The sequence below is a fragment of the Vicia villosa genome, linkage group LG3 (genome assembly GCF_029867415.1).
Source record: "Vicia villosa cultivar HV-30 ecotype Madison, WI linkage group LG3, Vvil1.0, whole genome shotgun sequence".
In the NCBI taxonomy this organism is placed as follows: Eukaryota; Viridiplantae; Streptophyta; class Magnoliopsida; order Fabales; family Fabaceae; genus Vicia; species Vicia villosa.
Window position 1 is genome coordinate 174363126 of NC_081182.1, and position 72089 is coordinate 174435214.

Below are 72089 nucleotides of genomic sequence, written 5' to 3' on the forward strand. Positions count from 1 at the left end.
ATCAAATTGGCTTTTATGCACTTTTCCAAAATTACTCAAATTTTCCAAGTCATAACTCTCTCAATTTTTATCATATGGAGATGATCTAGGACTTTTTGGAAATACCAAGATGTCCTCTACAAGCCACTTTGGAACCTTTTTTGCATTTGAGGATTTTATCTCGAAGATATGGTTCCTGACAAAAAACAGCTTTTTGCGAGCTTATAGAAGGACCTGTAATGTTTTGGCTTATATCTCTTATGTGGAAGCATTTCTTGACCTTGAGACCCACATCAAAGTTGTAGAGAATTGAATTTCCTTGAGAATAGGCTTTGTTTGGGAAATTTCTGATAAAGTATGAAAGAGATATGATCAGTCAAAGTTGGATTGACTTTCTCCTAGAAACCCTAATTTAGTAACCTGGAATTTTATGGATTTCTGATCTTTCCCTGATAAATCATGATCAACCTTTGATCAAATGATGAATGCTACTTCAAAATGTTGATTTTGACCAAAAATCAGGAGTTTTGACTGTAATTTGACCATAGTTGACCTTTAGGTCAAACTAGACGACTATTGACCATTTGAACTGTTGACTGAGCAATCTTATGAATCAGAGCTTGAAACTTGGCATGAGAATACTATGAGACATATGAGAGGTCATGAATTCCCCTTGAAGTATCATAAGTTGATTTTCCTTAGAGAGAAGCAAAACCCTAGTTATGGGTTGATTGCTTAGGAGAGAAGTAATTGTGCCCAATCCTTGCATAGACTTGAGTAATTGGAGATCATATGAGTCAGAATATATTGAAATATGATGGACAAATTTTGGGGTATGACAGCTGCCCCTGTTCAATCTTCTTAAACCTGAGGATGTAGATTGGCACGTGTGCCTGTCAAAATCTGAAGGTGGAAGAGGATTGAACACTAGAATACCAAGAAATTTGCACACGATGATGTAGGGATTTTTCGGAGATGGGCTTGAAGATTCCATCCGGGTGTTGGCAAAGTATTGTCAAAAATGGGATTAAGGATGCCATCTGGACGTTGATAGGAAGTTATTGGGGATGGGCTTACAGATGCCATCAGTTGATGTATTGACGTGTGCCAAGCTGAGTCGTACATTAGACCGTATCTGTGGTGTTAGAATTAAGTTGTTGGCTCATTTGCCCTGAGCGCCTGGATCATATAACTGAATTGATTGTCGTGACTTTATTGTCATGACTCCATTGTCGTGACTCCATTGTCGTGACTTCATTGTCGTGACTCCATTGTCGTGACTCCATTGTCGTGACTCCCTTGTCGTGACTTCATTATCGTGACTCCATTGTTGTGACTCAAATGTCGTGACTCTATTGTCGTGACTCCATTGTCATGATCGTTTCTGAACTAAATACCGGGATTAGATATGTGACTCCATTGTCGTGACTCCATTGTCGTGACTCAATTGTCGTGACTTCATTGTCGTGACTCCATTGTCGTGACTCATTTGTCGTGATTCCATTATCGTGACTCAGTTGTCGGATTTAATTATCGTAACTCAGTTGTATTTATTCCATTATCGTGACTCAGTTGTCGTTATTCCATTATCGTGACTCAGTTGTCGTGATTCTATTATCGTGACTCAGTTGTCGTGATTCCATTATCATGACTCAGTTGTCGTGATTCCATTATCGTGACTCCATTATCGTGACTCCATCGTCGTGACTCCATTGTCGTGATTCCATTATCGTGACTCGATTGTCATGATTCCATTATCGTGACTCAGTTGTCATGATTCCATTATCGTTACTCAGTTGTCGTGATTTTATTATCGTGACTCATTTGTAATGACTCCATTGTCGTGACTTCATTGTCGTGCTCTTTTTTGAATTGAGTGTCATGACTAAGTCTGTCTCTTTCTTTGATTGTGTCAGCACCGTCCGTGGCGACCGAATTAGATCTTTGAAAATTGGAGATATTGTTTATCTGCTTGTACCTACATCCTGAAAAATGTAAGGTTAGTCTTTATGCCATGTCATGATGCATGTATTATGTGATGAGTCTCTCAAAATAAATAAGAAACTTGCATGTTATGTATGAATTTATTATGAGACGCTACATGTAATGTATGGATATGTATATGATATATGGTGCATGAATACGACCTATGCCGTTTGTAGTGTATTAATAATTTCTTCTTGATTGAGAAAATAAATCTCCATATCGTTATGATTCTGATGCCTAATCTTGTCTTGAAGATATAAAGCTGGGGATTTATGATTTCTGCTTGGGGATGAAAGCAATTTGAATGATTGATCTTGATGTACCCCGATTGGGGATAAGAGAGATGAATAACCCTATTTGGAGGAGGGATTGAAGATAGCTACTTGAGGAATACCCTGCAGGGATATGATCTTGTGAAGTCGACTCTGTGGGAAGGCATGGATGCCTTGTGACAAAGCATCATAGTAGATTGGTGCAATGAAAGAAGAACTTGAATCTATCCACAAGAATCATACTCCGAACTCCAAAGCTTGTTGATAAACCAGGTGATTCAAAGGTTGTGGGTCGTAAATGGTTTTTCAAGAAGAAACACCGAGCTAGGTACAAAAGGCTTGTAGCAAAAAGGTTGTACGCAAAGGAAAGGTATTGACTTTAATGATGTTTTTTCCCTATTGTAAATCACAGTTCCATTATAGTTCTTCTTGTTTATTGTCTCTGCTTTACATGGAGTTAGAACAAATAGATGTGAAGACAACCTTTCTTCAAGGTGATTTGGAAAAAAAAATTACGTGAAGGATTTTCGGTACCAAGAAAACAAGATGATGTGTGTCTACTTAAGAAGTCTGTGTATGGGTTAAAATAGTCACTCAGGAAATGGTATAAATTGTTTTTACTGATTTATGGTTGATATTAGGTATTCAATAAGTGAGTATGATTGTTGTGTTTAACATAAGAGATTAGGAAAATTCTACTGTGAAGTCGCTCAATTGACTGCTTTGAAGAAGTCGCATTCTAACCAATTAGAATGCAGCCCTTAGCCCTAAAATGCCACATAGAACTATATCATTTATGTCACTTACTGTGGTAATTTTTTGGTTATGAATATTGCAATTAAGTCCCTAACATATTTTAATATTATTTTAAAATTTTAATGTTTATAAAAAAAATCAATTAAAATAAAATAAATTATATCCACGAAGATTTCATCTTCCTCACTTCTTTGTCACCATATTCATCTTTTCAGAATCGTAAAAAAAAAAATATTCGGCTAAGTGACATGACAACAAGATTATGGTTCCAGATTGGATGGAAAAACAACAAGATTTACGATTATGGAAAAACAACAAGACTTATTACAGTGTCAACTTCCACTCCATGTTCTTAACTCATGATTTTCCTTCACAAAAATTGTTCAAATTTTGGATATCATCATATAAGCATCATTAGCATAAATTTTCTGAAGGAAGATGTAGATATTATCTTGCTAAAGCTAACTGGATCCTCAATTTTCATTAAAATAAACTGTGTTCATAGATTGATGTAATTCTTCAGTTAGGGTTTATTTGGTACTTTCTGGAAATTCATATTCATCTTTGATTGATAGCTTTAATAAGTTACATGGTTGGAATCGTGATGAAATTCTGAGCAATTTGGTATTTTAACTTTTTCAATTTGATTAGGAATGGAGAAAATACGAGTTTTGAGGTAAGAAGAAGATGGAGTCTGGCCATGGTGGAGAAAATACGAGTCTTGAGGAAGAAGAAGATGGAGTTTGGCTTCTTTTTTCATTTTTCAATTGAGTTAATTATCTATTTAATTGAAGCATTTTATTTCATGGAAGTAATAGCCGCCCCAGTGGTAAGCTTATTCGAGTTCGTGTTCGATCCAATGGGACTCTACTTTTGAATTTCTGTGTTATTATTTTGTTTTTTGTTATGTTGAAAGAATATTTTAAATATAATTTATTCCATTCAAATTATTAACAGTATAGGTGCGTGGCCTGGTGGTAAGCTTATTTAATTGCTGTCCCATGGTCTTGAGTTTAAGCCTTTGTGGTGACAAAACCTTAATTTTTATCATTTGGTTTTTTAACAAACTTCAACAATTTTTTTAACCAATCAAAACTTCTCATTTTGAGATGATTTTTTGCACAATTGTCATTGTCATTTATTATATCTATTTTATGATTATGTCAAAAAATCCCAAAAATATTTTTTATTTGATCATTTTTCATTTAATTGAAAACAAGTCATTTTTAATAACTTTCAAAACCTTTTCTTTTGGTTTTCTTATCAAAACTCTTGAGTAAATCTTTTTGGATTGATCAAGGCTCATCTCATGGGATGCCATACTCCTTGTAAATATTTCTCACTTTTTGACTTTGTTTTTTTGGCTTTTAAAGGCTTGTTTTTATGCTTTAATCATAAACATGTCCAAAAGCCCTAATTCTTGTCACTTTGACTTGAACTTTTGATTTCAACACATATGGAGTACTTGTTTGAAAACTCATCTTTGATTGATCAATGGATACTTGAAGCACTCTTGCTTTTAAGTTAACTTTATATTAATCATACATTTCAATTTTGTTTCAATATAATTCAAATGCACTGGTACTAAGAGGAACATTATTCTCGGTGAAACTACTCTTAGACCAACGGGCCTCTCTTTGAGTTATAAGCCCCACTTTTGTATATAAACTTTTGTTTCAAATTAGGGTTTTCTTCAAAAACTTTTCAAAACTTGTTGGGCCTCCCTTAAGGTATAAGTCTCATTTCTTTGTACATATCCATAAAAATGGGCCTCTCTGTTTGAGTTGTAAGCCCCACTTTTTGTACATAACTTTTGTTTTAATACTAATCATATTAGTGTTTTCTTCAAAATCTTTTCAAACCTAGAACAATGGGCCTCTCCCTTTGAGTTGTAAGTCACATCTCTTGTACATAACTTTGTTTACTTGCTTTGTTAAGTTGTTTATCTTTAAGGATATATTTCCTTCATAAACTCCCATGTGTGAACCATGTCAGGGAATCAACTTATGATGTCCAACTATGTATGAACCATGGAAAAGATTCAACAGATGATGGTCAACTATGTGTAAACTATGTCAGAGATACATATATGATGGTTAACTATGTGTGAACCATGAAATATAATCAATAGAGGATGGTCAACTATGTGTGAACTATGTCTGAGATACATAGATGATGATCAAGTTTGTGTGAACCATGGAAGATAGTCAACAGATGATGGTCAACTATGTGTGAACTATGTTAGAGATGCATAGATGATGGTCAAATATGTGTGAACCATGTCAAGGATGATCTGATAATGGTTTTTATGTGTGAACCATGTCAGGGAGTCAACTAATGATGGTCAACTACGTGTGAACCATGTTACAGATGAATATATGATGGTCAACTATGTGTGAACCATGGAATATAGTCAATAGAGGATGGTCAACTATGTGAGAACTATGTCTGAGATACATAGATGATGATCAACTATGTGTGAACCATGGAAGAGATTCAACAGATGATGGTCAACTATGTGTGAACCATGGAATATAGTCAATAGAGGATGGTCAACTATGTGTGAACTATGTCTAAGATACGTAGATAATGATCAACTATGTGTGAACCATGTAGGATAGTCAACAGATGATGGTCAACTGTGTGTGAATTATGTCAGAGATGCATAAATGATGGTCAAATATGTGTGAACCATGGAAGATATTCAGCAAATGATGGTCAACTATGTGTGAAATATGTTAGAGATGCAAACACTAAGATGAATATGAGATGGTCAACTATGTGTGAACCATGTCAGGGATGCACTAATGATGGTCGACTATGTGTGAACCATGTTATAGGTAGATAGGAGATGGTCAACTATGTGTGAACCATGTTACAGATAGATAGGAGATGGTCAACTATGTGTGAACCATGTCAAGGAGTCAACTGAGGATGTTCGACTATGTGTGAACCATTTCAGGGAGTCAATTGATGATGGTCGGCCATGTATGAACCATGTCACGGAGTCAACAGATGATGTTCGACTATGTGTGAAACATGTCAGGGATGCACTAATGATGTTCGACTATGTGTGAACCTTGGAAGATAGTCAACAGAGGATGGTCAACTATGTGTGAATTATGTTAGAGATGCATAGATGATGGTCAACTAAGTGTGAACCATGAAAGAGATTCAAATGAAGATGGTAAACTACGTGTGAACTGTGTCAGAGATACATAGATGATGGTCAACTAAGAGTGAACCATGGAATATAGTCAATAGATGATGGTCAACTATGTATGAACTATGATAGAGATGCAAAGATGCTGGTCAATCATGTGTGAACCATGTCAGAGATGCACTGATGACGGATAACTATGTGTGAACCTTGTTAGATAGTCAATAGAAGATGGTCAACTATCTGTGCACTATGTTGGAGATGCATAGATGCTAATCAACTATGTGTGAATTGTGTCAGAGATGCATAGATGCTGATCAACTATGTGTTAGCTGAATTATGAATTTTGGGATTTGACTTAGGGAGAAAGGTAACCTAAAACTATAAATAGAGAGTAATCCATATTATTGTAACATTTTAGAACATTGTCATTGCATATTTTGAAGAATAAAGTTTTTCACAGTTTGTCGGCAGAGAGAAACTTGAAGATTTTTTTAATAACCAAACTTTAAAAAAAAACTCATATTTCAAAAAAATTATTCCAATGATCATGTTTGGGAATGTTTCACACGTAGGCGCCATCCCACATGGCGCCTCTTTTTTTTATTAATTTTTTAGTTAATTGGGGATTTACTTGCGGATTTGTTGTTACCTGCAAATTTACCTGCAGAACTATTTAATGTTTGGTCTGCAGGTAAATCCGCAGGTAACATTAAATCTGCAAATACCTGAAAAAATTTAAAAATATATGAGGCGCCATGTGGGATGGCGCCTACGTGTAAAACACTCCCAAACATGGTCAATGGGGTAATTTTTTTGAAATATGAGTTTTTTTTGTATTTATTTTTAAAGTTTGGTTATTCAAAAAAAAAAATTTGAGAAACTCTGCAGAACTATTTCTTCTTTGTTCAACCTCTAATTCTCCTTCTTCCCCCAATTATACTTTCTCTTCTTATTGTCATTGTGTAGCGACAAGAAAAGTCTTGGATTTAATTCCAACTGTAACACCCATTTATTTTATTTAATTATTCGATTGTGAGTTATTTGGGGAAAATATAAATTATAGGATGATTGTGGTATCGGAGGGTATGTATCCGTAGAATAGAGAATAGTGCCTTTGATTTAGAAGTCGTAGAATCAAATAAATATAATTAGTTGTAATTATTTATTTGATTTGATTTATTAGAAAATTAGATGATTTAATATGGTTATAATGTTATTTAGATTTAATCATAATACTAATAAGAGTATAATGAATCAATAATTAGTTAGGCCGTAAGTTGTGCTAGCATGAAGAATAAGGGGGTGTGATGTGTTAAGCCCATTGGTAAGAAAGAAATTAGTGAAGGGTTAACTCAAATAAGAGAAAGAGAAAGTTGGAATAGAAAAGTAGAGAGAACGTGAAATTGGAGAAAAGAGAGAAGAGAAGGCTATGGCTCAGGAGAAGAGGAAATCTCCACTACTAAGGTTGAGGCTTTTTCGAGAACTCCGAGGTAAGGGTGGGGTCTAACTATATAAAATTGGGTATGATGATTTGTATGAAGGAATGAGTTTTGGGTTTTTATTGATAACTTAGGTTTTAATGAGGAATTCATGAAGTTGATGTATGTTAAAAATGAGTCTTATCAGTATGTGTTGACTTTGTATTTGTATAATGTTAGGTATGTGAGATTAGATGTCGTTGTTGCACGATTATTTATTTTTGAATTGCTTCAAGAATGGGAGATCCTAACAATTGAATCGTGGACATAATTGTGTTTGATTTGATGAACTAGTTGTGTAAAGTGTGTAGGAATGTCGTACAATATGTATATGTGAATGTTGTAATTTCAAAATATAATTTTTGGGTACAATTGGGGGGTTTTGGGGTTGAGAAAGAATGGTTTCGTATTCTAAAAAATAGCAGAAAAACACTTTTGGTTCAGTGGTAACCGGTTACCTCACAAAAAAATGAGAAATTGGGGTTTCTGGCCTGGTTACTGTGAAGTACCTGGTTACTTGAATGAAGTAACCAGTTATCTGGGAGCGAAAATGTGAAAAATGACTTTTTTTAACTAAAGTAACCGGTTACTTGAACGAAGAAACCGGTAACCACTGAGTTGACTGAATTTTTTCAAAACTTTGAAAATTCGTAACTTTTGACTTGGGTGTCCGTTTGATGCGTCGTTTGAACCGTTGGAAAGATAATACAATATACTTTCTTGTAAAAATGGCCTCAAGTTCTGGAACTAAATTTAATTGATGTGTGATGAAGTTTTGTGTTGTTAGTGTATGTTGCAATATGATGTCGGTGTTTTGCTTCTTCGTAAGACTTTGAAAATTCATATCTTTTGACTCGAGTGTGTGTTTGATACACCATTTGGACCGTTGGAAAACTAAAATTATTTTCTATCTTCTAAAAATATATTGGAAACCAGTATAAAATCATTTGATATAATTTATGCTTGTTTGATATATTGTAATATGCGATGGTAATAATGTTGTATGATTGATGCGATTGTTTTGCATGATGATGAATATGATGGATTAGTGATGTGTGTAATACGAAGCCTATGATGAGGTATGATTAAAATGATGAATTGATGTTTTTATGACAATGAAGTGATGGCCTATATTGGCGTTTGTGGAACGCTTATGCCTCGTGGTTGCATAATTGTTGTCGTTGTGTTGCATGTTGTGTCGCATACATTGCATTCGTGATTCTCTGGATTTGCAAACTATGATGGCTTGTATTGGCAAATTATGATGGCCTGGATTAGGAAACTAAGATAGCCTCAATCCTATTGTGTGGATTGAGTGAAAATTGTGATGAAGGTGTACGCCCTATTGGTTCCACATGCATTTGCATAGTTGTTGGTCTCATGATATTTTTGCATAATGATGAATGATGATGAGTTGTTTGGTAATGAATCTTTGTATAACTAATGATGTGATAATGAGTTGCTTGTTGTTGAATACTTGTTTATTAATTGTTGATAAATGATATTGATGTTTTATGAAGTGGGAAATTGTGTATGACTTTATTCTCATATACTTGTTATCATAAGCTTCTTTATATTGTTATGATATCTCACCCCTTTTGTTTGAATGTTACTCGTATGTTGGTAACGTGTAGGTAATGAGGGTTAATGCGCTTTTGGGGTAGCTTGGAAGATGTTGATCTTCTGCTGCTTATATCGAGTCGGGTCATGCTCTGAGACGTAACACCAGGGGAAGAACGCTTAGATTACTCTTGTTGTCTTTGATGATTGTTTGGAGTCTTACGAACTCCCTATTATTTGAATAAATGTTTTTTATGCTGGATGCAAATTATTTTTGATAATATTATGTGAATCCTTTCCAATGCGTAATAAAATTGGAAGTTGAGAATTATGAAGTTTTGTTTTGGGTCATTCGCATAATATGTTATGTATCTATTTAAATAATTGAGCAAGTTTAATATGATTTGAGAAGTGTGATATCCTAATTGCATGTTTATTACTTGGACAAATTACTTTGAATTTATATTAATAAACACTGGGAAAAATTAGGGTGTTACATCAACATCTGGTATATAGAGCAATGGCTGAGCCATTTGTGGAAGAAAATCACGATAGCAATGAATCATCTGAATGGACATTTTCTGACGAGTCTCCCAATTCTGAAGGGTCGGAATGGCTAGAATTGTGCTAAAGAGATGAATGTTGTTTTATGTTATCAAGATCTTTGGGATCTTGTGAAAGAGGGAGTAACACTACTTGCAGAAGAATTGACTGATGAAGGAAAGGCTGCACGCAATGAATTGAAGAAGAAGAATCATAAATCTCTCTTAATGATTCATTAATGTGTTGATCCAGATAATTTTGAAAAGCTAAGGGATGTTGAATCAGCAAAATAAGCATGATAAATTTTGGAAAACTTGTTTGACGCGCAGAAAAGGGGAAAGAGGTGATGTTACAAACTCACAAAAGAATGTATGAATTTCTTCAGATGTAAGAAAATGAAAGCATAACTGAATGATGTTGAATCATCAAAAGAAGCACGGGAAATTTAGGAAACTTGTTTGAGGCATAGAAAAGGTGAAAGAGGTGAGGTTACAAACTCACAAAAGAATGTATGAATTGCCTCAGATGTAAGAAAGTGTAAGCATAATTGATTTCTTCACTAGGGTTACGAAACAAGTGAATTAAATCAAGATTTATGGAGAAGTGTTAACATCAAGATCAGTTGTTGCAAAGATCTTAAGGTCATTGGCTCCATAAATCGACCACGTGGTAGTTTCCATAGAAGAGTCAAAAGATTTTTCAACCATGACAAAGGAAGAGCTTCAAGGGACGCTTGAAGCTCATGAACAGAGAATGGCTGAAAGAGATGCAAGCAAGTCGAAGAGTGATGTGGCCCTGCAGGCTTAGTCAGCAAAATAAAAGAAAGGAAAAGGAAGTTTGAATGGCAACAAAGGTTGGGGAGGATACAACAATTTGACTGGTCGAAATCAGTAAGAAGGAAGTTGGTCGAATCAAAGAAAGCCCTCATACCAAAGCACATCCAGTGTTTCAATTTTCAGAAGTATGGTCACTATTCTAGAGATTTTCCAAAAAAAAATCAAAAGAATCGAGAAAATTACGCAAAGTTTGCAAAACATGGAGAAGAAGAAGAAGAAGAAGAAGAAGAAGAAGAAAAAGAGATGATTTTGATGGTTACAACAAGAGATGAATAAAGATTCAAGGACCAATGGTACTTGAAATTAGGATGCTTATCACATATGTTTCGAAGGAAAGGTTGGTTTGTCAACATAAAACCCTCGACGGAGAACATGGTGAAATTTGCAAATGACAACACTCAAGCAACTGAAGGTATTGGTGATGTTCTGATTATGAGGAAAGATGGCATAAGATCAGTAATTTCCAATGTGTTATACATACCAGATATGAAAAGCAATTTGCTCAACATAGGGTAGTTCATCAAAAAGAACTACAAGGTGTCGATTAAAGACAAGATGATGGGAGTTGTTAACTCAAATGGAAGGTTAATCTTGAAGGCTCCTATGTCTCATAAAAGAACCTTCAAGAATGAACTTAATGTGATGGAGCATAAGTGCCTTGTGACTGCAGCTACCAGAGATGAATGGATATGGCACTATCGACTTATCCATCTCAACTTCAAAGACATTAACGACTTGAAAAGAAGAAATATGGTTTCAGGATTACCAGAAATTGACATTCCAAACGAAGTAGGTGAGAAATGTATGCAGGCAAAGCAACACAAGAACAACTTCAACAAGGATGCAGGAAGCGAGTCGAAGGAAATCCTTGAAGTCATATACTCTGATGTATGTGGTCCTATTCAAGTGGATTCAATTGGAGGTAACAAATACTTTGTCACATTCATAGATGATTTTTGTCGAAAACTTTGGACATACCTGATCAAGAAGAAAAGTGAAATAATCGAGTTATTTTCCAAATTTAAATATATGGTCAAAAGACAAAGTGGTCAAAAACCCAAGATTCTGAGGACTGATGGTGGTTGAATGTATGTGTCAAAATACTTCGACACATTATGTGGAAAAGAAGGGATTGTACATGAGGTGGTTCCACCCTACACTCCACAACAGAATGGAATTTCAGAAAGGAAGAATTGAACCATCATGAACATGGTAAGAAGTATGTTGAAAGACAAGCAAGAATGTGTGATTACATCAGATGATGCAGTCGATAATGAAGGTGAGCTGGTACACTATGCTTTCTATACAGATGTCAAACAAGTCAATGCAATTAAGGAATTGAAGGATTCGAAGTGGATGAAAGCTATGAATGAGGAACTGAAGTCCATCGAAGTCAACAACACTTGGTCACTTGTCAAATTTCCTCAAAGCAAGAAGGAAATTGATGTGAAGTGGGTATACAAGGTGAAGTTGAATCCCAAAGATGAAGTAACTCGACACAAGGCAAAACTTGTGGGGAAAGGATTTCTTCAAAAAGAAAGAATTGAATTCGATGAAGTTTTTCATGTGTTGCTAGGATCCAAACAATCAGGTTAGTTATTGGTCTAGCAAACATGAACAATTGGCACATGTGTCAGATGGATGTGAAATGTGCATTCCTGAATAGCCCCTTAGACGAAGAAGTTAATGTTGCACAACCAGTTAGGTTTGTGAAACATGGCGAAGAGAGAAAGGTGTACAGGCTGCATTAAGTCCTGTATGGATTCAACAAGCTCCGCGAGCTTGGAATAAGAATATTGACAGTTTTCTAAGGGAGAAGGAATAGTGAATTACTTGTGTTATGTCTCTATGTCGATGACTTATTAGAATAAGTAGCTACAAGAAAGAGATCGAAGACTTCAAAGGGGATCTTATCAAGGAATTCGAAATGTCTGATATGGGCGACATTTTATATATTCTTGGCATCTAGTTCTACAAGAGTAGTAGGGTTTTAATGATGCATCCAAGAAGATGTACAAGTGAAATACTCATGAGATTTGATATGGAAGAATACAACTCGACTTCGATACCTGCAAAGCCAAGACTGCAATTGTCAAAAGACTCAAATGAAGATAATGTTGACTTAACATAGTATAGAAGACTTATTGGGTCATTAAGATAACTCTGTCACACCAGGCCTGACTTAGCATATAATGTAGTTATGGTAAGTAGATTCATGCAGAAGCCAAAGGTATCACATCTAGCAGCGTCGAAGAGGATACTAAGGTATCTGAAAGGAAATCTCAACTATGGCATTTTTTTCCTGCCACTGTGGAAGAAAAAGAATGTAAATTAGTGGGTTACACTGATTTAAGTTGGTGTAGTGATGCTGAGGATAAAAAATTCACAGTTGGTTATGTGTTTATGCAAGGTGGTGCACTAGTTGCTTTGCGTTTGAGAAAAGAACCGGTAGTGGCATTATCTCCATGTGAAGTAAAGTACACAGTTGCTTCTATTTGTGCGTATCAAGCAACATATATGGTGAATCTGGTCGAAGAGATTACAGGGAAGAATCATGGAGCAATTACCATTAAGATCGATAGCATGTTGGCTATCAATCTGGAGAAGAACCAAATAGCACATGGCAGAAGCAAGCTCATTGAAATGAGGTTCTATCATCTTCGAGAGTAGGTAGCAAAAGGAAAGATGAACTTGGAGCAACACACAACTGAGAATCAAATTGCATCATGATGAAAGGAGTACAGGTTGAATAGTTCAAGAAATTAAGAGATATTATGAATGTAGATCGCTTAGACACAATGAATTAGGAGGTTAGTTGAGATTTTAATTCCTTGTGTCTAAGTAGGTTGATCAACAAAAGGAAGGTTGTGTCGAAATAGTCTAGCCTAGAGTAGTTGTCCAAATATCGAAGGAGTTGCCTTGATAGGGATTTTGACTTAGGCCTATCTTAGTACTGTTAGTTGAATTACCTATTTGTGGCTTTTGTATATTAGGCTTTGACTTAGGGAAAAAGCTAACCTAAAACTCTAAATAGAGGGTGCAACCCCTATTATTGTCACATTTTTTAATATTGCAGTTGCATATTTTGAAGAATAAAATTCCCCACAGTTTGTGGGCAAAGAGAAACTCTGCAGAATTATTTCTTTTTTGTCCAGATCCTAATTCACCTTCTTCCTCAATTATACTTTCTCTTCTCATTCTCATTGTCATTGTTTATCGATAAAGAATTACTCAAAGTTTTAGATTTCATTCCAACAACAATCTATTAAGATATACATCGTTATTTGAATATACTATTCTTTTATTTTATTTTTGGTCTAGGGAATATATAATATTATGATTTTGCAGTGACATTTTAGTTTTTCATATCTTTTAAAAGCAAACAAAGCCTTTGACACCGATAAAAAAAATTAATTTGCGAGCAAAATACTAATTGAAGTCTCAAAATAAAATTCAAATGTAACAATATCATGCCATTAATATAAATTTATAGGTATTTTTTATGCAAGTGGGCTAAGAAAAGCCACCCAAACTTGTATTAAAAATAGGATGTTCATTAGTTCGGACAAATCTGAACCAAATCTAAATCTAAATCAAACCATGATGTTTTGATTGAACATTTTATTAATTCGAACAAAAATCATACCAAACAATAAAACTTGATATTAATTGGTTCAGAGAACAAATTTCCAATAATTTGTTGTCTTAAGTCATTTTAAAAATATTATTTCAGAGTACAAAACATAATTAGATAGTACAAAAAATTAGAGAAAGAAAAAATTCAAATTATTTGGTAGTATCAAAATAACTTAATAACAACTCATGAAATATTATTATCGAGCCTTACTAGATATAGTTTATTTAGGCACTGTTACACATTTACAGATGTTGTTCTTACATTCTATATCCACATTAAAGGGGCACATGTCAAATGGGCACTCTTTCTTAGTAAAACACCAATAAACCGCTGTGATGAAAAAAGAAAAAAGAGTATTACTAAAAATAAATGAAATATTGAGGTCAAAGTAAAGAAGGTAATTTTGAATGAATAAAAGAAGTATTACGGATATCTATCATTTCAACAAAAATTAGAGAAATAAAGAAGATTATAGCATATACAAATATGACAATTTGATTCATATTTTCTCCGTTTGCATGTTACAAAATGGTTTTCTTATTATATAATGTATAATCTCATCCTTTCACATCAAGTAAATACATTTTAATACCTATGAAGTTTTCAAATTCCTCCTAATATTAGAATAATTACTAAATGTCTCTTAGTACATCAATATGTTATGTTTGTCTCTTTAGCTCATTAAGAAACAGGTAATATAAAAAACTTGCCAATTATAATAATTCAGTACTTATTTTTATAAAATTGTCATTGATTTACAACATTTCATTATACAAAAGAGAAGTTCAAAAAATATTTATTTATAATAATCTCAAATTCATGCGTGACTTCTTTATTATACATATTTTATTTTATTTTTTAAATTTTCATATTGGATCTTGCGTAGGATAATATAAAAATTCATTTCACCGCCCGTTTTCAAAAACCCAATTTAAAAGGAGAACAAAATTTTATATGAACGGACTCAACACATGAAATATTAATACCTAGCAACATTTAAACATCGATCTTCTTTTACCATCATGCCAACTACATGTTACTTTATTACACATGGTCATATCAGATCATACAATTGTATAAGAAAACTAGTAAGAGACTCGTGCTCCCGCACGGGTAATTTAATTATGATATTGTATAAATAACTAAAAAAAAATGTAATAATTTAAAATCTTCAAATAATAATTATGAAATAAAAGAAATAACAACAAAATATTTCTTAATGTCATAAGACATGAATGAGTCTTAATGTTATAACACTTAGATAGTATCAAATATAAATGTAAAATTTTAAATATAAATGTAAAATTTTAAATATAAATGTAAAATTTAAAATAATTTTTTTTAAATGAACAATAATTATATTAAATAATCATATGCAAAGAAAAAATATATATAATTGTGAGATGAAAAAATATTAATATTTAAAAATAAAGATTTTATCTCTTAAATTAAAATAATAATTGATTAAACTAAAATAAATGATTTCTAAATTAATGACCCGTAAAAATAGTAAAATTCTGTGATAAACTTTACAAATATCAATCTAGTTGTTTCTTTAAAATATTTTTCAAAATATACTACTAAGTACAAATGGAATAAGAATGTAATTCTTATAATTTAATATTATAATAAAATCCAGTATTGTTTAATCGATAGAAATTTCATTAGAAAAAATAGAATACACCATATATTGCTTAATTGAATACTTTATTGAGAGGGGAGAAGCATTGCATGTGTCTCTTAGGATTGTTTTTATTCTATCCAAAAGTGACATTCCAAACAAAAAAATTTTACATCCCAACAAATTCCCTGGTAATTTTAAAGGATGAAGAATTTTGCTCGTATAATTAGAAAGTTTAAGTGAAATACAATCAGAACAATAAATCACATAAAAAAATCTTTGTTAATTTAAAACAACATACTATAATATTAATGTAGAGAAACAAAAACACATATTCTTTTATGCATTAATTTCAAATAAAAACATTTACGACATGTATGATTAAATAATAAATTATAATTAGAATAATTTATGTGTTTAAAATTTATTTATGTATTTATGCTAAATATTTATTTTTAATTTATTAGTCAATAAAGAACCATTTTAATGCAAATATTGAATATCATCCTATGTTCCTTATGTTGGTTTCTCATCTTATTTTCAAGAAGTCCAAATGTTTATCAAATGATGTAGTGCTCTCATCCCATCAACAACTATTTCCAAGTTCATACTTCCCCTGTAATTACAAAATTTTGAATGCGTTCTACATTGTAGAAACATGATTCATGAATAAGGATAAAGGATATTATGATACAAAGTATTGGGATAAAACTAACACAAACCACCCCATTTCCATGCCAATTCAGATAAAAATTCTGGTTTTCAGTTTTGGACCAAAAAGATCTCTGAAGTTAAACTATTTAAAGTTGAATAAATACATGACATTAACTAATAACTACTGTGAAATAATATCTTTTGCTACAATTATTATTAATCTCTCTTTAAAGCATTGGTAAGCAAATTAGTCTAATTTCACCTGTGAAGCTTTTTCTAATTACACTTTGAACTCATAGAAGTTTTTCATCGGGGCTAACATTTGTCTTGATGTACTTCTGCAAATAGAAAAAGCAAAATAGCAATGAATGTTATCTATGCACTCTAAATCCATAAAACTGCTACCTCATCCATTTTTCCCTTTTTCAAAAAACAACAAACATAAAATTTGAAGAAAACATTGTACCAGAAGATTTAAGTTAATCATTGCTGGAACAATGTGAGTAAACAATCAAGTAAAGCAGAAAAATCGTTACTCGATCAAGCAACAATGTGAGTCAACTGATCTGGTTTTCACCATTGCTGGAATTTCAAACCATTCACTATCCACACAAAGTAAATCAACAAAGTCAACACCATGATGAAGTGCCAATGCTCTACAACTCAGGACATGGAACATTATTTTCTGAAAAGCCAAAGATGACTCATCATACAACTCACTCAAGTGTTGAAAATCAAGAAATCATGTAAAGGGGAAGAACAAAAAAGTATCAGTAATAGCAGAAGCTCTATGTTAAAAGGAAAATTAAAGTGCTTAACTTACAGTACACCCAAAAAAAGAGAAGAAAGATTGCACAGCAAGTCCTTACTCTTCTACTCAAGCTTTTTATAAGTCATTCAATGACTTTCTCCTCAATTGTATATTGTACAGTAACCGTGTCAAAGTATATAAAAACATAACTATAATAAGTTTGCAGTCATAATTGATACATTTTTCTAAGGTGTCAGTTTAAGAGGATAAATGATGACAAGATCCCAAGGTTCATCTCTCAGAAGGGCAGCCTTCATGAATTCAGTTGCATCTTCTTTCAAAAAGGATATCCTTCCAGGATCAATTCGGTTAAGTATAACATTTTCTTTAGCAAGTTCTAGAGCTGGTATTGATGAGCCAGTTGATGAGTTAACACCTAACAAAATTGCTAACATGGCCAGACTTATCATATCATCATACTAATGATATATATCTTAATCATAGACAATGGTGATTAGGAAATAATTAGCAACATAGAATGTACCAATGACATTTAGAGCTCATAGAATTAGCAATACAGAATGTGCCAGTGACATTTAGAGCACCTTTGCGCGCTGCATTTAGAAAAAAAACCACCAGTATAGCAAGAAGATCAAGAACCTTTTTTCCATTTGAAGAGAAGTATAAGGATACATAATATAGAAGTAGATGATAACAGTGTAAACAAATTAACATCAAGAGCAAATTATACCATTTTGTTTGATCAATAGCAGACACATGTATTGCTCAGCTACATCAAGCTAAATCCTTCCATCCATCCACATAGCCATCATAATAAAAAGCATCTCAACAAAATCAGTTGAAGGGAACTACCAACAGAGATAGGAGTCATCACATATGAGTTTTAAATCAATCAATCAAAGTGAAATTATATAAGTTAAACAACAGTCATTGACGATTTTATCGTCAACTTGTTTATGTTCTGATTCTAGAGAACGCTTCAAGTGTTTTGCTGCCACGTCAACATGAAGAGATTTCTTCATAATAGCATATACATTATATATGTCAAATTTTGCTATAGCATTTGCACCTCAGAAATCAATCGGTCCAATGTTTCCGCAGCCTCTTCTTCAGTTGTTATATTATGAATCAAAATAAACCATAAAACACCACCACACAAAAAATCAATAGCAGTGTAGCAAACATGCAATGCCAGGATCTTTAGAGAAACTTACCTGTTCCCAATTAAAAAACAAAACAAATTAAAAACCAATACGGAGTTAATCAAAACTTGTAGTATATTAGACTCGAGATTTTGGCTATACAAACCGATAATGATCTTGGTCCTTTGGATGATATTGTGAAGAGATTTTGGCTGTACTATCACTAAAAACACTAAAAAAACTACATTCAAAACATGAAGAGTGCAAAAGTAAGGAAACTTATTCACTGAATGGAATTTGACTTATCTTGGTTGCTTTTGTTTTCCTCATCCATTGGTGTTGTTTTGTCCTCATTAATATTTGACAATGCTGAAAGAGAAAAAAAGGTAACCTAATGATTAATATTTGACAATGCTGAAAGAGAAAAAAAGGTAACCTAATGATATACTGTGCATTAATATTTGACAATGTTGAAAGAGAAAAAAAGGTAACCTAATGATATACTGTGCATTAATATTTGACAATGCTGAAAAAGAAAAAAAGGTAACCTAATGATATACTGTGAAAAAGTTAAGAAGATGGGAATCCAATCACTTACCATGTAACGCTATGGATCTCACTCTCTCGGTGCCAAAGTACGGGTTCCATCGGTGTTGAATGTCTTTTGTTGTGTTCTACTGCTTCACTTTTTTCTTTTCAACATGAGACAAAATCCAGAAAAAAATACAACCAAAAGGTAAGAACAAAAGAGAAAAAGAGATCTCTTCCTCTTCAATATTGTCTCCGCAGGCTTAACCCAAATGGAAAATTAAACCAAAAAATGAAGTAAATGGACTCACTATATAATCAAGTACACACTATATAGATCCGTTGTCTAAATCGTTCAAACCTGTCTTTTTCTTCATTTTCGTGAAGAGTGACCCGTGGATCTTAAAAAACCATGATGTTGGTATCCTCGAGGAGTGAAAAAACCATGACAGCCTAATGCTCCAGCCTAATTTATTTAACACCCTGATTGGAACATCACCCACATAGAAACTTCAAGCAAATCAAGCATAGGTTAAGCAATATTGAAACATCGCCCTGTAAATCCATGTGATATCAATTAATAACAATACAGATTTTCCGCGGATCTAACGCTTAAGAAGGTGCAAATATAATGCTTCTTGTGTATATCTGCAATCAGATTTATCGAAATCAAAACAAAACAAAAACGAAAACGAAAAAACAGTAAGCGGAATTAAAGAGAGAATCAGCAACATACATGCGGGGTGATTTGCGAAAAACTGAATCGAAGAGAACGGATATTATCAGCTTTGGTGGATAAAACTGAATCATCTTCTGTGCTTCAACTGTTTGGACGGCGGGGAGGCGTGTTGTTTGCTTGTTCAGTCACTTTTAGGGTTTGAGAAGAGAGAAGAGAGAAGAGGGAATGATAATTTGAATCGTGAAGAGAGAGAAAAGGTGAGGAGGGAAATGTTAAAGCAAGTACACAATTGTAAAAGTAGACGAATGAGTAGACAACACATGGCAAGTGCAAATATTCAATTTGTTAATTACTTCACTAACCTTTTGCAAGGGTAAAGTTTATTTTGCAGAAGGTTAAAATTGAGAGTTTGGTCAATTTTATAATATTGGGTAGATAGTAGATATTAGTCTTAAATAGTCTTTTCGTCCCTGTAAGTTGGCGTGTTTTTTATTTTAGTCTCTAAATATTTTTTTGATGGAGCCCCTAACTGTTGATTTTATTTTGGGGTTAGTCCATAACATTAAGCTTTTGTTAAAAAAAGATGACGTGGCTAACGGTGATGATGTGAATTATTTTTCCATTTTCCTCTTCTGAAACCCTTCTACGAAGTGGTCTCAATTGTTTCTAATGAAAAAATGCTCAAAAAATTCAAAATACCTTTTAACATTTAATTCTTGCAAATTAGGGTTTCAAAATAGGAAAACTAGAAAGCTTTGTGGGAGGTGATTGCACGAGGAAGACGACGAACGATTAATGTCTTACATGAATGGGGTAGAAGAAGGTATTATTCGAATGTGGTAGACGATTCGAGAACGTGATTGAGGAAGACGAACGATTCAAGAAAAAGATTCTTCAATTAACTAGGTTCTATATTTTCCACAGTTCAAATCATAAGAGTTGGTTCTTTTTATTGTGTTCTTGAAATTTCCAAGGAAATTTTTAGTTTGAATTTTCATTATGGGCGTGATTTTGTTAGTGACTATGTAGTATATTACATAAGGGTATGTTAACATGAAGTAGACATTGATATTGATAAGCGGAGCTTCTTTGAAGCTACTAGTATTGTGAAAGATATTATTCAACTTGATCATTCAGATTATTGGTTATGGTGGTATAATAATGATGCAGACACGTATAGTAGAATGGTTATTGCTAGTTATGTTGATGACATTTATAAATATGCCATTGAAATGAATTGTTTAGTGCTCATATATGTTGGGCATAATGTTAAAGACATGGATGGAGTTAATGTTGTATAAGACGAAGTAAATGATGGTGGTATTAATGTTGAAGATAATGAATGTAGTGATGTTGAAAATAATGTTGAAGAAGATAAACATGATGATAGTGATGATAGTGACTCTATTGTAACTATTTATGCACCTGATTATATTTTTCATGCACATGTTTCAACTACTGAACATGATGTACCTGAGATAGATATTTTTGAAACTCCTACAACCCTTAAACCAATTGAGTTTCTTAAACTAGTTGAGCTCTTACAATTGTTATATTAAAATGTTTCAATAATATTCCGATGTTTATGTTATGCAAAAAAAAAATACCAAACCAAAAGTTGCAAGTAAATTGGACTTAAGGAGATGTGATAGAACAAGGGTCCTTAAATGCAAAGACCTTTAGGGAGAAGGAAGTGATCGAACACAACCTTTGGATTTATATACATTAAACATCTTACTAAATTTTATTATGGTTTAGTTATGATGTATTTTGAGACCTTGTTATGCTTTTTGGCTTTTCAAATAGGAGTCATCCTATTGATTTAGCTATTATGTATTTTTGTTGTATTTTTAGACATAACACGGTTTTATTTTGAGACAAATCCATATGCCTTTTGGGTTATATGTATGAATGTAATACATTATTATTTTGTGCAAATCTTGAATTTAGTTTATTAAGACACAGGGATGAAAAACCAAAAATTCACAAACTTATAGGGACAAAATTCATAAAATTCAAAACTTTATCTTCATTTATTAATTAACCATTACAAGGATGAAAATCATAAATTATCCTTGTTAGCGGGACAAAAACCAAAAAAATTATAGAATCATTAAAATTACATTCAACACCATTTCTTGTAAGCAATGAGGAAACTCCATGAAACAATCATCAAAAACTTAAACATGTTGGGTTTTTTCCTTTCGTTTTCCTACTTCTTCTTTGTCTTCTTTTTTTCCTAGACTCAAGGTCTTTCATATGCAACCTAAATCCTTCCAACCTATGAGAAATTGAAACCTCTCAAATTTCTAGATTCACTTGATATGTTATGTTCAAGTTCATCATTTCATATGAACAACTTGCAACTTGATAATGCCTACGAATGTTGAACAATGAACAAAATTAGATAAATGATGAAACATTAATCCATAATTATCATTAACAAATGAACAATGAACATTGAATATTACTCTCATAATTTGCACATTTCTAATTTGTTCTTTTAGGGTTTTCAGTGGAATTCGAAATGTACATCCTCACTGATCTATTGAAACCATATACTAGGATTTTAATTGGAGTAGATTTTCAAATTGAGGATGTAGCCATGCTTCACTATGCAGAATTTGGAGGTAACCTGTAAAAAGAAGAATTTGGGAAGAGGAAGAAGAAGAAGTTCGATTTGAAATATCATTTTCATTCTCAATTTAGTCCTCCTTTTTAAATCCACTATATTGTACTTTCCACATCATAAAAGAGTGTCAGAAGACAAAAAATGGAAAAATAGTTTCACATCATCAACGTTAGCCACATCATCTTTTTTTACTTGAAGTATGATGTTAGGGACTAATCCCAAAAGGAAATCAACAGTTAAGAACTCCATCCAAAAAAAGATTTAAGGATTAAAATAAAAAACAAGCCAACTTACATGATCAAAAAGACTATCAATAAAGCCAAAAAACAAAGAATTATATTTATTCAATTATATAAAAAAAACAAACTATTGTATTTATTCACACAATTGAAAGATTTTATTTCATTTATGCATTAAATAAGTGTACTAGTGTGTATACCCGTGCGAGACACATATTACAATTTCTTATACTAAAAAAAATAATTTTATAACTACTTACCGTTTACAAATAAAATCTCACTTTTCATTAAATATATTTCTTACACTACATTTTTTAAGCATATAATTTTAAAATTATAAGTTATTTTTTTAATAGTTAATTATAAATTTTGTTGGACAAAATTTTTATAGTATGCATATATTAATATTTATCCGAAAAATTAAGACATGCAGTCAAAATTATTAAGACAAACAATCCAATATATTTTAGAATACAATTTAGATAAGCTGAGCGTATCTAACATAAGAAAATATTTACAAACTAATATTTCAATAAAATTAGCTATTATTTAGTATTGTAGTCTTACTGGATTATATCCTAATTAAGGAAAGAAAATCAAATAATTTTAGGCACATGAATCTAATCGCAAAAATAAAAATGCAAGAACTGGATTATGCGGTTTTCAAAATTCCAAGAGAAAGAAGGACCAATCTAGATTGTATTCATCTTGCAAAATGACTGACATTTGAAATTACAATTACTTGAAGAAAGAATCAAAAGAGAATGGTAAGCAAATTTATTAAGGAATTTTTGAGCCGAACATGGTTGAATTAACAAAGAAACACAAGAAGTCAAGCAAATAGGCATTTACTTGAAAATCTCTCGTTTGCTGCATAGCCCATTGAAACTGAATCTTTTTATTTTTCAATTATCTTTGCCCACTTGCTCATAATTCATTTTAGTGCTTCAATAACTCATTTACATTGATCTTAAAAAGGGGGAACAATATGACCTTGAGAACATTATGACTATCTCTATTTCTTTGAAATCCCAGCATCACAGGTTACAATTCCAGAGTAGATATAATATTTGACAATGGATGGCTAATCCAAGATTATCAAATATATTTCCTACCAGGAATTGATCAAAGATTAAAAACTATTTCCATTCTATATATTCTTAACTTGGGATCCACAATTAGAAAAAAACTTAATATCATAACAATTTAATGGGACAAACATGACTGTAAAACCAATAATTGGTTCTCATAAGACTGAGTAACACCCCATACATAACTGACTAGTATATTATGCATGAAACGTTAAAAATTGATATTGAGTACATACATAAGCTCTAGATATATAAAGATCCATATCAAATACAACATGAAATTCTACTAGGAATAACAAAACATGTGTCTTCAATGGATCTGCATAGCGGAAAATAAGATCTAACGAGGTCTCCGAGCCATCATCATTTCCAAGTCTTCAGTCCAAACCTGCTACTGACCAAACACTACTAAACTGCACCTGAAAAAGATAAAATGATTGGGGTGAGATTACTAAATCTCAGTGAGACATCATATCCTATGGGTCTACTCGGTTCTACAGGGTACTGTCATACCCCAAAATTTGCCCGATCCAGTCTGCGTCTATTAATTTATTAAAAGGTATTAAAATTAAGAGTTATGGGGTTTAACATATCTATTGTTAAACCCTCCCTCTTATAAAACCTTTCAATTAAATTTAGATGTATAAATTTTGAGCCCAATCATTTGGCCCAATCTATCCCATTATAAGGTTTGGATTTTTATTTTTCTACAATAATCTACTAACCATTATTTGATATAATTATTATTATAAATTTATTAACTAGTATTTTATTAATATTTGTTTAATTATTATTAGTGTTAATTCTAATATTATTGGGATTATCACTATTATTATTTTCAATTATTGTTATGTAAATATAATTAGCTAATTAATTAGTTGGGCAATAGGCCCATTAGGTGTAAAAAACCCTAACTTTGACTAATATAAATAAGTTATTTTTATACACATTAGGGGAGGCGAACTCCATCCACCAACCCTATTCCAAACATACACGTACAAAACCCACACATATCACTGTTTGAAGCCGATAAAAAGAAATTTCTAATCCTTATTTTCTGGAATCTATTCACGGATGCAACAACATTCTCACACTCTCTCTATATGCAAACTTTGATCCACTTCTCCCAGCTTTGGTTTCACGTCCATATCTACATAATTCTCTACACACACAAAAAAAACCTCATGCTGAAACATCATCTTTGTATATAATACTCACATATTTACCTCACCTGTGGGTGCACCATTACAGTAGAACAAACACAGCCCTTCAACCTTACTAACCTTAAAATTCACACACTTCATGACCCCACAAAACCGTTGTTGTCACGAGCAACTCCCTCCAATCATCACCGTGAAAACCATCAACAACCACGGATCCACTCAACCTCCACCGTGAGAAACAATAACAACACGCCGCAGTGACAAACGTATTCTCCGCCATGGATTTGAACGCACACCCACCGTTTCTTTTCGTCGCTGGTAACAAAAGAAGAAGGAGAGACAAATTCACGTTTTGTTTGCAGAAAAAGAATGGAAGAAGAGCAGATCTGTGCAACCCACAAAGATCCTCCGCCACCACCACACGACGAACCACAAGGATCGCTAACCACCTTCAGCCACCGTGAGAATCGCCATCGCGTCGCTCCGCCCGGTATGTGTTTTAAGTGGTCTTCATTCGTTGTTCTTTCTTTGTGATTTTTGTTGTAATATTTCATATTGATGTTGGATTTGGGAAATACCATGATGAATTGCTATGAGATTAAAATAGGAAAAGAAGAAGGTTTAGTGATTGTTGTGGGTTCTGTTGCGATACTGATGAGAAACTATGGTTGTGGCTTGTTGTTTTTGGGTTGTCTTGAATGCCACATGTCTTGATGTTATTGGCTTGTGGGTTTTAGCTTTGACTAAAAGAATTTGGAGAGGAGAACACGTTAACTTTGTGTAGTTATCTTGCTATCACTATTTTTTTTCTATTTATTTGTTTTATTTATTCATTTTAGTATAATTTTTAATGTATTTACTGTAGTTAAATATTAGGTTTGTTTAGTGAACTTAGATTTTTAGATTTATGACAGCAAAATACAATAATAAAAAAAAAAACAAAAACAATAATGTTGTTTGATTAATTTTATTAATTTGTTAATCAATCTGGTTATACATATTAATTGCGTTAATTAACAATCATATTTTTGAAGATTGATAATAATAATAATAGGAGTAATAATTATTTCAAGTATCTATTCGCTAATCGTTTCAATCGAACCAATCGATTGCGATGATTAGCGACAAAATTTATTTTGTCGAGCAAATTAAGGGTCGAATTGTTAACCGTTTTAATTGAACTAATCGATTGCGATGGTTAATAATAAAAAAAATTATTTAAATAATTTAACTAATTTAATCAAATCAAAATTAAAATAATAATTTATTCTGCTAAATGTTTTAACCAAAGCTATTGGTTACGATGGTTAGCAGTTTCCCTTCATCAAAATTCGTTATTATTTGTAATTGAATTTATTGATTATGAGGAGTAACGGTAATTAAAATACGCACATTTGCTATTCGTGATAATCGAATCAATCAATTATAGTGGTTAGCAATCCTCCCTTTAATCCGTTAGCCATGGTAGTCAAACCTATTGATTATTGCAACTAACGGTAACAAATTAAAATCAGGGTTGTACGCCCAAAACATTCAAAACACTTCAAATCAAACCACGGATTTCCATCCTTATTCAAAACTACGATAGGCCACTCAAAAAGCCTTTAAACAACTTCAAACCACAAAATTCTAATTCTAAGGCGTACAACCCTTCCCCGAACTATGTTGACTCTGATTCTCCCTAAGGAGATACGTAGGCACTTGGATAACCAAGGCGAGTCCCCTTCCCTAAAATCTCAATTTTTCCCCTATTCACTTCCTTAGCTATAAACCTCAATTTTAACCATAAACCTTTATCCTTAGATTCAAAGCCATAGGAAAGGGTTGAGGGTGCCTAACACCTTCCCTCGACCTGAATATAGTATCTTACCCTGATCTCTTAACTACGTAGGGTTTCCTATTCGCCCTTCAGAATAGGTGGCGACTCTAAAACATTAAATTTTTAGGCAGGTTGCTACAGGTACATGCATCAACAACCGAATCCACCATTGATTCGGGGTTTATCCTCACATCCGATACACCCTCGATGAGTTCACCCATGCCTATTGTCAAGGGACTTGTACAAGCTCACTGCAAGATGGTTAATTGGGCTCGCACGAGCCAAAATGGCCGCGAGATAACTTTAGCCTAATTGGCGTCATTGTCCCGTTAACCTTCTTCACGCAAGTGGGTTACGCCGAGTACAAACCGCCACCTTGACGCATGAGCCCATCGGGCGAAAGCCTAGTGTTAGTCTACTTGACTTCACTAGAGGTGAGTTACCGATTATGTATTAGCCTACGTGGCCACATAACCCCACCATACCGAGCACGCAAGTGTGTTAACGCCAAGTGAGTAAAATACCCCGCGACCCTCACAAGCACACTGCAACGGTAGCTCAGGTGCGCGTCCTTTGATCACATGATCGGACTATTCCATGGACCACAAAGCCCGGGAAGACTCCTTGACTACATAGTCGGAGATACATCCCAACCTAGCCCCCGGCCACTTCGATTCAAGCATACGCAAACACGGCATAAGTCGAAATCAATACAATACAACCAATCCCGAATGTTTAACCAAAATAACGGGTAATAGAGATCAATCAGGATTCACACATATAGTTGCATTTCATTCATAGGCATAAACAGTATTCAATAATAATTATATTATCATATTTCAATATTTTGCAATGCATAATCATATAGATAATCGAACGAAATTATAATATCACATGTCATAAAACACTGCATGCATGGCGTACAAATGTGTACTAATAGTCGGGGAGAGGCCCGGTACCGATTCTGGAACCATACTGCACCTAAGGGGTAAGAAACAGAATTCTGCTATCAGCAATATCCGCTTAGCGGCCTGGGTTCGCTTAGCGGACTCGCGATAATTTATTATTTCACAAATAGCATCCGCTTAGCGGGGTCGCAAATTTCTGAAAAAATGCTCAGAATCCGCTAAGCGGCCTTAGCCCGCTTAGCGGACCATCTTAGAACCAGCAAAATTGCATAAACGCTTTGGTTCTGCCATGGGTACCTTAACCCTTCTATTTCACCTGCATGTGCGGAAGAACAACAAATACAACATATTTGTAACATAAATAAGAAGTATAAATCATTAAAAGCACATTAGCATCAATGATCATGGATTATCTCTCAAAAATCCCTAAACCCCAACATGCAAATTACCACAAATTTCCCCCAAGCCTCTAACTAAGGACTCACCATAGATTTAGAGAGGTTATGGGGATGCTCTTGCTGCCATTGAACTCTCTTCTTGACACAAACTACACCTTCAAGCTCACCAAACCCGTAACCCATTCTTCTTCACATTCAGCATGGATCACTAATCTTCAAACTTGATTATCTCCTTCAATAAATAAGCTATGAGTGCAAAATTTATATGCAAACTGAAGAGAATTTCGTGTAGAATCCAAAGCTTCGAGAATTACCTGAATCGGAGATGTAAGCATAGAGTTATGGCACTTTTAGTCGAGGTTGTACCCTTGTTACGAAAATGGAGATGAATATGAGTTTCTATTCCTTTTCTCTCTCTATTCCACTCATAAAATTCTGATCTATGAGCCAAACAATGTCTTAAGTTCATGCAATAAAGACTAAAGTCTAATATGCCCTCCAACCAAGTCATAATTACAACCTTGCCACTTAGTTGGTTTCCAACCAAATCCTTTGATTCTAACCATTCCACTTACTCACTTATGGTGACACTTAGTATAGGTATATTTGCTACTCATCCAATTGGGACAAGACTAATGTGTCCTTTAATTACCATTTAGTCAAAACAATTGACACAACCCTGTGTCGGAGAATTGGGGTATTACAGATCTTGCTTGACCGTAATATCCTCCCATCCCTGTTTAGTAAACACAAAAAATAAAGGGATGATTAGAGGAAAACTAAAATAATGAGATATAATCATAAGAAAAATTCGAGGAAGAATTAATAAAACAAAAGGGAAACAAAACTTACCCTCTCAGGCATGTTCAAAGTTAAGGTATCTTCATTATATCTCATTCAAACCAATGATTAATTCAATAGCAGTTACATAAATTTAAAATTTCAAGACTGTTTTTCAATTTTATACTACCTCTGATCCTATTCATAAGAAAAAATTCACTTTTTAGATACATTGAATAACTAATGTATCTGGAAATTATATTGTCTAGATACATTAATAATTCAATGTATCTAAAAAGTGAACTCTTTTTTATAAATAGGACCAGAGGGACTATTAATTGTTTCTAATTATTTTCAACTAAATTAATTACTAAATCACTAAAATGTTTAAGTATGCAAGTATATTTAGAAGTAGAAACCAAACCTTGCAAATAAACATGAAATCATGATTAGTTTTGCAATCTCGAAGTCCAATATCAGGCAAATCATCACCAAACTTTTAGGTGCTATCAATCCTTGTGTGGGTCAGTCCATACAGAACTTTGTTCTGGCTTTAAACGGGGCCCCCGCTTGTGGACGGTGGGATTGGTCCCTCTTGGATTAGTCGGTTGCAAGGCCGGATACCAAGATTTCCAAAAAGAAAAAGTACAACTCAAACTTCTATGATGATTTTATTCTAAAATAAAACTTGACATAGTTTAGACCTTCAATTCTTGCATAGAACTAATATGTATTGTAAATCATAAACTTGTAGCCACGGGGCATTTATAACTCAATTGTTGCTTCACATGATAATATCCAACTGACGTTTTAACCAAATTGATAGTCATTAACATTCCTTATATGCAAAGACAATAACCATCCCACCTTTCCAAAACTCACTCAGTTTGTGCCGCCACCATATGTTCGCGTCGTGAACCACCAGTCAGTAGCCTACCATTTGCAAACTAACTCAGTTTGCGCCGCCACCGTATGTTCGAGCCGCGAACACAGCTCAGTAGCGAGTTTTTGTGCGAAATCAGCACAGTTCCCTTTCTCATTCCATCATCCAAATCACATTTCAGTTCAATTTTGCACATGAAATTCACATACATATCATATATACAACTCACACGTACCACTAGATTCATCAAAACTTCATCAATCATGCAAATCTATGAATTTCACCCAAATCCTAAAAGTTAGGTTTTCACATTCTTTCCACTAAACATGTTATAATCCCAAACCCACACATAGAATCATAGTAAGAAACATTACAACATATCATTTCCATCAATACATACAACATTATCCAATTGATTTCACTTAAAACCTAACATTTATCAAGAAAATGATTCAATACATATAATCCCTAAACCCCACCATGACCTATCATCATACTTCCCTTTAGAATGAAAGAACTCACCCTTACCTTAGATTTTGGATTGAAGCCAACTCTATCTTCAACCTTGAGATTCTCCTCTTCTCTCCTCTCTTCTCTTCTTTCACCAAAATCCTCAAATGAGCTTCTAATCTCTATTTCCTCTAAAACCCTTGTTTTAGCTAAACCCTTACTATCTTAGATTATTAATGGGCTTTAACTAACACCCCTCACTTACTAATACCGACTTAGGCCCAATTAATCAACAACACTTACTATCTTTTATTATTAATTAATAATTCCCAAATAAACAACATAAAATCAATTAAACATATAATTAACACCTAATTCATAATTAGTTCACATAACACACATAAATAAATAATTAAAGAAAAACGGTCGTTACATGTGACAGGGTAGTGGAAGTCACCAACAATCTGAAAAGGGTGTACCTATAAGAATAATACTTGAACGACCAAGTAAGTAAAGTAAGATACTGGAAAAAAAAAGCATTAATCCTATAAATAAAATTGGTTTGTATGCGAGTTTTAATCTTTTTAGCTAGTCAAATTTTGTAAAAATTCTTCCTTCGGTCCATCTCCTCAAATTTTAGCATTTTATTCTTCTTCTACTATCATCATGATTTTAAATTTGAGAAAGAAAAAAAAAACAAAGCTTAATAGTAATTGTGTATCAAGATCATCATGGGTCAAACATCCAACTGACCTGATTAACACTCAAGGAAAAAAAGAATCAATACAAGTTACTTATGTTAATAACTAATTTGCTAATGAAGCTTTCCTCTTATAGTATATTTCGGCAAAGTCATCAGACCTACTATGACCTCCATAATTTCCTTAGATACTTTGGCATAGAATTATTACAGGATATCTCCCTGGAATTATTGTATTCATATCTATAATTAGTGTTCGTACTACTATTATTCATAAATGTACTTCTCAATTTGAGTCTAATTTTCTTAATGAATACATGTTTTATGATTTCTTTTCAGTTTCATAACATTATCCTTAAATGATTGGGATTTTAGAATTTCAAAAATACAGAAATGTATAGACACGTAGAATGTGATTACTCGAGATATCTTGAAAGTGCAATTGATTTATTGGAGAGCATTGCTACCTTGACACTATATTAACATCAAATACTTACACACCATATTTTGACACCATAATAACACCAAATACTTACACTGTTCACCATATTTATACGGTTAACAGTATATTTTTATTAAAATAATATTATTTTTAAAATTTTTTTTTTTTTTAAATTTACTTTATAACACAAATATATGGTTGTATCATTAACGAACTTCACAATTGTATTAACCTAAAAAATATATGTTATTAATCAATTATTTTACTTATAATTCATTAACCACTTTCGTTACGTCATTAACCAATAAAATACTTACTATTAACAATGTTCTGACACTAAATTATAAATATATTAATCAGTTTTTATACTCTATGCAACAACTTTATTTTACTATTTAATATATTTTTTATGTTTGAAAACTCATTAACCAAATTATGAACTGTATTAACCAACTTTATACAAATTATTAACCAAAGTATAAATGATATACATATTAACTTTTTTACCTTAGAATACATATTAACCAAACTTTAATTTGTATTAATCAAATTTTAATATTTGATTAACCAAAATAATTAAAAAAAAAAGCAAAATATATTAAAATATCAAAGTAATAATAAAAACATTGTTCACATATTTGTGAATAGTGTTTTAAATGTATGTGTAATTTTGGGCTGTGAAAATATCATTTCTTTTTATTGAAATACAAATACATGGGGTAAATTGTAATTGTTAGCTTGCACAATTTTTAAATAATATCACGAGACGAGTGAGTTGTTGAGCCAAAATAATGCAATAGTAATGAGATTTTGACATTATCTATTTATAGCTAAGATATATTGAAAGGAGTACTAGGGATACTCCAACCTAGATACAAAAGAAAACAAAAGGCCACAAAGAAAATTACAAATCAATAGATACTTAAGCTAAATAATGCAAAAGATCTTTGCAAAAATTATAAAAGTCAATATTGGTATGAGTAATATTCCCCACCATTGACCATTAATTTTCAAGTCAAGATCTTAATTTTCCAAACCAAATCAGACACCATATTCGCTCTTAAAAATCGCCGCGTTTCAAGTAATCCAAATGCTCCAGCAAACCACCAACCAAATAAAACCTTCCTTTGCTCTCACTTTCTTATGCATGTGATACCAATAAACCGTGGAATTAATCCACCTGACCGATCTAAACCTCGTCCAGATACGGCCCTACCGACACAAATTCCACACAATGGGAATTATGTCCATCATTGATCCAAACATCACCGGGATCCATCACCTAATGCATATGAATGAATGTACACATATAACATACTTAAAACATCACCAAATCCGATGCACTGCATCGTCTCACCATAACTCACCATTTTCATCACCGATAAAGTATGCACATGTTTACATAATCATTCAATTATTTACACATTCATCATGATAAACAATAACCACAATTCATCTATCATCACACCGAAACATTGTCATATTCACACAATCACACATATGCACAATATTTCATTTCACAGAGTAATTAAATTAATTTTTAAAATTTATTCGGCCCACTGCCCATCCCACCAATTCATCATATAAAATATTTAACTTGCTTTACAACGCCCCAAACGGCACTAAGAACGGATATACGGATCAAAAGTTATGATTTTTAAAAGTTTAGGAAATTTCTGCACAGCAGGGTCCGCTCAGCGACCCACCAGCGGCCTGTGGCAGTAGCGAACTACGTTGGGACCTCCGCTCAGCGGACTAACTCCGCTTAGCGATCCCTTTTATTTTTTTGAAAAACTAACAGCATCCGCTTAGCGAGCCAGGGGCCGCTTAGCGGATGTGCGATTCTGCAGATTCTCAGGTCTGTGACAGGCCTGCGATTTCACACATCCACCACTACAAACCGTTTCTAAACATCATTAACATGTATGAAATCATCACAAACATCATCATACATCATCAAACATCATCAAAATACATTTATCAATCAACAATTCATGCAATCTCATCAATTATCCTAAACCTAACAATCCGAATCCCAATATACTCAATCGAATCATATCTTAATCCATTCTATCACCTATAATCGCATAATAGAAATTAACCGGAAAAGTTCCACCCTTTCCTTGGTTAAAGATTATTGAAACTCTTCTTCTTCCCTTCTCCTCTTTCACGTATCTTTTCTTTCTCAGACTTTTTGCTCCTTTTTGCTTCTACTTTTCTGTTTTTCACAATTACTCCATGTTATGAAAAATAGAATATAACTTTAGTAAAAGGCCTAACCATCACACCCCCCTCTTTACTAACCACATCAAGCCCAATTATTTCCTTCACAATTTCTCAATAATCTCATTAATTAATTAATTCCAATAATTAACTTAAATCTCAATTAAATTAAAATTGGAAAAATATTGGGTGTTACAACTCTCCCCCACTAAAAGAGTTTTCGTCCTCGAAAACATACCTCAAGTGAAGAGTTCAGGATAGGAGTCCTTCATCTGACTCTCCAGCTCCAATGTAACATTTCCACCTGCTACTCCTCCCCAAGCTACTCGCACCAAGGCTATCTCTTTGCCACACAACTGCTTCAACTTTCGGTCTTCGATCCTCATAGGCAATGCCTCAACTGTCAAATTGTCTCTCACTTGCACATCATCCACTTGGATCACATGAGACGGATTCGCAATGTATTTCCTCAACTGAGACACGTGAAATACATCATGCAAATTCGCAAGTATCGACGGTAAAGCAATACGATAGGCCACTTCTCCTACTCTTTTCGTAATCTGAAACCGGCCAATAAAACGCGGTGTCAACTTTCTTGACTTCAGCGCTCGACCAACACCTGTCGTAGGAGTCACTCTCAGAAACACATGATCTCCTTCTTGAAATTCAAGTGTCCTCCGCCTCTTATCGTGATAGCTCTTCTAACGACTCTGAGAAGCCTTCATCTTCTCCTGAATCATCTTAATTTTCTCCGTAGTCTCTTGAACAATCTCGGGTCCAATTACCGTACTCTCACCGGACTCATACCAACATAATAGCGTTCACATCTTCTACCATACAAAGCTTCAAATGGAGTCATACCAATGCTCGAATGAAAACTATTATTGTAGGTGTTGCACCCCAATTTTTGTCCTACAAATTTTATTCATATGGTCATGTTGCATTCATATTTCATTTACATTCAAATCGTAACATTTTTTTGCATATTTTCCGATTTTTATTCGTCTTTTCATCTCCCACTTCGAAAAATAAAATTGTTAATTAAAGTCTTTCATTTGAGATTACTTAGATTTAAATATTTGCATCATTTCAATTAAAAAAATAATATATCAAAAATAGGTTTTAGTCATTAATTTTATTTTACTATTATTTATTAATTTTATTATTATTAGATTTATTTTTAACATTATTATTAGTATTTAGTATTATTATTATTATTATTTTTTATTTTTATGCCCAAATGGTCCAATTGCCAAACACTATATTCCAGCACCCTTTTGTCCATGCCAAGATCTGCTCAAGAAAGGTTCAAAGAACAGAAGATCAAAGTAGAAAACTTAGTGAACAGGGAGAGAATTCAAAATTCCCTCTCAATTCATTTTGAAGAGAAATCTCAGCTTATATAAAGACATTAATCACAACAGCCAAAGGGGAGCCACGAAAAAGAAAAAAAATATCTAAAACTCTGCAGAAATTTGCTTTTTTTGCTTCTCCTTGCTGAATCAAGAATGAACAAAAACAGAAAGGACAACAAAAGAGAAGCAGTCGTAGTCAGATAGTATATTCCAATAAAGTAACATAGATCTAGAAATGAAAGTCTTTTGTAAGCACATAAGACAAAAGTGGAACTAGAGCACCTGAATGTAATGGTGAACTACAATCTCATACTGCCCTTTTAAGCTACAAAATAAACCATTTCTTCAACCCTTCCATAACTAACAAAAATGGCAAAACAGAATTATATATAGATTAAATGACAGGGATATAAACCATGGAGTAAATTGGAATACCGTTCTTCTTTTATTAATATGAAAAGCAATTAAATAAAATAAAAAGTTATTGAATGATAAGGTTTATAAGTTCTACCAACAGCTAAATAACATTTGACAGCATATATAAATTGATGAAGTACCACAGATCGTGGTCCCTTAATCTTCCTTAAAAGCATATCTTTGATCTTTCCTACATCTATTTGTCAAATTGAGTAGTAAATGAAATAAACTAGTGGCTGAGATTATTTTATATACAAGCATCCAAGATTGTGTAAATAAAATTGAAGAAAACGGGAATGCACCAAAAATTAAAGGCAGGCACATCAAGTGTCGACTACTACCTTTCTAAAAGTATCATTGTAGTTGTAGCCTATGCTTTAACTATGATTACAAACATTGAACAAATTTCATCAAGTTTCATGGAACTTCAGGTACTGAGCCTCACAGAAAAACTATATCTCAAACTATTATTTATTCTCAAACCATAAACAAGACCCCATAGCTCAAGAAAAATGGATGTTCAGCTACCAAAGTGACAAGAAAAACTATATGCGAATATTGAGCTTGAAAATTTTAATAAGGGGAGACATCCACCACATGAATTCCATGCTTTCTTTACTTGACATAAGAGGAAGGATAAAGGAAAAGCCAGTGATAAGAGTTTGATTGACAATTTTGTTTGAACCTATAAGAGTTCTTGTATGAAATCATAAGCATGTCACAAGGAGTCTAGTCAACATACATCCATCCCCTCATTAAATAAAAAAATGGAAAAGCTTGAACCATTACCACCCTAGAAACTTATATCACGAAAAATCTAATGAAAATGGCCACAAAGAGACTCCAGAAAGAGTTCTACTAGATTTTCCCAACTATCCTTTCTCTCTTATCTTGATTTGTCTAATTGCCACAAAATACCTCCTTACGTATAAATCAGTAGAAATCTTCTAACCATAGCAAAACAATCTTAGTTTGACAAGCACCAAGCACCACTCAGCTAAATGAAACCGAAAATGAAACCGAAACTGAACAATCCTCACACAACTAACACAAGTAGAAGTTAGAATAGTAACAATCCCAATTAATTGCAGCCCCACCCAGCATGTATGACAAAACCCACTCATCTAAGTTTATAAGTTGTTGGGGCATTTTCACAAACAGCTTGTGAGTTCACATATTAAGCAATATTATAAACATAAAGGATGACCCATGAGAATTCAAATAAGATGAAAAAAAACCATTTATAATCCTATTGATTCAGTGCGATAACATGAAGATTTACAGCATCCTAATAAAAATGCGATGAAAAATTAATTTTAGGAAAACGGGATATTAAAGAGAAATGGAGAGATAAGAGCACCTTTGTTTTGTAATGAGAAAATTCAACGGCGGCACAGTGGGTTGACGGTGGCGGTGGCGGTGAAGCTTTGTTGCAGATCAAAATTCACGTGTTACAGGAACTGAGACATTACAAAGTCTGTGTTTTTTTTAATAAAATAAGGCCCCCTGTATGGGGCCCAAAAAAAAGGTATTATGTAAAGGGCCAAGAATTTTAGGCCCTAAAATAAATCTCAATTGAAGGATAGAAAAACACTTAGAAAGGGGGGGGGGGTTTGAATAAGTGTAGTCTAAAAACTTGAACGATAAAAATAAATTGCACAGTTATTTTTATCCTTGTTCGTTGTTAACTAAACTACTCCAGTCCACCCCCACGGAGTGATTTACCTCACCTGAGGATTTAATCCACTAATCGCAACAGATTACAATGGTTTTCCACTTAGTCCGCGACTAAGTCTTCTAGAGTATCCTGATCACAACCTGATCACTCCAGGAACAAATGCTTAGACACAAGCTAAGACTTTCTTAGAGTATCCTGACCACCACGTGATCACTCTAAATACAACTGCTTAGACACAAGCTAAGACTTCCTAGAGTATTCTGATCAACACTTAATCACTCTAGTTACTTACAAAATAATGTAATCAATTCTAAGAGTATTACAAATGCTTCTAAAAAGCTATAATCACAACAGTGATATTTCTCTTAACGTTTAAGCTTAATCTCACTAATATATTACAACAACAATGTAGTGAGCTTTGATGAAGATGAAGTTTCTGAGCTTTGAGTTTGAACAGCGTTTCAGCAAGTTAATTGTTAGCAAATCCTCAACCTTGCTTCTCATCAGAACTTCATATTTATAGGCGTTTGAGAAGATGACCGTTGGGTGCATTTAATGCTTTGCGTATTCCGTACAGCATTGCATTTAATGTTTCACGCTTTTGTCAACTACCTCGAGCCTTGTTCACGCTGTGTCTACTGACGTTGCCTTTAATAGCTTCCAACGTTCCTTTTGTCAGTCAGCGTAGCCTGCCACTTGTACTTTCTTCTGATCTGATGTTTGAGAATACAACGTTTGAAAATCATCAGAGTCAAACAGCTTGGTGCAAAGCATCTTCTTGTCTTCTGACCTTGAAGTGCTTCTAAGCGTGATACCATGAGAACTTCAGTGCTTCTGCTTCTGATCTCAAGTTCTTCCGATGCTTCCATAGACCCATGTTCTGATTCTGTCTTGACCATCTTCTGATGTCTTGCCAGACCATGTTCTGATGTTGCATGCTGAACCTTCTGAGACAAAGCTTCTGAGCGCTGATTTGTGCATACTCTTTATATATTTCCTGAAAGGGAAATTGCAATGTATTAGAGTACCACATTATCTCACACAAAATTCATATCCTTGTTATCATCAAAACTAAGAATATTGATCAGAACAAATCTTGTTCTAACAAACTCCCCCTTTTTGATGATGACAAAAACATATATAAATGATATGAATTTGCGATCAGAAAGAGCAGACGGCTAAAGACAAATTACACAGCTATAGCATAAGCATGTGAATATGTCTCCCCCTGAGATTAACAATCTCCCCCTGAGATGAATAATCTCCCCCTGAAATAAATACTCGAAGAAATTTAATAATAAAAGACTTCCCTGATTATTTCGGTAGAGACGATCACATAAGCTTCTGTCTTCTGATAATTCATAGCTTCTGACTTCTGCTTCCATTGGACAGCTTCAGAACTTGAATTTCTTTAGATCCCTAGAACACTCACAGCTTCTGATTCCTGCTTCCATTTAGGACAGCTTCAGAACTTGAATTTCTTTGATCTTCAGAACATTCACAGCTTCTGATTCCTGCTTCCATTTAGGACAGCTTCAGAACTTGAATTTCTTTGATCTTCAGAACATTCACAACTTCTGATTCATGCTTCCATTTAGGACAGCTTCAGAACTTGAGTTTTCTTGATCTTTAGAACATTCACAGCTTCTGATTTCTGCTTCCCTCGGATAGCTTCAGATCTTTGAATTTCTTCTTACATCACTTCATGCTAGATTGTATCAGAACATTGTTGAATGTACCAGAGCATCATCAGAGCATCTCTACATCCTGAAATGTTACAGAACAAAACTAAATGACAAAAGTCAGCATGAATGAGTTAGAACATAAAATGTGTATCAGAACACAAAATATGTATCAGAGCCATATAAGCCATATAGAATATATCAGATCCAATAGACAATGTATCAGAGCAAATAGACAATGATTTGGATCATATTCTATTATCAGAATTTCTGATCATTCTTCCTTCTTGCTTCTGATTCTGAAGCTTCCTAGCACTCAGCTTGCTTCAAGAATCCAAGAGCTTGATTCATTTTGTTGCTACTTATGTTGATCTTGAATCTTTGATTCCTGCAACAACACAACTTAAAAACATAGAACTTTGCAAGTTCTGTTAGTAAATCAACTGATTAAATCAAATCATTTATCACATATTTCTCCCCCTTTTTGTCATATCATCAAAAACATAAAAGATTCAGAGAAAAACAAAAAGAAACACACGGAAGAAAAAGGATGATTTTCATTGAAGTTCAACCAGACAAGTACAGAAGTACACAAAGAGAAGGAAGACAAGATGCACAAAACAGATGCAGCAAAAACAAAAACAAAACAACAAAGACTCAATCTAAGACGACCCTAGCCTTGACAAGATCTTGGCCAGCATCTCTTGAACCCCATTGTTGTGCTCATTCTGCTTCTCTATGAAAGCTCTAAACTCAGCATTGACTGAGCTTTGCTCTTCCTGGTTCTTCTGAAGAACTTCCAGAGTCCTTGCAAGACGGGAAGGTTCATCAGAAGAAGCTTCACAGCTTCTATCCACAGGGATGGCATTCTGGTCTGCGGCTTCCATAGTCAGATCATTTACAGGATTTTCCTCAACAGGAATTGTTTCATCAACATGATCTTCTACATCTGCTTCTTACATAGAAGCATCTCCATAATCTGCAGCTGGAATCTCCGAATCTCCATTCTCAAGTGCCTGAAGAATGGCAGCAAGATTCCTGGGAGCAAAAGGACCTTCAACTTCTGGTGGGTCAACAACTTCTGGAATGACCAAGCTTGGGTCTTTCTTAGAAGGGTTTTCCCTCAGAAAGTCAAATAAGGTCTTGATATCCCCGAGCAGAACTGGATATTGAGGTATCCAGACCACAATCTCCCTGCAAGGGTTGGCTTCCAATGCAGCAGCCAATCTTGCTACTTCCAATTCATCCACAAACTGCTTCTCCTCAGCAGCAACACAATTTCTGAGAGGATGGTAGTATATACCATTATCACCCTCTAGAAGGTAACCAGGGTAACCAGGGGCAGCAGCCACTAGTCTTTTCTGTACTCCCATTGCTTCTACTTGAAAATCCTTGCGAAATCTTCTCCAGAGATTTCTTGTAGAAACATCATCCAGACCATTTAGAAATGCATCCTTCAGAAGGTCTAGACTGCTAATCACCTCATGTCTGAAAAGTTCCAGGTAGGTATAGGGTTCAGGTTCAGGCGGATTGAAGGTGAATTTGTAGTCAGGGTAGAGAAGACAGTAGGGTTTGGAATTTCTAGTAGGTAAGGGATGGGATATAGAAGGTGGAGGTGCGGTGGATGAGGAAGAAGGGATATCTGAAAGAATGATTGATGAGGATGGAATATCAGAAAGGATTGGTTGAGAAGAGGATGGAGTATTTGTAAAGGGAATTGGTGAGAGAGATTTATCAGAAGGAGTTGGGGGAAGAATACTTAAAGGTGTGGGGTTTAGAATGGGAGAGGAGAAGGATGATGGAGAAGAATTTGGTAAGGTGAAGTTTACTTTTGGTTCTGATGGAGGTGATTGGAAAGATGGTTTAGGGACAGAAGGAGGTGGAGTAAAAACCTGCCTGGACATTTGTACAGAAGAAGAAGAAGATCTGGTTCTGCGAAAGGAATCTCTAATCCTTTTATCTCTTCGTTCTTCAGAGTCCACCTTGTCAGGATCATAGGTGACTCTCAACTTCTTGGCTTTCTTAGCCTCATCTTCTTGGGCTTTTCTTTTTAGCCTAGCCTTTAGTTCCTTCTGATCCTTCTTCAGAAGATCAGCCTTGGACGGAAGTACTCTGCCACGGATCCAAGCAGGATCAATATCTGATTGCTTCCTAACACACTCTTCCAGGTAAAGCTTGACAACCTGATGCAGTTCTTTTTGAAACAAAGAGGCAAAACCTTCAACAGCAACTCTTCTTGACAGAATGTCAGGAAAGCTTGTGCACACAGAAGGTACATTTTGAATGAGTTCCAGTCTGAACAAATCCACACCATTGAAAATGGGACCTTGAACTACTCCAAGAAAATGGGACGCATTGAGTTTTCTGATGGAGTCCAGCACTTTGCTTTCAATCAGAATGTCTGAAATCATTCTTCCAAAAGGAATAGTCGTTCTTGGAATATGAGGGTACTTCGCCCTTTCGTCTTCTCTTGACTCAAAGATAGAAGTCTTCAGATTCTCAAACAGAATATGAAAGATGTTGATCTCAGTCTTTTTGCCAATGCAGAAAAGAGTGTACTTGTGATCCGGACTGATGTAGGAGGAGGAGAGCATCCTCTTTCTATGGTGAAGAGAACCCAGAATAATCTCAGCCCATACTTTATAAAACGGCCTTAAGGTGCCTGTGTTATTAGAGTCAGTTCCAAAAGTCTGAGAGATTTGTTGTTCAACTTTAGACCAATCAACTGATGCATGTCGAAAACCAGACCAACCTTCTTCATCATTCAGATTGTACAGCTTCCTGATGAGCTTTTCAATGATAACCACTTCATGCCCTAGCACGAATGAAATGATGGCAGTTGGGGTAACCGTTGCATGTACCCAGAAATCCTTCACAAGTTCAGGATAAATTGGACCAACCAATCTATCAAGATATTTAGACCATCCTTGCTCAAAGATTCTTGCATCACACTTAAAGCCATTTGCTTTTAGGTTGTTGATGTCCACAGCAGATTCACATAGAACTTCCAGTTCTTTCGTGGGTATTAAGCATGTTTTCAATGGAGCATACTCATATTTGCGTAAAAGGATCTGTGTAGAAGTGAGCCTTTCTTTTGAATTTGATGAACAAGAAGATGAGTTCATGATGATTATGCTTTGAGATCAAATCAAAAACTAGGGTTTGAAAAGAAATGCAACGAAGGGGATGCACAAAAGAGAGAGAAAGAGAGAAAAAGAGGGAATGAAGATGAAGCGGGTTATTTAAAAGATTTAAAAAAAGAAATCATTATGCATTTAATGAGAAATGACATTAGGAGAGAGAACACACTAAATGAAATGATTTAACACAGTTACCTAGGTCGGCGTCTTTTCAACTGCACGCTTTGTACTAACCGTACAGACACGTGTTCACCATCAGATAATAGATGACAGCTGTAAAATATGAATAGACTTTATGCCTTCTGATTCTGATCACTGCTTCTGATTGTCATTCTTAAGGAATGATCTTGTTTATATAGGATCATCTTTCTTCCCAAGGATCACATCTTCTGAATGAGCTGATGCAAGTCTAGGTGATCTTCTGACTGTTGGTTCTTCAGAGATTCTCAGATTCTCTAAAGATGCAGCAACTTGATCTTCTGATCCATTGCTTCTGAGACGGCCATCTTCTGCAGCTTTGCTTCTTGGTTCTACTGCTTCTGATATATCAATATCAAAATCTGCAAAATTCTCAAACTGCTTTGGTTTTTCAAAACCATGCTTATCATCAAACCTGATATTGATTGATTCTTCTACAATCAATGTTTCAGTATTGTATACTCTGTAGCCTTTAGAGCGTTCAGAATATCCAAGAAGGAAACATTTTTGTGCTTTGGAATCAAACTTACCAAGATGATCTTTAGTATTCAGAATAAAACATACACATCCAAAAGGATGGAAATATGAAATGTTGGGCTTTCTGTTCTTCCACAATTCATAAGGAGTCTTATTTAGAATAGGTCTGATAGAGATTCTATTCTGAATATAGCATGCAGTGTTAATTGCTTCTGCCCAGAAATGCTTAGCCATATTGGTTTCATTGATCATGGTTCTGGCCATTTCTTGTAGAGTCCTATTCTTTCGCTCTACAAGTCCATTTTGCTGTGGAGTTCTGGGGCAAGAGAAATCATGGGCAATACCATTTTCTTTGAAGAACTCCTCAAAGAATCTGTTCTCAAATTCGCCACCATGATCACTTCTGACCTTTATGATTTTACACTCTTTCTCAGATTGAATCTGAGTGCAGAATTCAAAGAACACTGAATGAGACTCATCCTTGTGTTTCAAGAACTTTACCCACGTCCAGCGGCTATAATAATCAACGATGACTAATCCATATTTCTTCCCTCTGACAGATGCTGTTTTGACTGGGCCAAACAGATCAATGTGCAAGAGTTCTAACGGCCTTGAGGTAGAAACAACATTCTTAGACTTGAATGCAGGTCTGGAGAACTTGCCCTTCTGACATGCTTCACAAAGAGCATCTGATTTGTATTTCAGATTTGGGAGTCCTCTGACCAGATTTAGTTTGTTAATCTGAGAAATCTTTCTCAAACTAGCATGTCCTAATCTTCTGTGCCAGACCCATTGCTCTTCAGAAACAGACATAAGACAAGTCACCTTATGCTTCTCAAGATTAGAAAGATCAATCTTATAAATGTTGTTCTTCCTCTTGCCTGTAAATAGGATTGAGCCATCCTTCTGACTTACAGCCTTGCAAGACTTTTGATTGAAGATTATATCATAACCATTGTCACTTAATTGACTTATGGACAATAAGTTATGCGTTAATCCTTCTACAAGAAGTACATTAGTTATGGAAGGAGAGTTACCAAGACTTATGGTTCCAGAGCCAATGATTTTGCCCTTCTGATCTCCTCCAAACTTGACTTCTCCACCTGGTTTAAGCACCAGGTCTTGGAATGTAGACCTTCTTCCCGTCATGTGTCGCGAGCACCCAGAGTCCAGGTACCATGACATTTTGCTTTCTGTCCTCTTTGCCGCCAAGGATATCTGCAACAGAAATTATCTTCTCCTTAGGTACCCACAATTTCTTGGGTCCTTTCTTGTTAGTTCTCCTCAAGTTCTGATTGAACTTGGGTTTAGCAAAATATTTAACAGGAGGAACAGCATGATATTCTTTAGGTTTGTCAGCAAGATATTTCTTAGGATGTGTCACATGCTTCTTGGTGTGTGTTATGTGAAAACTTTGTGCATGTGATGTGTGCTTAATATCATGGGAGTGGCCAAATTTAAATTGGTTATACAGAGGCTTGTATGATATTTTCATATCATCCACAGATTCAAGCTTGTATGGGATTTCACCCTCATAACCAATGCAAACTCTCTTGTTCCTAGACATAACATATATCATAGAAGCTAGCTGACTTCTGCCAATACTTCTAGATAAGAACTTCCTGAAACTTAAATCATATTCTTTCAGAATATGATTCAGACTGGGAGTGGATTTTTCTGAATCAGAAGGAGATCCAACATTATTGGATAATTTTAAAACTTTTTCTTTTAATTCAGAATTTTCCAACTCAAGCTTCTTAGTTTCAAATTCAAATTGCTTTTTCAGCTTTTTGTATTTAATACTAAGATGAGCTTTTAATTCAAGTAGCTCTGTTAGACTGGAAACTAACTCTTCTCTAGATAGTTCAGAAAATACCTCTTCTGAATCTGATTCTGATGTAGATTCTGATCCATCATCTTCTGTCGCCATCAACGCAAAGTTTGTCTGCTCTCCTTCAGAGTCTGATCCTGATTCTGATTCAGAATCATCCCATGTTGCCATAAGACCTTTCTTCTTATGAAACTTCTTCTTGGGATTCTCCTTCTGAAGTTTCGGACACTTGTTCTTGTAATGTCCAGGCTCATTGCACTCATAGCAGACAGCCTTCTTCTTGTCAGATCTTCTGTCACCAGAAGATTCTCCATGTTCAAATCTCTTTGTACTTCTGAAGCCTCTGAACTTCCTTTGCTTGCTCTTCCAGAGTTGGTTTACCCTTCTGGAGATCATGGACAGTTCATATTCTTCTTCAGATTCTGATTCTTCAGGATCTTCTTCTCTAGCCTGAAAAGCGTTAGTGCATTTTTTAACATTAGATTTTAAAGCAATAGACTTACCTTTCTTCTGAGGTTCATTAGCGTCAAGTTCAATCTCATGACTCCTCAGGGCACTGATCAGCTCTTCCAAAGAAACTTCATTCAGATTCTTCGCAATCTTGAATGCAGTCACCATTGGGCCCCATCTTCTGGGCAAACTTCTGATGATCTTCTTTACATGATCAGCCTTGGTGTAGCCTTTGTCGAGAACTCTCAATCCAGCAGTCAGAGTTTGAAATCTTGAAAACATCTTTTCAATGTCTTCATCATCCTCCATCTTGAAGGCTTCATACTTCTGGATTAGTGCAAGAGCTTTGGTCTCCTTGACTTGAGCATTTCCTTCATGAGTCATTTTCAAGGACTCATATATGTCATGGGCCGTTTCCCTGTTAGATATCTTCTCATACTCAGCATGAGAGATAGCATTCAGCAAAACAGTCCTGCATTTGTGATGATTCTTGAAATCTTTCTTTTGATCATCATTCATTTCGCTTCTCGTGAGCCTTACACCAGTAGCTTTAACAGGATGTTTGTAACCATCCAACAGAAGATCCCATAGATTAGCATCTAGACCAAGAAAGTAACTTTCCAGTTTATCTTTCCAGTATTCAAAGTTTTCACCATCAAATACTGGTGGTCTAGTATAACCATTGTTACCGTTGTATTGCTCAGCAGAGCCAGATGTAGATGCAGTTGGATTTGTATGAACTTCACCAGCCATCTTTTACTGAAGCGTTTTTCTCTTCCTGAATCTTTTCTAAACACGGTTAAGTGCTTGCACCTTAGAACCGGCGCTCTGATGCCAATTGAAGGATAGAAAAACACTTAGAAAGGGGGGGTTTGAATAAGTGTAGTCTAAAAACTTGAACGATAAAAATAAATTGCACAGTTATTTTTATCCTGGTTCGTTGTTAACTAAACTACTCCAGTCCACCCCCACGGAGTGATTTACCTCACCTGAGGATTTAATCCACTAATCGCAACAGATTACAATGGTTTTCCACTTAGTCTGCGACTAAGTCTTCTAGAGTATCCTGATCACAACCTGATCACTCCAGGAACAAATGCTTAGACACAAGCTAAGACTTTCTTAGAGTATCCTGACCACCACGTGATCACTCTAAATACAACTGCTTAGACACAAGCTAAGACTTCCTAGAGTATTCTAATCAACACTTGATCACTCTAGTTACTTACAAATTAATGTAATCAATTCTAAGAGTATTACAAATGCTTCTAAAAAGCTATAATCACAACAGTGATATTTCTCTTAACGTTTAAGCTTAATCTCACTAATATATTACAACAGCAATGTAGTGAGCTTTGATGAAGATGAAGTTTCTGAGCTTTGAGTTTGAACAGCGTTTCAGCAAGTTAATTGTTAGCAAATCCTCAACCTTGCTTCTCATCAGAACTTCATATTTATAGGCGCTTGAGAAGACGACCGTTGGATACATTTAATGCTTTGCGTATTCCGTACAACATTGCATTTAATGTTTCACGCTTTTGTCAACTACCTCGAGCCTTGTTCACGCTGTGTCTACTGACGTTGCCTTTAATAGCTTCCAACGTTCCTTTTGTCAGTCAGCGTAGCCTGCCACTTGTACTTTCTTCTGATCTGATGTTTGAGAATACAACGTTTGAAAATCATCAGAGTCAAACAGCTTGGTGCAAAGCATCTTCTTGTCGTCTGACCTTGAAGTTCTTCTGAGCGTGATACCATGAGAACTTCAGTGCTTCTGCTTCTGATCTCAAGTTCTTCTGATGCTTCCATAGACCCATGTTCTGATTCTGTCTTGACCATCTTCTGATGTCTTGCCAGACCATATTCTGATGTTGCATGCTGAACCTTCTGAGACAAAGCTTCTGAGCGCTGATTTGTGCATACTCTTTATATATTTCCTGAGAGGGAAATTGCAATGTATTAGAGTACCACATTATCTCACACAAAATTCATATCCTTGTTATCATCAAAACTAAGAATATTGATCAGAACAAATCTTGTTCTAACATCAATAACTAAGGGCTTGATATATTGGGGCTTTAATAAGGCCAAATAATGAGGGCTTTTAATTATTGGGCTTAGTTGACAGCTCTAGGCTCAGTACCTGAAGTTCCATGAAACTTGATGAAATTTGTTCAATGATTATAATTATAGTTAAAGCATAGGCTACAACTACAATGAAACTTTTAGAAAGGTAGTAGTCGACACTTGATGTGCCTGCCTTTAATTTTTTGTGCATTCCCATTTTCTTCAATTTTATTTACACAATCTTGGATGCTTGTATATAAAATAATCTCAGCCACTAGTTTATTTCATTTACTACTCAATTTGACAAATAGATGTAGGAAAGATCAAAGATATGCTTTTAAGGAAGATTAAGGGACCACGATCTGTGGTACTTCATCAATTTATATATGCTGTCAAATGTTATTTAGCTGTTGGTAGAACTTATAAACCTTATCATTCAATAACTTTTTATTTTATTTAATTGCTTTTCATATTAATAAAAGAAGAACGGTATTCCAATTTACTCCATGGTTTATATCCCTGTCATTTAATCTATATATAATTCTGTTTTGCCATTTTTGTTAGTTATGGAAGGGTTGAAGAAATGGTTTATTTTGCTAGCTTAAAAGGGCAGTATGAGATTGTAGTTCACCATTACATTCAGGTGCTCTAGTTCCACTTTTGTCTTATGTGCTTACTAAAGACTTTCGTTTCTAGATCTATGTTACTTTATTGGAATATACTATCTGACTACGACTGCTTCTCTTTTGTTGTCCTTTCTGTTTTTGTTCATTCTTGATTCAGCAAGGAGAAGCAAAAAAAGCACTGGAAGTGCTTCAGAAACCTTCTGTCCTTCATCGTAGTGTCCTTGGGGTGCTCTCCACATTCTCAAAGGTATATGTCCTGTCCTTTTACTTTTTTTTCCATCTCAATGTGATGTTTTAATGGTTATTGTTGAGTGCAATTCTTTACAAATTTTTTTGAGTAGATACATGTTGGAACCATGACAAAAATTTTATGATAACACACGTTCTTATTGTTATAGTATGGAGTCAATGGATATGAGTGAGTATGCACAAGGTCAAGATGAAACTCGTAAGGAAGCATTGTCAACACTTTGGATTATTTTCACTAAAATCGGTAAAGGAAAAGATGGAGTGGAAAGAGCTGCATGCAATTTTTGTAGTACTGATTTTGCCATCGGAAAAAACCCCAAGTCCGGTCAAAGTTATGGAACTTCACATCTAAGTCGTCATGTGTTTATTTGTAAAAGTTTTCAGATGAGCCTTCTTAGTCTAGAGGAATCGTCAAGCCTAACCCCAATCAACCAAAACACACATCGTGAATTACTTGGAGAAGCCATTATTGCACGTGATCTTCCTTTTAGCTTTGTCGAGTATGAAAAAATTCGAGTTTGGGTGAAATATTTGAATCCATGTGTTGAAATGGTCTCTAGGAATACCACGGTGTCTGATATTAAAAAGATATATGATAAAGAAAGGATCAAGCTTAAGGAAATCATGGGTAGGATTCCAAATAAAATTTGTCTAACATCGGATGTTTGGACAGCATCTACTAGTGAAGGTTATATCTGTTTGACTGCCCACTTTGTTGATGAAAATTGGAAGTTAGTTAGTTGTCTTCTTAACTTTCTTCGAATGAAGCCTCCCCACACGGGTATTGCATTGGAAGCTACTTTATTTGATTGCTTAAAACAATGGGGAATAGATAAGAAAATATTTACTATTACTTTGGATAATGCCTCTGCCAATGACAACATGCAAGACCATTTGAAAACTCATCTTCGAGTGCAGGGCAATTTGATGTGTAATGGTGAATTTTTTCATATCCGGTGTTCGGCTCATGTACTCAACTTAATTGTCCAAGAGGGTTTAAAAATTGCTAGTGAAGCCCTCCATAAAATTAGAGAGAGTGTCAAGTATATTAAAGGATCTGATGGAAGGATGCTTAAGTTTAAAGATTGTGTCGAGGATGCAGGGATAAATGTTGGCGGTGGTTTAAGATATGATGTATCTACTAGATGGAATAGCACTTATTTGATGCTCGAAAGTGCCTTACAATATAGAAAAGCTTTTGAGTTTTATAAGGTGGCAGATAGAAGCTATAGATACTGTCCATCTGAGGAGGAATGGGAAAGGGGAGAAAGAATTTGTGAGTTCTTAGAACCGTTTTACGATATCACAAATTTGATTTCTGGTTCAACTTATCCAACAGCAAACCTGTATTTCATGCAAGTGTGGAAAGTACAATGCATTTTAGAAAAACATCAAAAAAGTACTGATAAGGTGATAAAGGATATGTCTGATAAGATGAAAGTTAAATTTGAAAAATATTGGAAAAATTATAGTGTCGTGCTAGCATTTGGAGCAATTCTTGATCCCCGCTTGAAGGAGAAGTTTTTGAAGTTTTGCTATAGTACACTTGATGCGTCAACATCTAAAGAGAAACTTGAGAAGGTGATGGATAAGTTCAAAGGGCTTTATGAAGAATATGTGAGTTGTTCAACTAATCAAAGCGTTTCTCTTTCTCAATCATCTTTCGAGTTCAACTCATTGGCAAAGTTACGAGAGGGGAATAAAGCTAAAAAATCAAAGATTATAAGTGTAAGTTTTCTTCTAACTCCTCTTGTGCTACTATTACTACATGTTCTATATGTTGCTAAAGTAAAAGCTGTGAAGTAATTATGTTTGTGTTGATCCATGTTATGTAAACTATGCATTTATGCTCAAGTATTGCTCAAGATTATTCACCTAGAATGAATTAGTATTGTAAGTATTATTCACCTAGAATGAATCCATGTTATGATCACTCTGCATTTGTGCTTGTATTGATTTGGATTGCATAGAAATGCACTAGTTCTATGTAATCCTTCTAGTTCTAGTGTTTCACTGTCTGTATGGTTTGGTTAGTAATTGTTTTATTCAATATTCATGAGGAATTGTGAAGTGACTGTAGTGTAAGAAAGATGTTAAGAATTGTTTTCTCATATAAAACAAGTTCTCTGAAGATAGGAAATGTACATGAAACTAGATATCCCTTTGAAAAGGACCTAAAACAAATCATAAGAGATTTGTTTAATTACTAGAATATAAGTTTTGGATATTTGATCTTAAGTTGGAGAAGCTTCAATTTGTCTAAACTATACTGCTGTGTGGAAGAAGCAAACAATTGTCTAATTGATTGCTTATTTCATTAGTACCAAATTGGATTGCATATTTCATCAGCTAACTACTAGTATGTTAATCTTAGATATAATAATAAAAGTAGTATACATGTTAATCTAGTTTAGAGTTCAATAGGTATCATTTGGATGTAGAATTGTTAGTTTGTTTACATTTGCTTGTTGGATTATCTTGATGTTGGATTTCTGCTGCACAAATAAATGTGTTTTTCATCTGCATGCCAAAATACATGTGTGAATTAGACATGATTGTTTCCTCTCTAGGAGATTTGACTACTAAATTTTCACACTCATGATATTTCTAAATTATTCCATATATTGATTGTTATATATATCTCGCAGGATTTTAAAACATGGAACTCAATTGAGAGTAGATTTGTCCCTGGCAAAAGTGAACTAGATATATACTTTGACGATGAATTAATGGAGCTCGATGAAGAACACTCTGAAAATTTTGATGTACTTCTTTATTGGAAGTTAAATGAGAAAAAGTTTCCGATACTCTCCATAATGGCACGTGATGTGCTTAGCATACCTATCACGACCGTAGCATCTGAGTCTTCTTTTAGTATCGGTGGACGTGTTCTTACCAAATACAGAAGTTCTACTCTTCCAGAACACATTCAAATGTTAATTTGTACTCGAAGCTGGTTGCATGGATTTTCTGAAGATATGAATGGTAATAATACTTTGTATTTTATTAATTTTTATTTGTTCATATTTATGATATACTCATGTCACTGTTTTGTTGCATCTGTACCTAAGTATGGTTTATTGTGTTTTTAAGATGAGGATGATATCAACACTAACGATGAAAGCAATATTGAGGTGACAACGACTCAACATACATTTGGATTGCAAGATTGATGTGGAGAAGAAGTTTTAGTGCCATATACTTTATTGTGTTTGTTGAATTGATCTTTTCATGTCTTTTTGGTTGGATTAGTGTCTTTGTTTATGAAACTTTTGGTTTATGTTTGTATTTTTTTTTTCAATTTCGAATGTCAAATGTCAGGAATATTGACAAATATCTTTCAGTGATATGTTTATGGAGTGTAATGGTCTGGCTGTAAGTGAAGAATATGATATTTTTTCTTTTTGGATACATATGTTCACATAGTATTTTTTTTCTAAATTGAGATGCATAATATTATTGCATGAGTTTGAAGAAAGAATATAAAGTCTTACTCAAGTATGAGATGTATAATATTATTGCTTTTGTTTGAAGAAAGAATATCAAGTCTAAAAGTGTATGTATATATATATATATATATATATATATATATATATATATATATATATATATATATATATATATATATATATATATATATACATACTAACAAGTCACATAATTGAATTATTTAATACTTTTTAATATTTTTTTTTAATTTTTTAATATATTTTTTATTTACTTTTTTAATATATTTTTTACTTTTTTAAAATAATTTTTTTTTAATTTTTAATATAATTTTTATAATTTTGAATATATTTTTTTAATTTTTAATTTAAAAGTTATTATTATTCAATTTTTAATTATTTTATTTTGGGCCTTATGGCCCTCTTTTAAATTTTAGGGCCTTTTAACTTTGGGGCCTATGTATTTGAGGGCCTACAATTTATTATTTTTTTTTAGGCCCCTTCATTATGGGGCTGGGGCCTAAATTAATTGGCCCCTTAAATTGACACCTCTAACTGAGCCTCACAGAAAAACTATATCTCAAACTATTATTTATTCTCAAACCATAAACAAGACCCCATAGCTCAAGAAAAATGGATGTTCAGCTACCAAAGTGACAAGAAAAACTATATGCGAATATTGAGCTTGAAAATTTTAGTAAGGGGAGACATCCACCACATGAATTCCATGCTTTCTTTACTTGACATAAGAGGAAGGATAAAGGAAAAGCCAGTGATAAGAGTTTGATTGACAATTTTGTTTGAACCTATAAGAATTCTTGTATGAAATCATAAGCATGTCACAAGGAGTCTAGTCAACATACATCCATCCCCTCATTAAATAAAAAAATGGAAAAGCTTGAACCATTACCACCCTAGAAACTTATATCACGAAAAATCTAATGAAAATGGCCACAAAGAGACTCCAGAAAGAGTTCTACTAGATTTTCCCAACTCTCCTTTCTCTCTTATCTTGATTTGTCTAATTGCCACAAAATACCTCCTTACGTATAAATCAGTAGAAATCTTCTAACCACAGCAAAACAATCTTAGTTTGACAAAACCCTCACACAACTAACACAAGTAGACGTTAGAATAGTAACAATCTCTATTAATTGCAGCCCCACCCAGCATGTATGACAAAACCCACTCATCTAAATTTATAAGCTGTTGGGGCATTTTCACAAACAGCTTGTGAGTTCACATATTAAGCAATATTATAAACATAAAGGATGACCCATGAGAATTCAAATAAGATGAAAAAAAACCATTTATAATCCTATTGATTCAGTGCGATAACATGAAGATTTACAGCATCCTAATAAAAATGCGATGAAAAATTAATTTTAGGAAAACGGGATATTAAAGAGAAATGGAGAGATAAGAGCACCTTTGTTTTGTAATGAGAAAATTCAACGGCGGCGCAATGGGTTGACGGTGGCGGTGGCGGTGAAGCTTTGTTGCAGATCAATATTCACGTGTTACAGGAACTGAGACATTACAAAGTCTGTGTTTTTTTTAATAAAATAAGGCCCCCTGTATGGGGCCAAAAAAAAAGGTATTATGTAAAGGGCCAAGAATTTTAGGCCCTAAAATAAATCTCAATTGAAGGATAGAAAAACACTTAGAAAGGGGGGGTTTGAATAAGTGTAGTCTAAAAACTTGAACGATAAAAATAAATTGCACAGTTATTTTTATCCTGGTTCGTTGTTAACTAAACTACTCCAGTCCACCCCCACGGAGTGATTTACCTCACCTGAGGATTTAATCCACTAATCGCAACAGATTACAATGGTTTTCCACTTAGTCCGCGACTAAGTCTTCTAGAGTATCTTGATCACAACCTGATCACTCCAGGAACAAATGCTTAGACACAAGCTAAGACTTTCTTAGAGTATCCTGACCACCACGTGATCACTCTAAATACAACTGCTTAGACACAAGCTAAGACTTCCTAGAGTATTCTGATCAACACTTAATCACTCTAGTTACTTACAAAATAATGTAATCAATTCTAAGAGTATTACAAATGCTTCTAAAAAGCTATAATCACAACAGTGATATTTCTCTTAACGTTTAAGCTTAATCTCACTAATATATTACAACAGCAATGTAGTGAGCTTTGATGAAGATGAAGTTTCTGAGCTTTGAGTTTGAACAGCGTTTCAGCAAGTTAATTGTTAGCAAATCCTCAACCTTGCTTCTCATCAGAACTTCATATTTATAGGCGTTTGAGAAGATGACCGTTGGGTGCATTTAATGCTTTGCGTATTCCGTACAGCATTGCATTTAATGTTTCACGCTTTTGTCAACTACCTCGAGCCTTGTTCACGCTGTGTCTACTGACGTTGCCTTTAATAGCTTCCAACGTTCCTTTTGTCAGTCAGCGTAGCCTGCCACTTGTACTTTCTTCTGATGATGTTTGAGAATACAACGTTTGAAAATCATCAGAGTCAAACAGCTTGGAGCAAAGCATCTTCTTGTCTTCTGACCTTGAAGTGCTTCTAAGCGTGATACCATGAGAACTTCAGTGCTTCTGCTTCTGATCTCAAGTTCTTCTGATGCTTCCATAGACCCATGTTCTGATTCTGTCTTGACCATCTTCTGATGTCTTGCCAGACCATGTTCTGATGTTGCATGCTGAACCTTCTGAGACAAAGCTTCTGAGCGCTGATTTGTGCATACTCTTTATATATTTCCTGAAAGGGAAATTGCAATGTATTAGAGTACCACATTATCTCACACAAAATTCATATCCTTGTTATCATCAAAACTAAGAATATTGATCAGAACAAATCTTGTTCTAACAATCTCCCCCTTTTTGATGATGACAAAAACATATATAAATGATATGAATTTGTGATCAGAAAGAGCAGACGGCTAAAGACAAATTACACAGCTATAGCATAAGCATGTGAATATGTCTCCCCCTGAGATTAACAATCTCCCCCTGAGATGAATAATCTCCCCCTGAAATAAATACTCGAAGAACTTTAATAATAAAAGACTTCCCTGATTATTTCGGTAGAGACGATCACATAAGCTTATGTCTTCTGATAATTCATAGCTTCTGACTTCTGCTTCCATTGGACAGCTTCAGAACTTGAATTTCTTTAGATCCCTAGAACACTCACAGCTTCCGATTCCTGCTTCCATTTAGGACAGCTTCAGAACTTGAATTTCTTTGATCTTCAGAACATTCACAGCTTCTGATTCCTGCTTCCATTTAGGACAGCTTCAGAACTTGAATTTCTTTGATCTTCAGAACATTCACAGCTTCTGATTCATGCTTCCATTTAGGACAGCTTCAGAACTTGAGTTTTCTTGATCTTTAGAACATTCACAGCTTCTGATTTCTGCTTCCCTCGGATAGCTTCAGAGCTTTGAATTTCTTCTTACATCACTTCATGCTAGATTGTATCAGAACATTGTTGAATGTACCAGAGCATCATCAGAGCATCTTTACATCCTGAAATGTTACAAAACAAAACTAAATGACAAAAGTCAGCATGAATGAGTTAGAACATAAAATGTGTATCAGAACACAAAATATGTATCAGAGCCATATAAGCCATATAGAATATATCAGATCCAATAGACAATGTATCAGAGCAAATAGACAATGATTTGGATCATATTCTATTATCAGAATTTCTGATCATTCTTCCTTCTTGCTTCTGATTCTGAAGCTTCCTAGCACTCAGCTTGCTTCAAGAATCCAAGAGCTTGATTCATTTTGTTGCTACTTATGTTGATCTTGAATCTTTGATTCCTGCAACTACACAACTTAAAAACATAGAACTTTGCAAGTTCTGTTAGTAAAGCAACTGATTAAATCAAATCATTTATCACATATTTCTCCCCCTTTTTGTCATATCATCAAAAACATAAAAGATTCAGAGAAAAACAAAAAGAAACACACGGACGAAAAAGGATGATTTTCATTGAAGTTCAACCAGACAAGTACAGAAGTACACAAAGAGAAGGAAGACAAGATGCACAAAACAGATGCAGCAAAAACAAAAACAAAACAACAAAGACTCAATCTAAGACGACCCTAGCCATGACAAGATCTTGGCCAACATCTCTTGAACCCCATTGTTGTGCTCATTCTTCTTCTCTATGAAAGCTCTAAACTCAGCATTGACTGAGCTTTGCTCTTCCTGGTTCTTCTGAAGAACTTCCAGAGTCCTTGCAAGACGGGAAGGTTCATCAGAAGAAGCTTCACAGCTTCTATCCACAGGGATGGCATTCTGGTCTGCGGCTTCCATAGTCAGATCATTTACAGGATTTTCCTCAACAGGAATTGTTTCATCAACATGATCTTTTACATCTGCTTCTTGCATAGAAGCATCTCCATAATCTGCAGCTGGAATCTCCGAATCTCCATTCTCAAGTGCCTGAAGAATGGCAGCAAGATTCCTGGGAGCAAAAGGACCTTCAACTTCTGGTGGGTCAACAACTTCTGGAATGACCAAGCTTGGGTCTTTCTTAGAAGGGTTTTCCCTCAGAAAGTCAAATAAGGTCTTGAAATCCCCGAGCAGAACTGGATATTGAGGTATCCAGACCACAATCTTCCTGCAAGGGTTGGCTTCCAATGCAGCAGCCAATCTTGCTACTTCCAATTCATCCACAAACTGCTTCTCCTCAGCAGCAACACAATTTCTGAGAGGATGGTAGTATATACCATTATCACCCTCCAGAAGGTAACCAGGGTAACCAGGGGCAGCAGCCACTAGTCTTTTCTGTACTCCCATTGCTTCTACTTGAAAATCCTTGCGAAATCTTCTCCAGAGATTTCTTGTAGAAACATCATCCAGACCATTTAGAAATGCATCCTTCAGAAGGTCTAGACTGCTAATCACCTCATGTCTGAAAAGTTCGAGGTAGGTATAGGGTTCAGGTTCAGGCGGATTGAAGGTGAATTTGTAGTCAGGGTAGAGAAGACAGTAGGGTTTGGAATTTCTAGTAGGTAAGGGATGGGATATAGAAGGTGGAGGTGCGGTGGATGAGGAAGAAGGGATATCTGAAAGAATGATTGATGAGGATGGAATATCAGAAAGGATAGGTTGAGAAGAGGATGGAGTATTTGTAAAGGGAATTGGTGAGAGAGATTTATCAGAAGGAGTTGCGGGAAGAATACTTAAAGGTGTGGGGTTTAGAATGGGAGAGGAGAAGGATGATGGAGAAGAATTTGGTAAGGTGAAGTTTACTTTTGGTTCAGATGGAGGTGATTGGAAAGATGGTTTAGGGACAGAAGGAGGTGGAGTAAAAACATGCCTGGACATTTGTACAGAAGAAGAAGATCTGGTTCTGCGAAAGGAATCTCTAATCCTTTTATCTCTTCGTTCTTCAGAGTCCACCTTGTCAGGATCATAGGTGACTCTCAACTTCTTGGCTTTCTTAGCCTCATCTTCTTGGGCTTTTCTTTTTAGCCTAGCCTTTAGTTCCTTCTGATCCTTCTTCAGAAGATCAGCCTTGGACGGAAGTACTCTGCCACGGATCCAAGCAGGATCAATATCTGATTGCTTCCTAACACACTCTTCCAGGTAAAGCTTGACAACCTGATGCAGTTCTTTTTGAAACAAAGAGGCAAAACCTTCAACAGCAACTCTTATTGACAGAATGTCAGGAAAGCTTGTGCACACAGAAGGTACATTTTGAATGAGTTCCAGTCTGAACAAATCCACACCATTGAAAATGGGACCTTGAACTACTCTAAGAAAATGGGACGCATTGAGTTTTCTGATGGAGTCCAGCACTTTGCTTTCAATCAGAATGTCTGAAATCATTCTTCCAAAAGGAATAGTCGTTCTTGGAATATGAGGGTACTTCGCCCTTTCGTCTTCTCTTGACTCAAAGATAGAAGTCTTCAGATTCTCAAACAGAATATGAAAGATGTTGATCTCAGTCTTTTTGCCAATGCAGAAAAGAGTGTACTTGTGATCCGGACTGATGTAGGAGGAGGAGAGCATCCTCTTTCTATGGTGAAGAGAACCCAGAATAATCTCAGCCCATACTTTATAAAACGGCCTTAAGGTGCCTGTGTTATTAGAGTCAATTCCAAAAGTCTGAGAGATTTGTTGTTCAACTTTAGACCAATCAACTGATGCATGTCGAAAACCAGACCAACCTTCTTCATCATTCAGATTGTACAGCTTCCTGATGAGCTTTTCAGTGATAACCACTTCATGCCCTAGCACGAATGAAATGATGGCAGTTGGGGTAACCGTTGCATGTACCCAGAAATCCTTCACAAGTTCAGGATAAATTGGACCAACCAATCTATCAAGATATTTAGACCATCCTTGCTCAAAGATTCTTGCATCACACTTAAAGCCATTTGCTTTTAGGTTGTTGATGTCCACAGCAGATTCACATAGAACTTCCAGTTCTTTCGTGGGTATTAAGCATGTTTTCAATGGAGCATACTCATATTTGCGTAAAAGGATCTGTGTAGAAGTGAGCCTTTCTTTTGAATTTGATGAACAAGAAGATGAGTTCATGATGATTATGCTTTGAGATCAAATCAAAAACTAGGGTTTGAAAAGAAATGCAACGAAGGGGATGCACAAAAGAGAGAGAAAGAGAGAAAAAGAGGGAATGAAGATGAAGCGGGTTATTTAAAAGATTTAAAAAAAAAGAAATCATTATGCATTTAATGAGAAATGACATTAGGAGAGAGAACACAGTAAATGAAATGATTTAACACAGTTACCTAGGTCGGCATCTTTTCAACTGCACGCTTTGTACTAACCGTACAGACACGTGTTCACCATCAGATAATAGATGACAGCTGTAAAATATGAATAGACTTTACGCCTTCTGATTCTGATCACTGCTTCTGATTGTCATTCTTAAGGAATGATCTTGTTTTGATAGGATCATCTTTCTTCCCAAGGATCACATCTTCTGAATGAGCTGATGCAAGTCTAGGTGATCTTCTGACTGTTCTACTGCTTCTGATACATCAATATCAAAATCTGCAAAATTCTCAAACTGCTTTGGTTTTTCAAAACCATGCTTATCATCAAACCTGATATTGATTGATTCTTCTACAATCAATGTTTCAGTATTGTATACTCTGTAGCCTTTAGAGCGTTCAGAATATCCAAGAAGGAAACATTTTTGTGCTTTGGAATCAAACTTACCAAGATGATCTTTAGTATTCAGAATAAAACATACACATCCAAAAGGATGGAAATATGAAATGTTGGGCTTTCTGTTCTTCCACAATTCATAAGGAGTCTTATTTAGAATAGGTCTGATAGAGATTCTATTCTGAATATAGCATGCAGTGTTAATTGCTTCTGCCCATAAATGCTTAGCCATATTGGTTTCATTGATCATGGTTCTGGCCATTTCTTGTAGAGTCCTATTCTTTCGCTCTACAAGTCCATTTTGCTGTGGAGTTCTGGGGCAAGAGAAATCATGGGCAATACCATTTTCTTTGAAGAACTCCTCAAAGAATCTGTTCTCAAATTCGCCACCATGATCACTTCTGACCTTTATGATTTTACACTCTTTCTCAGATTGAATCTGAGTGCAGAATTCAAAGAACACTGAATGAGACTCATCCTTGTGTTTCAAGAACTTTACCCACGTCCAGCGGCTATAATCATCAACGATGACTAATCCATATTTCTTCCCTCTGACAGATGCTGTTTTGACTGGGCCAAACAGATCAATGTGCAAGAGTTCTAACGGCCTTGAGGTAGAAACAACATTCTTAGACTTGAATGCAGGTCTGGAGAACTTGCCCTTCTGACATGCTTCACAAAGAGCATCTGATTTGTATTTCAGATTTGGGAGTCCTCTGACCAGATTTAGTTTGTTAATCTGAGAAATCTATCTCAAACTAGCATGTCCTAATCTTCTGTGTCAGACCCATTGCTCTTCAGACACAGACATAAGACAAGTCACCTTCTGCTTCTCAAGATCAGAAAGATCAATCTTATAAATGTTGTTCTTCCTCTTGCCTGTAAATAGGATTGAGCCATCCTTCTGACTTACAGCCTTGCAAGACTTTTGATTGAAGATTATATCATAACCATTGTCACTTAATTGACTTATGGACAATAAGTTATGCGTTAATCCTTCTACAAGAAGTACATTAGTTATGGAAGGAGAGTTACCAAGACTTATGGTTCCAGAGCCAATGATTTTGCCCTTCTGATCTCCTCCAAACTTGACTTCTCCACCTAGTTTAAGCACCAGGTCTTGGAATGTAGACCTTCTTCCCGTCATGTGTCGCGAGCACCCAGAGTCCAGGTACCATGACATTTTGCTTTCTGTCCTCTTTGCCGCCAAGGATATCTGCAACAGAAATTATCTTCTCCTTAGGTACCCACAATTTCTTGGGTCCTTTCTTGTTAGTTCTCCTCAAGTTCTGATTGAACTTGGGTTTAGCAAAATATTTAACAGGAGGAACAGCATGATATTCTTTAGGTTTGTCAGCAAGATATTTCTTAGGATGTGTCACATGCTTCTTGGTGTGTGTTATGTGAAAACTTTGTGCATGTGATGTGTGCTTAATATCATGGGAGTGGCCAAATTTAAATTGGTTATACAGAGGCTTGTATGATATTTTCATATCATCCACAGATTCAAGCTTGTATGGGATTTCACCCTCATAACCAATGCCAACTCTCTTGTTCCTAGACATAACATATATCATAGAAGCTAGCTGACTTCTGCCAATACTTCTAGATAAGAACTTCCTGAAACTTAAATCATATTCTTTCAGAATATGATTCAGACTGGGAGTGGATTTTTCTGAATCAGAAGGAGATCCAACATTATTGGATAATTTTAAAACTTTTTCTTTTAATTCAGAATTTTCCAACTCAAGCTTCTTAGTTTCAAATTCAAATTGCTTTTTCAGCTTTTTGTATTTAATACTAAGATGAGCTTTTAATTCAAGAAGCTCTGTTAGACTGGAAACTAACTCTTCTCTAGATAGTTCAGAAAATACCTCTTCTGAATCTGATTCTGATGTAGATTCTGATCCATCATCTTCTGTCGCCATCAACGCAAAGTTTGTCTGCTCTCCTTCAGAGTCTGATCCTGATTCTGATTCAGAATCATCCCATGTTGCCATAAGACCTTTCTTCTTATGAAACTTCTTCTTGGGATTCTCCTTCTGAAGTTTCGGACACTTGTTCTTGTAATGTCCAGGCTCATTGCACTCATAGCAGACAACCTTCTTCTTGTCAGATCTTCTGTCACCAGAAGATTCTCCACGTTCAAATCTCTTTGTACTTCTGAAGCCTCTGAACTTCCTTTGCTTGCTCTTCCAGAGTTGGTTTACCCTTCTGGAGATCATGGACAGTTCATATTCTTCTTCAGATTCTGATTCTTCAGGATCTTCTTCTCTAGCCTGAAAAGCGTTAGTGCATTTTTTAACATTAGATTTTAAAGCAATAGACTTACCTTTCTTCTGAGGTTCATTAGCGTCAAGTTCAATCTCATGACTCCTCGGGGCACTGATCAGCTCTTCCAAAGAAACTTCATTCAGATTCTTCGCAATCTTGAATACAGTCACCATTGGGCCCCATCTTCTGGGCAAACTTCTGATGATCTTCTTTACATGATCAGCCTTGGTGTAGCCTTTGTCGAGAACTCTCAATCCAGCAGTCAGAGTTTGAAATCTTGAAAACATCTTTTCAATGTCTTCATCATCCTCCATCTTGAAGGCTTCATACTTCTGGATTAGTGCAAGAGCTTTGGTCTCCTTGACTTGAGCATTTCCTTCATGAGTCATTTTCAAGGACTCATATATGTCATGGGTCGTTTCCCTGTTAGATATCTTCTCATACTCAGCATGAGAGATAGCATTCAGCAAAACAGTCCTGCATTTGTGATGATTCTTGAAATCTTTCTTTTGATCATCATTCATTTCGCTTCTCGTGAGCCTTACACCAGTAGCTTTAACAGGATGTTTGTAACCATCCAACAGAAGATCCCATAGATCAGCATCTAGACCAAGAAAGTAACTTTCCAGTTTATCTTTCCAGTATTCAAAGTTTTCACCATCAAATACTGGTGGTCTAGTATAACCATTGTTATCGTTGTATTGCTCAGCAGAGCCAGATGTAGATGCAGTTGGATTTGTATGAACTTCACCAGCCATCTTTTACTGAAGCGTTTTTCTCTTCCTGAATCTTTTCTAAACACGGTTAAGTGCTTGCACCTTAGAACCGGCGCTCTGATGCCAATTGAAGGATAGAAAAACACTTAGAAAGGGGGGGTTTGAATAAGTGTAGTCTAAAAACTTGAACGATAAAAATAAATTGCACAGTTATTTTTATCCTGGTTCGTTGTTAACTAAACTACTCCAGTCCACCCCCACGGAGTGATTTACCTCACCTGAGGATTTAATCCACTAATCGCAACAGATTACAATGGTTTTCCACTTAGTCTGCGACTAAGTCTTCTAGAGTATCCTGATCACAACCTGATCACTCCAGGAACAAATGCTTAGACACAAGCTAAGACTTTCTTAGAGTATCCTGACCACCACGTGATCACTCTAAATACAACTGCTTAGACACAAGCTAAGACTTCCTAGAGTATTCTAATCAACACTTGATCACTCTAGTTACTTACAAATTAATGTAATCAATTCTAAGAGTCTTACAAATGCTTCTAAAAAGCTATAATCACAACAGTGATATTTCTCTTAACGTTTAAGCTTAATCTCACTAATATATTACAACAGCAATGTAGTGAGCTTTGATGAAGATGAAGTTTCTGAGCTTTGAGTTTGAACAGCGTTTCAGCAAGTTAATTGTTAGCAAATCCTCAACCTTGCTTCTCATCAGAACTTCATATTTATAGGCGTTTGAGAAGATGACCGTTGGGTGCATTTAATGCTTTGCGTATTCCGTACAACATTGCATTTAATGTTTCACGCTTTTGTCAACTACCTCGAGCCTTGTTCACGCTGTGTCTACTGACGTTGCCTTTAATAGCTTCCAACGTTCCTTTTGTCAGTCAGCGTAGCCTGCCACTTGTACTTTCTTCTGATCTGATGTTTGAGAATACAACGTTTGAAAATCATCAGAGTCAAACAGCTTGGTGCAAAGCATCTTCTTGTCTTCTGACCTTGAAGTGGTTCTGAGCGTGATACCATGAGAACTTCAGTGCTTCTGCTTCTGATCTCAAGTTCTTCTGATGCTTCCATAGACCCATGTTCTGATTCTGTCTTGACCATCTTCTGATGTCTTGCCAGACCATGTTCTGATGTTGCATGCTGAACCTTCTGAGACAAAGCTTCTGAGCGCTGATTTGTGTATACTCTTTATATATTTCCTGAAAGGGAAATTGCAATGTATTAGAGTACCACATTATCTCACACAAAATTCATATCCTTGTTATCATCAAAACTAAGAATATTGATCAGAACAAATCTTGTTCTAACATCAATAACTAAGGGCTTGATATATTGGGGCTTTAATAAGGCCAAATAATGAGGGCTTTTAATTATTGGGCTTAGTTGACAGCTCTAGGCTCAGTACCTGAAGTTCCATGAAACTTGATGAAATTTGTTCAATGTTTGTAATTATAGTTAAAGCATAGGCTACAACTACAATGAAACTTTTAGAAAGGTAGTAGTCGACACTTGATGTGCCTGCCTTTAATTTTTGGTGCATTCCCATTTTCTTCAATTTTATTTACACAATCTTGGATGCTTGTATATAAAATAATCTCAGCCACTAGTTTATTTCATTTACTACTCAATTTGACAAATAGATGTAGGAAAGATCAAAGATATGCTTTTAAGGAAGATTAAGGGACCACGATCTGTGGTACTTCATCAATTTATATATGCTGTCAAATGTTATTTAGCTGTTGGTAGAACTTATAAACCTTATCATTCAATAACTTTTTATTTTATTTAATTGCTTTTCATATTAATAAAAGAAGAACGGTATTCCAATTTACTCCATGGTTTATATCCCTGTCATTTAATCTATATATAATTCTGTTTTGCCATTTTTGTTAGTTATGGAAGGGTTGAAGAAATGGTTTATTTTGCTAGCTTAAAAGGGCAGTATGAGATTGTAGTTCACCATTACATTCAGGTGCTCTAGTTCCACTTTTGTCTTATGTGCTTACTAAAGACTTTCGTTTCTAGATCTATGTTACTTTATTGGAATATACTATCTGACTACGACTGCTTCTCTTTTGTTGTCCTTTCTGTTTTTGTTCATTCTTGATTCAGCAAGGAGAAGCAAAAAAAGCACTGGAAGTGCTTCAGAAACCTTCTGTCCTTCATCGTAGTGTCCTTGGGGTGCTCTCCACATTCTCAAAGGTATATGTCCTGTCCTTTTACTTTTTTTTCCATCTCAATGTGATGTTTTAATGGTTATTGTTGAGTGCAATTCTTTACAAATTTTTTTGAGTAGATACATGTTGGAACCATGACAAAAATTTTATGATAACACACGTTCTTATTGTTATAGTATGGAGTCAATGGATATGAGTGAGTATGCACAAGGTCAAGATGAAACTCGTAAGGAAGCATTGTCAACACTTTGGATTATTTTCACTAAAATCGGTAAAGGAAAAGATGGAGTGGAAAGAGCTGCATGCAATTTTTGTAGTACTGATTTTGCCATCGGAAAAAACCCCAAGTCCGGTCAAAGTTATGGAACTTCACATCTAAGTCGTCATGTGTTTATTTGTAAAAGTTTTCAGATGAGCCTTCTTAGTCTAGAGGAATCGTCAAGCCTAACCCCAATCAACCAAAACACACATCGTGAATTACTTGGAGAAGCCATTATTGCACGTGATCTTCCTTTTAGCTTTGTCGAGTATGAAAAAATTCGAGTTTGGGTGAAATATTTGAATCCATGTGTTGAAATGGTCTCTAGGAATACCACGGTGTCTGATATTAAAAAGATATATGATAAAGAAAGCATCAAGCTTAAGGAAATCATGGGTAGGATTCCAAATAAAATTTGTCTAACATCAGATGTTTGGACAGCATCTACTAGTGAAGGTTATATCTGTTTGACTGCCCACTTTGTTGATGAAAATTGGAAGTTAGTTAGTTGTCTTCTTAACTTTCTTCGAATGAAGCCTCCCCACACGGGTATTGCATTGGAAGCTACTTTATTTGATTGCTTAAAACAATGGGGAATAGATAAGAAAATATTTACTATTACTTTGGATAATGCCTCTGCCAATGACAACATGCAAGACCATTTGAAAACTCATCTTCGAGTGCAGGGCAATTTGATGTGTAATGGTGAATTTTTTCATATCCGGTGTTCGGCTCATGTACTCAACTTAATTGTCCAAGAGGGTTTAAAAATTGCTAGTGAAGCCCTCCATAAAATTAGAGAGAGTGTCAAGTATATTAAAGGATCTGATGGAAGGATGCTTAAGTTTAAAGATTGTGTCGAGGATGCAGGGATAAATGTTGGCGGTGGTTTAAGATATGATGTATCTACTAGATGGAATAGCACTTATTTGATGCTCGAAAGTGCCTTACAATATAGAAAAGCTTTTGAGTTTTATAAGGTGGCAGATAGAAGCTATAGATACTGTCCATCTGAGGAGGAATGGGAAAGGGGAGAAAGAATTTGTGAGTTCTTAGAACCGTTTTACGATATCACAAATTTGATTTCTGGTTCAACTTATCCAACAGCAAACCTGTATTTCGTGCAAGTGTGGAAAGTACAATGCATTTTAGAAAAACATCAAAAAAGTACTGATAAGGTGATAAAGGATATGTCTGATAAGATGAAAGTTAAATTTGAAAAATATTGGAAAAATTATAGTGTCGTGCTAGCATTTGGAGCAATTCTTGATCCCCGCTTGAAGGAGAAGTTTTTGAAGTTTTGCTATAGTACACTTGATGCGTCAACATCTAAAGAGAAACTTGAGAAGGTGATGGATAAGTTCAAAGGGCTTTATGAAGAATATGTGAGTTGTTCAACTAATCAAAGCGTTTCTCTTTCTCAATCATCTTTCGAGTTCAACTCATTGGCAAAGTTACGAGAGGGGAATAAAGCTAAAAAATCAAAGATTATAAGTGTAAGTTTTCTTCTAACTCCTCTTGTGCTACTATTACTACATGTTCTATATGTTGCTAAAGTAAAAGCTGTGAAGTAATTATGTTTGTGTTGATCCATGTTATGTAAACTATGCATTTATGCTCAAGTATTGCTCAAGATTATTCACCTAGAATGAATTAGTATTGTAAGTATTATTCACCTAGAATGAATCCATGTTATGATCACTCTGCATTTGTGCTTGTATTGATTTGGATTGCATAGAAATGCACTAGTTCTATGTAATCCTTCTAGTTCTAGTGTTTCACTGTCTGTATGGTTTGGTTAGTAATTGTTTTATTCAATATTCATGAGGAATTGTGAAGTGACTGTAGTGTAAGAAAGATGTTAAGAATTGTTTTCTCATATAAAACAAGTTCTCTGAAGATAGGAAATGTACATGAAACTAGATATCCCTTTGAAAAGGACCTAAAACAAATCATAAGAGATTTGTTTAATTACTAGAATATAAGTTTTGGATATTTGATCTTAAGTTGGAGAAGCTTCAATTTGTCTAAACTATACTGCTGTGTGGAAGAAGCAAACAATTGTCTAATTGATTGCTTATTTCATTAGTACCAAATTGGATTGCATATTTCATCAGCTAACTACTAGTATGTTAATCTTAGATATAATAATAAAAGTAGTATACATGTTAATCTAGTTTAGAGTTCAATAGGTATCATTTGGATGTAGAATTGTTAGTTTGGTTACATTTGCTTGTTGGATTATCATGATGTTGGATTTCTGCTGCACAAATAAATGTGTTTTTCATCTGCATGCCAAAATACATGTGTGAATTAGACATGATTGTTTCCTCTCTAGGAGATTTGACTACTAAATTTTCACACTCATGATATTTCTAAATTATTCCATATATTGATTGTTATATATATCTCGCAGGATTTTAAAACATGGAACTCAATTGAGAGTAGATTTGTCCCTGGCAAAAGTGAACTAGATATATACTTTGACGATGAATTAATGGAGCTCGATGAAGAACACTCTGAAAATTTTGATGTACTTCTTTATTGGAAGTTAAATGAGAAAAAGTTTCCGATACTCTCCATAATGGCACGTGATGTGCTTAGCATACCTATCACGACCGTAGCATCTGAGTCTTCTTTTAGTATCGGTGGACGTGTTCTTACCAAATACAGAAGTTCTACTCTTCCAGAACACATTCAAATGTTAATTTGTACTCGAAGCTGGTTGCATGGATTTTCTGAAGATATGAATGGTAATAATACTTTGTATTTTATTAATTTTTATTTGTTCATATTTATGATATACTCATGTCACTGTTTTGTTGCATCTGTACCTAAGTATGGTTTATTGTGTTTTTAAGATGAGGATGATATCAACACTAACGATGAAAGCAATATTGAGGTGACAACGACTCAACATACATTTGGATTGCAAGATTGATGTGGAGAAGAAGTTTTAGTGCCATATACTTTATTGTGTTTGTTGAATTGATCTTTTCATGTCTTTTTGGTTGGATTAGTGTCTTTGTTTATGAAACTTTTGGTTTATGTTTGTATTTTTTTTTTCAATTTCGAATGTCAAATGTCAGGAATATTGACAAATATCTTTCAGTGATATGTTTATGGAGTGTAATGGTCTGGCTGTAAGTGAAGAATATGATATTTTTTCTTTTTGGATACATATGTTCACATAGTATTTTTTTTCTAAATTGAGATGCATAATATTATTGCATGAGTTTGAAGAAAGAATATAAAGTCTTACTCAAGTATGAGATGTATAATATTATTGCTTTTGTTTGAAGAAAGAATATCAAGTCTAAAAGTGTATGTGTGTATATATATATATATATATATATATATATATATATATATATATATATATATATATATATATATATATATATATATATATATATATATACATACTAACAAGTCACATAATTGAATTATTTAATACTTTTTAATATTTTTTTTTAATTTTTTAATATATATCTATTTTTTACTTTTTTAAAATAATTTTTTTTTTAATTTTTAATATAATTTTTATAATTTTGAATATATTTTTTTAATTTTTAATTTAAAAGTTATTATTATTCAATTTTTAATTATTTTATTTGGGGCCTTATGGCCCTCTTTTAAATTTTAGGGCCTTTTAACTTTGGGGCCTATGTATTTGAGGGCCTACAATTTATTATTTTTTTTAGGCCCCTTCATTATGGGGCTGGGGCCTAAATTAATTGGCCCCTTAAATTGACACCTCTAACTGAGCCTCACAGAAAAACTATATCTCAAACTATTATTTATTCTCAAACCATAAACAAGACCCCATAGCTCAAGAAAAATGGATGTTCAGCTACCAAAGTGACAAGAAAAACTATATGCGAATATTGAGCTTGAAAATTTTAGTAAGGGGAGACATCCACCACATGAATTCCATGCTTTCTTTACTTGACATAAGAGGAAGGATAAAGGAAAAGCCAGTGATAAGAGTTTGATTGACAATTTTGTTTGAACCTATAAGAATTCTTGTATGAAATCATAAGCATGTCACAAGGAGTCTAGTCAACATACATCCATCCCCTCATTAAATAAAAAAATGGAAAAGCTTGAACCATTACCACCCTAGAAACTTATATCACGAAAAATCTAATGAAAATGGCCACAAAGAGACTCCAGAAAGAGTTCTACTAGATTTTCCCAACTCTCCTTTCTCTCTTATCTTGATTTGTCTAATTGCCACAAAATACCTCCTTACGTATAAATCAGTAGAAATCTTCTAACCACAGCAAAACAATCTTAGTTTGACAAGCACCAAGCACCACTCAGCTAAATGAAACCGAAAATGAAACTGAAACTGAACAATCCTCACACAACTAACACAAGTAGAAGTTAGAATAGTAACAATCTCTATTAATTGCAGCCCCACCCAGCATGTATGACAAAACCCACTCATCTAAATTTATAAGCTGTTGGGGCATTTTCACAAACAGCTTGTGAGTTCACATATTAAGCAATATTATAAACATAAAGGATGACCCATGAGAATTCAAATAAGATGAAAAAAAACCATTTATAATCCTATTGATTCAGTGCGATAACATGAAGATTTACAGCATCCTAATAAAAATGCGACGAAAATTTAATTTTAGGAAAACGGGATATTAAAGAGAAATGGAGAGATAAGAGCACCTTTGTTTTGTAATGAGAAAATTCAACGGCGGCGCAATGGGTTGACGGTGGCGGTGGCGGTGAAGCTTTGTTGCAGATCAAAATTCACGTGTTACAGGAACTGAGACATTACAAAGTCTGTGTTTTTTTTAATAAAATAAGGCCCCCTGTATGGGGCCAAAAAAAAATGTATTATGTAAAGGGCCAAGAATTTTAGGCCCTAAAATAAATCTCAATAACTAAGGGCTTGATATATTGGGGCTTTAATAAGGCCAAATAATGAGGGCTTTTAATTATTGGGCTTAGTTGACAGCTCTAGGCTCAGTACCTGAAGTTCCATGAAACTTGATGAAATTTGTTCAATGTTTGTAATCATAGTTAAAGCATAGGCTACAACTACAATGAAACTTTTAGAAAGGTAGTAGTCGACACTTGATGTGCCTGCCTTTAATTTTTGGTGCATTCCCGTTTTCTTCAATTTTATTTACACAATCTTGGATGCTTGTATATAAAATAATCTCAGCCACTAGTTTATTTCATTTACTACTCAATTTGACAAATAGAGGTAGGAAAGATCAAAGATATGCTTTTAAGGAAGATTAAGGGACCACGATCTGTGGTACTTCATCAATTTATATATGCTGTCAAATGTTATTTAGCTGTTGGTAGAACTTATAAACCTTATCATTCAATAACTTTTTATTTTATTTAATTGCTTTTCATATTAATAAAAGAAGAACGGTATTCCAATTTACTCCATGGTTTATATCCCTGTCATTTAATCTATATATAATTCTGTTTTGCCATTTTTGTTAGTTATGGAAGGGTTGAAGAAATGGTTTATTTTGCTAGCTTAAAAGGGCAGTATGAGATTGTAGTTCACCATTACATTCAGGTGCTCTAGTTCCACTTTTGTCTTATGTGCTTACTAAAGACTTTCGTTTCTAGATCTATGTTACTTTATTGGAATATACTATCTGACTACGACTGCTTCTCTTTTGTTGTCCTTTCTGTTTTTGTTCATTCTTGATTCAGCAAGGAGAAGCAAAAAAAGCACTGGAAGTGCTTCAGAAACCTTCTGTCCTTCATCGTAGTGTCCTTGGGGTGCTCTCCACATTCTCAAAGGTATATGTCCTGTCCTTTTACTTTTTTTTCCATCTCAATGTGATGTTTTAATGGTTATTGTTGAGTGCAATTCTTTACAAATTTTTTTGAGTAGATACATGTTGGAACCATGACAAAAATTTTATGATAACACACGTTCTTATTGTTATAGTATGGAGTCAATGGATATGAGTGAGTATGCACAAGGTCAAGATGAAACTCGTAAGGAAGCATTGTCAACACTTTGGATTATTTTCACTAAAATCGGTAAAGGAAAAGATGGAGTGGAAAGAGCTGCATGCAATTTTTGTAGTACTGATTTTGCCATCGGAAAAAACCCCAAGTCCGGTCAAAGTTATGGAACTTCACATCTAAGTCGTCATGTGTTTATTTGTAAAAGTTTTCAGATGAGCCTTCTTAGTCTAGAGGAATCGTCAAGCCTAACCCCAATCAACCAAAACACACATCGTGAATTACTTGGAGAAGCCATTATTGCACGTGATCTTCCTTTTAGCTTTGTCGAGTATGAAAAAATTCGAGTTTGGGTGAAATATTTGAATCCATGTGTTGAAATGGTCTCTAGGAATACCACGGTGTCTGATATTAAAAAGATATATGATAAAGAAAGCATCAAGCTTAAGGAAATCATGGGTAGGATTCCAAATAAAATTTGTCTAACATCGGATGTTTGGACAGCATCTACTAGTGAAGGTTATATCTGTTTGACTGCCCACTTTGTTGATGAAAATTGGAAGTTAGTTAGTTGTCTTCTTAACTTTCTTCGAATGAAGCCTCCCCACACGGGTATTGCATTGGAAGCTACTTTATTTGATTGCTTAAAACAATGGGGAATAGATAAGAAAATATTTACTATTACTTTGGATAATGCCTCTGCCAATGACAACATGCAAGACCATTTGAAAACTCATCTTCGAGTGCAGGGCAATTTGATGTGTAATGGTGAATTTTTTCATATCCGGTGTTCGGCTCATGTACTCAACTTAATTGTCCAAGAGGGTTTAAAAATTGCTAGTGAAGCCCTCCATAAAATTAGAGAGAGTGTCAAGTATATTAAAGGATCTGATGGAAGGATGCTTAAGTTTAAAGATTGTGTCGAGGATGCAGGGATAAATGTTGGCGGTGGTTTAAGATATGATGTATCTACTAGATGGAATAGCACTTATTTGATGCTCGAAAGTGCCTTACAATATAGAAAAGCTTTTGAGTTTTATAAGGTGGCAGATAGAAGCTATAGATACTGTCCATCTGAGGAGGAATGGGAAAGGGGAGAAAGAATTTGTGAGTTCTTAGAACCGTTTTACGATATCACAAATTTGATTTCTGGTTCAACTTATCCAACAGCAAACCTGTATTTCGTGCAAGTGTGGAAAGTACAATGCATTTTAGAAAAACATCAAAAAAGTACTGATAAGGTGATAAAGGATATGTCTGATAAGATGAAAGTTAAATTTGAAAAATATTGGAAAAATTATAGTGTCGTGCTAGCATTTGGAGCAATTCTTGATCCCCGCTTGAAGGAGAAGTTTTTGAAGTTTTGCTATAGTACACTTGATGCGTCAACATCTAAAGAGAAACTTGAGAAGGTGATGGATAAGTTCAAAGGGCTTTATGAAGAATATGTGAGTTGTTCAACTAATCAAAGCGTTTCTCTTTCTCAATCATCTTTCGAGTTCAACTCATTGGCAAAGTTACGAGAGGGGAATAAAGCTAAAAAATCAAAGATTATAAGTGTAAGTTTTCTTCTAACTCCTCTTGTGCTACTATTACTACATGTTCTATATGTTGCTAAAGTAAAAGCTGTGAAGTAATTATGTTTGTGTTGATCCATGTTATGTAAACTATGCATTTATGCTCAAGTATTGCTCAAGATTATTCACCTAGAATGAATTAGTATTGTAAGTATTATTCACCTAGAATGAATCCATGTTATGATCACTCTGCATTTGTGCTTGTATTGATTTGGATTGCATAGAAATGCACTAGTTCTATGTAATCCTTCTAGTACTAGTGTTTCACTGTCTGTATGGTTTGGTTAGTAATTGTTTTATTCAATATTCATGAGGAATTGTGAAGTGACTGTGGTGTAAGAAAGATGTTAAGAATTGTTTTCTCATATAAAACAAGTTCTCTGAAGATAGGAAATGTACATGAAACTAGATATCCCTTTGAAAAGGACCTAAAACAAATCACAAGAGATTTGTTTAATTACTAGAATATATGTTTTGGATATTTGATCTTAAGTTGGAGAAGCTTCAATTTGTCTAAACTATACTGCTGTGTGGAAGAAGCAAACAATTGTCTAATTGATTGCTTATTTCATTAGTACCAAATTGGATTGCATATTTCATCAGCTAACTACTAGTATGTTAATCTTAGATATAATAATAAAAGTAGTATACATGTTAATCTAGTTTAGAGTTCAATAGGTATCATTTGGATGTAGAATTGTTAGTTTGGTTACATTTGCTTGTTGGATTATCATGATGTTGGATTTCTGCTGCACAAATAAATGTGTTTTTCATCTGCATGCCAAAATACATGTGTGAATTAGACATGATTGTTTCCTCTCTAGGAGATTTGACTACTAAATTTTCACACTCATGATATTTCTAAATTATTCCATATATTGATTGTTATATATATCTCGCAGGATTTTAAAACATGGAACTCAATTGAGAGTAGATTTGTCCCTGGCAAAAGTGAACTAGATATATACTTTGACGATGAATTAATGGAGCTCGATGAAGAACACTCTGAAAA

General features: G+C 34.6%; 1 protein-coding gene and 1 long non-coding RNA gene across 2 annotated transcripts; one reads left to right on the forward strand and one right to left on the reverse strand.

The window, feature by feature from the left end:
• Nucleotides 1–14337: 14337 nt before the first annotated feature.
• Nucleotides 14338–14789, reverse strand: LOC131656932 (uncharacterized). Its single transcript, XR_009300383.1, has 2 exons — nt 14638–14789; nt 14338–14540 (listed from the first exon to the last, which is right to left on the reverse strand). It is a non-coding gene; the product is annotated as an uncharacterized LOC131656932 (long non-coding RNA).
• Nucleotides 14790–20401: 5612 nt separating this feature from the next.
• On the forward strand, nt 20402–50674 carry LOC131659419 (zinc finger BED domain-containing protein RICESLEEPER 2-like). Its single transcript, XM_058928610.1, has 8 exons — nt 20402–20429; nt 20669–20803; nt 20909–21155; nt 47191–47269; nt 47410–47510; nt 47651–49229; nt 50150–50486; nt 50595–50674. Exons 1-8 carry the CDS (start codon nt 20402–20404, stop codon nt 50672–50674), a joined length of 2586 nt encoding a protein of 861 aa, XP_058784593.1.
• The last annotated feature ends 21415 nt before the right edge of the window (nt 50675–72089 follow it).

Bases quoted from the DNA above. Each gene is read 5' to 3' on its own strand.
- LOC131659419 (XM_058928610.1), top strand. From the start codon at position 20,402: ATGTCTTACATGAATGGGGTAGAAGAAG. The intron at 47,511-47,650 runs GTCCTTTTACTT...TTATTGTTATAG, and splicing joins TTCTCAAAGGTATATGTCCT to TATGGAGTCAATGGATATGA. The intron at 50,487-50,594 runs GTAATAATACTT...TGTGTTTTTAAG, and splicing joins ATTTTCTGAAGATATGAATG to ATGAGGATGATATCAACACT.